Raw genomic sequence first — 71,456 nt, forward strand, 5'->3', positions numbered from 1 at the left:
TCTGTTGTTCATGTTTACAGACTATTAAAAAAATCTAGTTAATAAGTGTGACACAGAGGAAACATCAGTTTTATTTATTACAACATAATAATCCTGATCAGTCTGCACAGTGATCAGAGGAGTGAGAATGGAAATGATTTAAAACAAGAGTTTTCTATCACACTTTTATTAAGATCACATAAACTATAAACTCATGATCCTGTATCTCAACATTATGAGTCACTAAGTCAAATTAATGAGATTCATTCTCAATATCTTGACTTGGTCAGTGCCAGCTCTTGTTATAGGCCATATAGGTGGTAGCCTAGGGCACTAACTGCTGGAGGGGGGGCTGCTCAAGAAATACAAAAATAAATACAAGTAATCATTTGAAAACTCCCTTTAGTTGATTCTCATTATTTGATTGATGGGGATTGAACAAGTTATTGGTGTGTATCTCAGGCAGCAGTTCCTGTTGACAGACCTCAACAACAAGTCATATTGCTGGGGTTCAGGCAGCATTGACCAGGACAGGAAGAGACTGAATAGGCTGCTAAGCAGGGCCAGCTCTGTCCTGGGTTGTCCACTGGACTCTGTGGAGTGAGAGGAGGATGTTTGCCAACTTGGTAACTCAAAAGAGCAAGAAGCATTTTTGAAATTTGCTGTGTTTTCCTCATATGTGACACAAGCAAATGGTTGAGACGAAGCTTAACAGACATACATACAGTTTTAAATGGACACTATTATTGAGAGCTACTTTAACTATCCAATGACAGGAAGATGTGCACAGCACTTCCTGGTGGTGTCTCATCACTTTGACTTAGTAAGTCATTACTTTGAGATACAAGATCATGATTTTTTCCTCAGTGACAGAAACAGGCTTCTATACTTTATAGCCAACAGTTGGATCGAAGTGAAAAAAATAACATTTTTATAATAAATTTATGGTTTTAGGTGAAATGTGTGATGTAAAATCACGTATGTACACTTTGAATGCTTATGTTTAGTCTAGTTGTACTGATGGAATGTGCTCATTGAGCTTGTGCAGGATGTTTTATGGGGATGTTGTGACACTTGGTTTGATATATGTTTTTGACCTGAGGAATGTGCCTGTAGAGGTGAACAAGGTCAGCTACATGGTTGACTGTCCACATGGAGATTTCTCCAGGTTACACCAAGTTCCAATGTGCTTAACATATGTTGTAAAAGGAGAAAAGCTGGAGGCAGCAGCCTGGGGGGTAAAGAGTATTCTGCCCAGCAACAGGAGGAGATCAATTCATGTTTGACACGTTAAGACTTTAGGACTGCACTGGATGGAGGCTTGAGACTATGTTGGTGAACTTCTCTCTTGTAAGAAAATAAAACCCTGAAAGACGAACAGGATCTGCGAGCGGCTGCTAGAGGAGTGAACAGTGGTCTGTATGCAGCCTGGAGAAGAAACAAACTCCAGCTTCAACCTCCGCTGTAAGAATAAGTGAGAGACGGGGGCTTGAATCACAAACCTCCTCTAGTTGCCGTCGACAGATTCACAAACTACACATTAATACTGGTCCAGACAGATACCGGGTGAGTCGTAAAGAAGTTTCTAAATGAAATCTATTGAGCTCAGGTTGTTGTTCTTGGTTGAATTAATCTGATTGAATCCGCGACTCTTAATCAATGAGGAGGATAAGGGCATTGATGGTTAGGTGTTTTTACCTAACAACTTCTAGTTAGTTGAGGAGAATAAAGGGCAACTATTAAGTTGGATGAAGGAGCCAACAAATAAGAAAACAGGCAAGTAAACAAACAAATGAACAAAGCAAGTGAAATGGAGCTTAAGAATCCTCACCCTCACAGAGGCGTCGGTGTTGTAGATCTGTGCACGGCTGGGACCCTCGAGGCCCAATTGTTGAGATTATGAAAACCATGGTGGCAAAAGTCTTAAATGTCTGAAAATTTGGTGGATTTTGGCTTTTCTCAACTTGGTTCCTTTAGTAAAAACCAACTCGTAAAATTAGAAGAAAAATTGTTAAGACAAGAAAAGAGACTGAAGGTTAAAAAGAGAGAGTCACAGAAAGATATACAGATGTGTGACTTGCATAAAGAATGTTTGAGTATGTGGAAAACTGAAGTAGAGAATAGAGAAAGAAAACAAGTGCAAAAGCTTATGACTACTGCACCACACAGAACAGATAATGCTGCAGCAGAACAACCAAACACACATATACCACCACCATATACCCTCAGTGTGTCTTCTCTCTATCCAGACATTACAGCGATGAAACTGGACGCTGACTTGGACTCCTGTCCGTCAGTCCCACCACCACCAGTTCAAGGAGCAGAAGGAGGACAGGATCCAGAACCTGATTCAACTACCTCTCCACCATCATCTTCAAACACTTCTGGGGCATCTGGTTCGTCAGTCCAAATGCTGACCAGCTCAAGTACAGATGTGCCCCAACAAGCAGAATTTAATGCACCTATGGTCGAAGTGGCTCGTCCAGAGGGCCCACAGCTGGTCTTCAGGGCTTGGACTGATGAAGACGTCTGTGCAGCTGGCAGTCACCTGCCTAATCCAGCTGACCCCGGTACTAATTTTGCTGAAGAACTTCAAATGTTCTGCAGAGACTTTAGACCCACTGGGGCAGAATTGAGACGGCTCTTGGCAATGAAGGCAAAACCATCAGATCTGCAGAGGGTCATGGCAAAGCTGCCACAGTGTTGTACACAGGGAGGCTGTCAACAATCTGGCAGAAGAATTTGATACACACACACACACACACACACACACACACACACACTGATTTGTCGCTAACTGCAATGAAGAAATGCTTGTGCAGATATAAAGCTCACACATGCTGAAGTAGATATAGATTTGATTGAGCAATGTGTCCAACATCTGGAAGCTAAATTTAAATCCCATGTGAAAAACTTTTTTCAGTTTGCTGAGGGAAAGTGTAAATTAAATTATAAGTAAATGGTCAAGAGGTGACATTTGTGGTGGACAGTGGAACAACTAGGTCAGTAATAAAAGCACCTGAACTTCAAACACCTCCAAAGACGAGTGGTAACTATGTGTATAGTGTAGGTGTTTGTGGAAAACCACAAAAACAGCATTTGACTCAGCCAGTGTCTTGTGCTGATTCTCAAGATCAATCTTTCAAAATTGTGCCCCGTCAATTTATTAGGACGTGATTAAGGATGAAACTTGGGATTTGTTTGATGTCGACATCAGAAGGAAAACAAGTGTGTAGTAATTTGGATTTGCAGACACACACCATGGTGAAGTACAGTCCTGATTCTTTGTTCCATGTGTATGAATGGAAGCTGCAGCTGTCTGTCTGGTCTGTAGAGTTACTCTCACGTGCACGTTCTCTGGTTTCCCCACTGTGCACAGATTTGATGTCAGAAGGTGATTTACATTGTACAGAGCATGTTTCACATGGCCCTGATGTTCCTCATGAACAAAGATGGGAGTCAGTGAAGTCAGATCACAGATGTGTCTGTGTCTCTGAATGAGGAACAAACCTGTTTCTATCATGTTCCAAATGCTGTTCCACACATTTCATTAGCTAAGTCAGAATCAGATGAATGGGCAACTTTAGGCTGTTTTATTAAAAAGTGTTTTTCTGTGCCTGATGGAAACAACTTGAAATTGATGTTTTCACCGTCTCTGATCACAGAGTCTTTCATTTCTGTCCTGCTGCATCTGAGCAAAACACACTCACACACATCCTCCTTCTTATCAGGAACAGAGGCAGCAACTATACCAGCATTGAGAAGTGAGCCTGACTCCTTGAGGGCAAAACACAAATATGATGTAGGTGTAATAAAAAATTGGGAACCAGTTTTGATAACAACAACAAAAAGACAATGTCTTCAGTTTTGTATCCAGGTTGTTCTACTTTAAATAGTTTCATAAATAGTTAAATAGTTCATAACATCACAGTTTCCTGATTGGAGTAAATTACACAACAAACTGCAGCTACAAGTTATTTTTATCAAACATTCAAATGAATAAAAATCTGTGAACACATTTGTTTTACTTCCTCAATTTTCTGTGAAGCAGACAGAAGGTTGAACCCTGACAGCAGCATCAGTAAAGTAGATCATGTTACTGCATTTCTCTCTGCCACAGCTAGTAGTTTATACTACGGTAGAAAACAGTCAGTGAAGTTCAGCTACTGTCCGTCTGTCTCAGTCGTCTCAAGATGTCTTCAGATATTTACACCAAACCAGATTTTTCCAAGAAGGTGAGATGCAACAGAAAGGTGGAGGAAGATGGAGGAGAGTGGGAGGAAAGAGAGGTGGATATCTACGAGAACACGTATGATATCAGAGATGATGGCTCTGATATTCAGTCACAGGAAGAAGGTAAGTGATTGGACACAGGTGTAAATCTGCTTTGTTGCTCTGTTCTGTCCACACAGCATCTACTGCACATCTGTTCATCTTGTTGCTCTTCCTGAACTTTCTTTCTTTTATTCTCCATTAAAGGTTTTTTAATGGGCAGTAACTTATTTTCTTATATGATTTGAGCATCTAAGGTTAAAGGATGTTGATGCAAATTATCTCTTTAAATTGTTGATTTTGGACTATACATAAAACTTTATTCAAGCTGAAGTGAAAAAAGAAACATCATGTTCTGCTGACAAACTGCTGACTACATGTAAACTAACACAGGTTTCTGTAGAAAACTCATATTCAGGGGTTTTGTTGCTGAATGTGTTCAGTTTTTGGCTTCAGTCCTACTGGTCACAGTTTAACAGTGAATCAGTTGTCAGATCTGTAGAAGCATCAGCTCTGGTACAGAGTTTTACCACAGAGTGCAACAAACACACAACAGGAAGAAGTGGGAGGTGTAAAGTGACTGTGAGTCAGTTGGACACTTCTGTGGACATTTTGAACAGATGCCAACACAACCACAGACCTGAACCACGATGCTTGTGGGTAAACCACCATGATTAAAGCTGATGATCAGTAACAACCAGCTGCCATGTTGTTTTGTCTCTGTAGGACCACAGACTCAGAATCATCCTCCAGTCCACAGAAAGTCTTTCAGAGGAGCTGCTCTGTGTCTAGCAGTGCTGTGTCTTCTGATGGCGGCTGGGATCATCGTCCTGTCCACATATCGTAAGATAAACTGCTCTGATTGGTTATATGACATATGGACACATCAGTCCCACATTATTTAAAGCCACTGCTCACTGTCATTATTCCACCTCTTCACACTGTCTGTTAACTGAAGCCTTTCTAACAAAACTCCACCGTCAGAAAACAACTGTGTGCAAATGCATCATGAAGCTCAGCTGATGACATGAGATGACTTCACTTTTCTGTGATTTCATCTCAGTCACTATGAGATTGACTTTGATGTGGACTGAAATATTCTCTGAGTAAAGAATAAACTTAAATTTGTTGATAAATAACATGTAAACATAGAAATGTGATATTTGCTGTTTATTTCATAATTTCCCACATTTTGTTCATCAGCTGTTTCACTTCCTTTTTTAACAGAAGTCACAGTTTTGACCTCAGACAAACGAGGAAACTGTATGAAAATATTCCTGTAGCGTGAAGCAAGATCCTGTTCTATTTGCCTGTATCATGAAAGAACCTGCAGAGACGAACTAAGAGCAGAGTCCATGCAGACAGGCAGAGGAAGTCAGTGATTTAAAGAAAAGACAAAAAGGTTCATGAATGATGGAGGTAGAAGCTTCTTACAGTTAAAATACACTGAATATCATTTTTATTAAGCATTGCTGAGGGATGATTCTGAACTGTGGAGCCTCTTTTCACCTAATTATCTTCATCTGCTTGGTGAGAACAAAGACTTTCAAACTCCAGTGGAACCAAATGACATCAAGCGATAACGAGTCAGACAAGTTCATCGTGTCACAGGAAGTGGAATAGACCATGATGTCATTTGTTGTTTGAGGTAAAAGTTGTTCAAATTCCCACATATTAACACCAAACATCAGCTCATTGTGATCCAGCATCATCTCCACCTCTCTCTCTTCTTTGGTATTTTTCACCCTCAGAGTTTCAGCTTTAGCAGTTAAATTGGTTAAACATCACAAAATCAGAAGCTATTGAAGTAACGATATTTCCTCTATAAGAGAAATCATAAACACATTCTGTGACAGATTCTTCTGTTCCTGACATCAACTAAAATACCAAGCAGTAGCTGGGTCACGTGACCAATCAGGTCAGTGCACATGTTTAACAACAGAAATTGTTGAATGTGTGACAGGACAGTGAACTAACCACGTAGAAAAAGGCTCCGACCAGAGCAGGAAGCATTTAGTTTGTAAAAATGTGTGGTGCTGAGCAAACAGACGAGTGATGAGATAATAAAGCCTCATTCAGCTGTTGAGGCTTCACAGCCAGTAGTTTCATGTCATGAAGCCTCATTGAAGAGCTCATTATATCCTAGTGACATCTAGTGGTTGGTTTGTTGCAGCAAACAGATCCTGACGTCACAAACTCCACAAAGCACAGCACAGTTATTATGATGCTGTAGCAGCAGGTGGTGATGCTGACATCACTGAGTTACAATGAACTTACACGCAGGTGTGATAGTGTGAGGGAAGAAAGTAAATTTAGTCATATGGTTAGATAATTAGCAAACAATCAACCAAGATGAGCTATTGAAGAGGTCACAAAGAGGACAAGAGATCATAGGCTGGGTCGTGTTTGGAGGAATGTTTGAGATCACAGCAGGCACTTTGTTGTTACAAGGCCCAAAGCAATGTAGCAGATAGTGAGTCCTGGGGTCGCAAGATCTAAAAGAGGGTAATAAAAGGGTTTTATTGACTTTGTTACTGATATCTTCAGATAATCTAGAAAAGGACAAGAGTGATGACTGCACCTGGTTTCTTCATTTATGTTTTGTGAGTGTGGTTCCTTTCTTGGGTTTAAGTATAAATAGAAGGGGTTTGAGAGATACAAGTCAGAAACAACACTCAACATCCATGTGTTCTTCTCCATGCCGGCATGTATTAAAGTGAGATGGTTCATCACGCTGATTTCTGTCTACAATTCTTCCAAGAGGAAAAATTTCTATTACAATAGACACACACAGTTCTGCTAGTGAAGCTTATATCGTAGCATGAAGACGTGATGCTCTCTGCTAAAAGCTGCCTGACTCAGTGAAGACTGCTCACAAAGAAGTTCACTTAGTTTGAATTTGTTTCGACGTGTTGATGGACTAAAGAGCTAAAAACTGAGTCTGATCTGAGGGTGAAATATATCAGAGGAGAGAGAGAGAACATGGAGGTGGAGATGATGGAGGATGGAGATCAGCGTGATGATGTTGGATCACAAGAAGCTGGTGAGTTTTAGTGATAAGTATTACAACAAATGACATTAGCATCCACCACAGTTCCTGTAACTGCACAGCAAACATGCTGATCTCGTCTGAGTCATCATGACGTCACTTTTTGGTGAAGAGGTGAAAAGCAGATGAAAATAATCAGGGGAAATCGTCCCGAATGAAAATGTTTCTCTCTCTGTCTGTAGAACCACACAGTGAGAAGAAGCTTCCAGCTGTCACAAACAGCAGCTTCAGATCATTTACAGTGTCTCTGTCTGTGAGGAGCTTTATTCTAAACCTTTGGACGTCCTGTTGTCTTAATTAAAGCCTCTTTAAACCACAAAATCTGTTAGAAATCACGGAAACTGCAACAGCAAACACATTTTAACACTGTTGTTAACCTGATTCCTGATTCACTCCAGGAATCACCCGACTGGGAAACACTGGACCTGGCTGGTGCTGCTGCTCTCCAAGCACCAACCATGTGTTCAGTAGCTTTATTCTGGGGCTCTATTGATATAGTTAGATGTTCAATGCCAAAGCTGTTTTTTCCTGATACTGGCCTTTATGCAGTCTCTCTTCTTCAGTGTGAAATGGTTCGTTTGTCTCTGTAGGCTCCACACTTCACCATGAATTCAGTCAGTTAGTGAAATAAACTGTTGCTTTCAGGGATTTGAATCATGGGATTATTTTGGCTGCACTTTCATTTTTGTCTTCATTTGGCAGAAAATGTCTTGTTAAAGCAAAAACTTCTTGTTACCTGCTAGATGAGCTACTATGACTCCATGTGAGAGGTCATCACCCAGCAGGTTAAAGGACAACAGCATTCATTTAAATTCCATTGGTCACATTTGAACATGCTTACATCATAATCATGATGCTGTTTTGTTATGGAGAAGAGTGTTTTGATGTTTTTGATGTGTTTGTGGTTTCGTTGTTTCCCACCAAATGTTATAGTCACTTCAGAAAAGAAGCAACTGGAGAAGAAACTCAACAACCTGAACAACACGTGTGGTAAGTTACAGAATAAAGTGAAAAAGCTCCAGGACAAACTTTGATGTATGAAATGTTTTATAAAATGTTTGAAAATCACCAAGCAAAAGATTCAGCTTCACCTGCACTTTAACACATGACACGTTTGATATAGTTGGTTTTCTCCAGACTCATAGTCAGTGAGTTACAGGGTGAAATAAAGCAGCTGAAAAAGTTGATAAATGTAAAAAACAGACACTAAACACCAGAAATGTTCTAATGTGTTATGACATAAACATGTTTTTACTTTTTCATAGTGTTGTTTCATTTTGTTGCTGACTTTACTTCTAATTATTACAGCATTAAAAACCTCAGAGGGACAATGTTAACAAGGAAATGTATCATTTTGCTAATGATGATGCTTTTTTTGAACAATTGTTTCACATTAAGACAAACTGTGTTTTCAAGAATGGACACGATTTGGAAGCAGTTGTTACTTTAAATCATCTGAGAAGAAAACTTGGTCTAACAGCCAAACAGACTGTGAGAAGAGAGAATCAAATCTGGTGATTATCAACAGCAAAGAGGAACAGGTGAGTGTGTGTGTGTGTGTGTGTGTGTGTGTGTGTGTGTGTGTGTGAGTGTGTGTGTGTGTGTGTGTGTGTGTGTGTGTGTGTGTGTGTGTGTGAGAGAGAGTGTGTGTGTGTGACCTGCTTCCTGTCTGGACACTGGTGGTTTATCTTCCTGGTTTAACAGTTTTCAGGCTGTAGAATTTGAAACCTGTTCATTGATCATTGATTCTAGTAAAGTGACTGTAACTCAACCTGATCTGTGTGTGTGGACTGGATCAGTGTTCAGATCCACTGCTGCTCGTGTACATTCATCATGTTCGGGGGTTTGAACAGGTGGAGATAATGTTCTTTTTCTCTTTTTCTTTTTAAGACTCTGTAGTTTATTTCATCGTTTTATTACTGACATTTACAGCAGAACAGAAAAGTCGTTTATACAAATGTAGTAAAATGTGTTTTAGTGATGAAGAAGAATTTCAAATTAGTTTGATTAACAGAGGAAGAAATGACCAAGTTGCACATGTAAAAAAAGAGCTGTTTATATTCTCTTGATTAGAAATTGAGTTAAATAAAAGGTAAAATTGGGTGATAGAAATCATCATAACCAGGATGAAAACACATTTTTTTTACTGAAACTGAAACTAAAAATGAGAAATCAAATCAACCTTCCATTGATTCAAATACTACTCAGTGGATAAAAAGCCAAAAGCTTTAGAATTTAGAGGAAAACAATAAATTCTGATCAGTCAAAATATTGAAAAGGAGCTGATTTTCATCTGTTTTTGGACTTTGTGTGATTTACACCCTGTGTTGACACAGATTCAGTGCAGAAATGATTATTGTCTTTTCTCAACTATTAGGAGTTTGTCACCAAGCTGAACATGAATGAAGAGTCCTGGATCGGTTTAAAGACCAAATGGACATCAGGAAAATATCAGTGGAATTGGGTTGATGGATCCACACAGACAAAAACGTGAGACCAGTTTGGTTTTTATTACATTTTCATCACAGAATTGAACCATGTGTTATGAGGCAGGACAGTGAACATGTTAAAAATCATTTTATGCTTGTTAGTTGTTGTATTGAATCAAAGTTTGGAAAAAATTTACAGCAAAAGTCTTTAATCAGATAAACGGGTTTAGCTGGATTCTCTTCAGCCCCTTTCAGAATGTGTATGTGTATGTGTGAACACAAACACACAGTTCTTCACCTTCAGTTATTTGTATTTGGCTGATTTCGCGACAGTCGCAGGAAGTGGACGTCATCAACACGCCCACTCACTCACGGTGAATCCTCTGGAGTTTTACCTCCTCTATTCACAAATGAGCTCGGGTGGAGATAATCCGGACTTTGCATCAGGGAGCTGGCTGGTAAAATGTGGGTAATGTCAGGGCCAACAGACTTGGGTGTTTGCGTTCACACAGACACACAGATAAAGTCTGAGAAATGTCTGAATTCCAGTGCATGTCTGAAAGGGGCTCAGGGTCTGTTGGGTTTTCTCTACATATCTGTACAGTCTTGATTTCTGTAAAGAGCCTTGAGACGACCATGTTGTGAATTGGTGACATATAAATAAAGTTGAGATGAAATTTCAATTGAATTTACAGACTGTGTAGTATAACAACACACTATGTGGTGAGTAGGGGATGATTTCATTACACATCTGGGATCAGACCTTTACCCATAATCCTTTGTGTTTTCAGGTTTTAAGTTTATTTAAAGGTGAAAATAATCAGGAGTCTCACAGAAAACCAAATGTTGTCCCACAGGTTCTGGGCAACGAGTCCAGTGGACAATCCCACAGTCTGGACTGCTGCAGTTTGCTGTGATCAACAGGGACAATGGACAACACAGGGATATAATCATGTTAGAAAGTGGATCTGTGAGAAGTAGATTTGCTGCTTCCTCTGATGACAGAGACGTGTGTAGTGTTGGGATGAAGCTGTTTGTCAAACTCTGAAATGTTCTTCCTGATCCTCAGAGTCATCTCACATTTGTTGACTTGTTCATTCTGTGTCACATGTTCATGTTACTTGGTCTAGTTCACCTCAGAATGATGCTCACTGGATCAGTTCTGCAGTAACAAAGTCTAATTCAGTTTGAATGCAGACGTGTGTCTACACATCATGCTGCTTTCTTTAAATGGGAAAATCTTCTCTCTCCTGTTGTTCTCTAATTAGCCATAAACTGTCTACTAGGGACAAACAGTGACGTTGATGCACTTTGTCCTGAATAGTTAAAACAAATGCTAAACAACCTTTTCCTTCAGGCGTCTGCCACCTGTCTGTCCAACACACAGCGTCAGATAATGAGGCTTCTTTACATCCGTTTGCGTTTCGTATTGACACCACAGGTACAATGTGACGTCTCTGTTGGAGGCTCCACGACCTGGAACGACTTTATGTTCACACAAAACTGTGTTAGGTACAAAAGTTCAGAGTAGATCAAGTTATAAGAATAATTAGATGAAAACAAAACGTTACACACAGTGACATCATCACACGCAGTGACATCATCACACGCAGTGACATCATCACACGCAGTGACATCATCACACACATACTTTCTTACTATAGGAACCACTTGCATCACGCTGTGTAACGATTATTACAGAGCACAACATCACTCACTAGAGTCAAACTCTGGTCTCCTGTGATCAAGTTCTTCTTGTACCATCTTTCAAAATTATTAGTGTCTGGGTTTTTATTGTACTTACTGAAAACCTGGACTGGACTAAGCAGCACTTTGATGCCATAGGAGTCAGAACAGGCTGCTCTGTTATTTGACACACAACCAGCACTTTGACTGGTTAACAAAGCAAACATCTTAGCAGCCTTTGGATCACACACTGTTGTCAGGACAAAACACTGTTCACACACTGGCTACATTTTCATGGATTTCTGAAGAACCAGACCAACTCACAGAAGGCCCACAGTGCACCTCTCATCTCTCATCTGTGATCCCAGACGTCAATACTTCAATACCCCAATGCTTTACCACTCAAATACTAAACACACTTTATATGAAATTATGAACAACCTCATGCAGACAACACAGTGAACTGCATGAGAATGTGTTGGTTTCCTCTACATATCTGCATAGTCTTGACCTTGAGATGACTATGATGTGAATTGATGCTATATAGAGCTGAATTTAAATATTGAAGAGAACATCTGATCAAATACTGTTTAAAATACAGTGGAGTCCTGTACTACTGTACTTTCAGCACATTTCAGAGCATGTACTTGGTTCTTTTGCTGGAGTAAATGATTTGAAGCTAAACTTGGAGTGAAGTAGTTTTTTTTATAAAGGAAATATTTGTGTTTTTACTTGTAAATTAATATTTTGTACTTCTACCACCTCTGGAAATAAAACACACTGTGTTGGAGTATTTGTGCTGTTCTTAGAGTCTGAACAGTAATGAAACTTAAAACAGTTTGTCAAACATGAAAAAAGTTCAGGAAGCTGCTTTGTTATACAGTTTATTTATATTTGGTCTGATGGTTGCAGTAATGGAAACATCACACTCTGACCACAGTCGTCATGGTGACCTGTCTAACAGCAGTAAAACTATGTTGCAAGAGATGAAGTTTCAGTTCTTTAAAAATAAAGAAGTATTTCCTGTTTAATTCTGTCTTGTTAATTCTGTGTGTGAACATCTGCACACATTGATATTTCTGACAAAAACCTTCATATTTTTAAACTTATGATCAAAATGACGTTGTCTTCAGTCTTGCTGCCACAGTTTTGTATCAGGTTCAAATCTAAAAACTGGACAACACAGTCTCTTAGTTGAAGTAAAGAAAACCACAAACTGCAGCTACAAGTTATTTTTATCCCACAGTCTCATGAATAAAAAGATGTGTCTGTGGTTTTCTTGTTACTTCCTTGATGTTCTCTAAATGGTTGGACAAAAACCCTGACAGCAACAGAAAAGTAGATTTTATTACTGTATTTACAGCTTCAATAGCAGCGTATGTGAAGTTCAGCCAATGTTCTGTCTCAGTCTCAAGATGTCGTCAGCTATTTACGCCAATCCAGATTTTTCAAAGATAGTCAGATACAACAGTAAGGTGGAGGAAGGTGGAACAGGTTGGGTGGAAAATGACGTGGATATTTCTGATAATCCAGACAGTATTGAAGAGGAGCAGACTGATTTTCAGCCACAGGAAGGAGGTAAGTGGGAAATCATCACTAATCAATAGAAGTAACATATTATTATTTATTTATTAGATCCTAGTGACACTGATGATTTATTAGATCCTTACAGTGACTAATGAACGTAACATGCAGGTCTCTGGACTGTGAGAAAAACCTGGAACACACGCAGGAAACACACACGTGCACGGGAAGAAGATGAAGACTCCACACAAAGGCAACAGCAGCAGGTGGATTAGAACAAGGGACTCATGTCAAACCACTCTTCATGTCTCTACACTGACTTCCTGTAGCTGCTCACATCAGGTTCAAAGCTCTGTCTCTGGCCTACAGGGTGATCACCTCAACAGCTCCTGCTTACAACTCCCTCATTCAGGTCTACAATGCTGCTACAGGCTCAGACTGCTGGGGGACCCACCCCCCAATGCACTGAGCTCCTTTCCTCCTCTTCACCCTCTCTCTTCTCACCACTGTATTAACTCTATGTGTTTTCTCTCGTAGTTGTCTTTGTCCTTCTCTGTCTCCCTCTTTCTGTCTCTTTATGGAGGTGTCCCCAGCTTTGAAGCTGTGTGTTTTCCAGTGTGCAGCTACTGGTCCCACAAACCTGTCCAATGTTTTGTTGCTCTTTTCTTTTTTTCTCTCTTCACGTTCCTCTCACCCCAACCGGTCGAGGCAGATGTCCGTCCACCCTGAACCTGGTTCTGCTGGAGGTTTCTTTCGTTAAAGGGAGTTTTTCCTCTCCACTGTTGCCTATGGCTTGTTCAAGGGGGGATTGTTGGGTTCTCTCTATACATCTTTATAATCTGTAAATTGCCTTAAGATGACTTTGTTGTGAATTGGCGCTATATAAATAAAGTTGAATTGAATTGAACAAAGATCTTGTATGAGTAGCAGTTCAGTCAGGTTTAGCTGCAATAACAACAGTACAACACCACAGAGAGACTCCGCCCCTTTTAGTCCAATCAGAGTGATAGTGACAGTGACATTAATGCACAGGAAATACATTAATTTTGTCTTTTCTAAAGCAGAATTTATTTGATGTTTTTGGTCTGTTTCTTGTTTTGTTGTTTGTTACTAGATATTCTGCTGAAATTTGAAAGAGAAAAGCAAAATTAAGGTAAGAAATATTTCTAAATAAACTGGAACATTCTATAATAATCCATGCTACCTCTATAACTTTTAGTTTTTCTCTTTAGTTTTTATTTATAATCACAGCCAGTTACAGGATAAACAGCTGACAGGAAACAATGAAAGTTGCAAAATTCTTAGTTTTATTTTCTTTATTTGTTATGATAAAAAAAACTAATTAACAGTCTTTAGATTGAGTTATAATTATTTTATGATGAATGTGCCTTTATGTTCAGTTGTTTCATTTTGTTGAACATGTTGAACAAAAGCAGCAGATTAAGATCTTATTTTACACAGTGACACTACAGATCAACATCATTCTGATACTGAATGACATGAAATCTGTCTTTAAACATTTGTTTGACATTAAGGGAAGTTGTGTCCTGAAGGATTGAAAAGATTTGGATCCAGTTGTTACTTTAAATCTACTGGGAAGAAAAGTTGGTCTGAGAACAGAACAGACTGTGTTCAATATGGTTATGGTAAGTTAGAACTCGTCAGTGACACTGGGCCTGAACTTTACTAATAAGCTAAATTCATATTTCATGTCAGCTTTTATTATTCATATTTTACTGTAAATCATTGTACAAAACCTACATTTACAACATTACAATCTTAAATACATTTACGTTTTAAAAAGTTGCTGTGTGCTTTGTCTGAGAACCTTGAAACTTCAAACCTTTTTCAGCCTAACCAGAAAAAAACATCTCACAGTGTCAAAGTGTTTTGTCAGACAAAAACACTATATAGTCCACTAAATATTTAATATCCTATAAAGTCAGTAGGAACTAGTAATCAGTTATTTGCTCCAGACAAGCTTCCTGGTTACTTCCTGTTTCCTGTAGTTAGTTCTTACTTTCTCTTTCTCCGTGTTGTGGCGCAGATCTTTTCTCCGTGTGAATCTTTGGTAAGTGACAATTTCAGTGTGTAAAAGATTCTCAGCTGCAGTTTGATGGACTGTAAAAAGCACAAGTTGAAGGTTTGTCTGTGTGAAAAGCTGCTGTCAGCTAACAGTTAGCCACCGTGTTCAGGTGAGGAGCCAGTAGTAGAAAGTTGTCAGGAAGTCTGCGGACTCGAACCAGCGGCGTATTGGTTTCTGCAGAAGCAGGTAAACTGTACATTTGTCCCCCAGATTTGATTGAAGTGGCCGTGCAGCAAAGGGAAGAACGAAGCCACATGTAACACTACTCTTCTATATTTAGCACTAGAGTCTAGTGTGAACGAAGGTCGACATTAGCTGCTTAGCTAATGAGGGTTGTTTAGCTCGCTGGGTGAGCTACTGTGAGGAAAGCGTATTACGTCACTTCCTGTTTCTGCACACTCTCGGGTTTCTACTAAAGGGCTGTTTACTGATTGATTGCAGCTCTTATTTTACTAAAATTAGTGATTTTCTCCACACAATAATTATTACTTGAGTCGTGACATACGCTTGTTATTACACAAGCACCTGCTCTTGTAAAACATAACCAGCTAACATGAACTAATTCCACATTTGACCTATTTTAGCTTCGTTAGCTTAGCAGTTATCCATTAGCAAAGGCTTCTCTGTCTCCCTCTGTTTCTCCTTCTCTCACTTGCTCGCTGTGTCTCATGTTCAGTTTTTCCTCTGCCTCCTTTAGTGATAATGGTTTTTGTAAGAAGTGTAAGGTTTTTGCAGCTTTGGAGGCGAAGCTCACGGAATTGGAAGCGCGGCTCCGCTCCATGGAAAACAACTCCGCTAGTCAGGCCCCAGTAGCTGGTGCGGGTCAACCTAGCGTAGCCCCCGCTAGCTGTCCCCCAGCAGTTCCCACCAGTCGGCGGTAGATTATTATTCACGTGGGAGTTAATGACGCCCAATTACGCAAATCGGAGGTCACTAAAATGATCGTTGAATCGGTGTGTAACTTTGCCAAAACAATGTCGGACTCCGTAATTTTCTCTGCCAAATCTGACCAGTGACGACATGTAGACCCGCATGTCGTCATTCAACCGCTGGCTGTCTAGGTGGTGTCCAGCAAACGATGTGGGCTACATAGACAATTGGAAACGTTTTTGGGGAAAACCTAGGCTGATTAGGAGAGATGGCATCCATCCTACTTTAGATGGTGCAGCTTTCTTATCCAGAAATATGGCTGGTTTTATTAAACAATCCAGAGTTGAGCCTAGGATGCAGAGATCCTGTCCTACACGTCTCTCTGCAGTGTCCTTACAACCGTCACCCCCCCAAAACTCCCACATACCTATAGAGACTGTGTCTGTTCCCCGACCTAAATTAAATAAACTAAAAACGACAATAGGAGGAGTTAATAAAAGGTAACCTTATAAAAGTTAAGAATACTCCTCTTACAGAACAAAACCCCAAAACTATTAAATGTGGATTATTAAATATCAGATCTCTCTCTTCTAAATCTGTTAGTAAATGACTTAATAAATGATCATCAATTCGATTTATTTTGTCTCACTGAAACCTGGTTGCAGCAGGAAGAATATGTCAGTTTAAATGAGTCATATTAATTATCATGTTCCTAGAAGCACAGGCCGAGGTGGAGGAGTTGCAGCAATCTTCCATTGTAGCTTATCAATAATTCCTAGACCTAAACATAGTTATAACTCATTTGAGAGTCTTACTCTTAGCCTTTCACACCCAAACTGGAAAACTCAAAAACCACTATTATTTGTTATCGTGTACCGTCCTCCAGTCCCTTATTCAGAGTTTTTGATTGAATTTTCTGATTTTCTATCTGATTTAGTGCTTAGTACAGATAAAGTCATTATAGTGGGTGACTTTAACATTCATGTAGATGCTGACAGTAACTGTCTGAGCACTGCGTTTAATTCATTATTAGATTCAATTGGTTTTTCCCACAATTTAAATAAACTCACTCACTGTTTTAATGAATGGCATTGAAACAGATGATTTAACAATATTTCCTCACAACTCTCTTCTGTCTGACCATTTTTAATAACATTTGAATTTACAATAATGGACTATACAGCAGTTAGGGGAAAATTCCACTATAGCAGATGCTTAAGTGAAAAAGCTGTCAACAAATTTAAAGAAATTATTCTTTCATCATTTGCTTCACCATATGTCAATACAATGGAAAGTAGCCACCTTAATGTTACTCCTGCACAAGTTGATTTTTTTTTTAAAACTTATTTTTACTTCTAAACTCAGACAAAACTGAAGTCATAGTATTTGGGCCCAAAAATCTCAGAGACATGATGTCCAACCATATTGTTTATCTAGATGGCATAAGTCTGGCCTCCAGTACTACTGCAAGGAACCTTGGAGTTATGTTTGACCAGGATTTGTCCTTTACCCCAGATATAAAACAAATCTCTAGAACAGCCTTCTTCCACTTACGGAACATTGCCAAAATTAGGAGCATCCTGTCTCAAAGTGATGCTGAAAAACTAGTCCATCCATCTGTTACTTCTAGGTTGGTAATTCTCTACTTTCAGGATGCCCCAGTAACTCTCTAAAGAGAAAAAGAATTGGCGCTATATAAATAAAGTTGAATTGAATCTAACCTGTTAATTTGAATCTTCATATTTCCCATGTGTTATTGCTGCTAATTATTGGTGTGTGTGCACGTTTGATGGTTGGAATACAATAGATTTTTGTATTTGAGTTACTTTAGTTCCACTAATGCTGATGTATTATTACACATGTAGCTGCAGAAAGTATTTCAAAGTCATTAAAAGTGGCTCCACTTATAGCTGTTCCTGTTCTTGTTCCACACCAAGTCTCTATAGTAACACTGATCTTCCTTCTTAGTTTGAAATTAGTTTTAGAAACAAAATATTTGCACCTAATTTGTCATAGTTTGTTGAACATATCTGGAATAAACTTGTACATTTATCTGAAAACAGTCTTTATGTTCACAATCTGTGAACAGATTTATGTCTGTTACATCCTGTAGAAAAACTGTGACATCCCATCTCCAACAGTCAGTATGTGACAATTGTTATCTCGTACAGTTGGACACAGTCTCTGATAGAGGTGGTAGCTGTGATCACACTGTCACTGGGTGGAACATAAACAGCACATAAAATAATGCATCCACATTCTCTCTGTAGGTAACATGGTCTTAAACTCAGGCTCAGCAATTCAGTGTCGGGCTGCACAGTGTCTCTCTTACCGTATGTTGTCAGCACCACCTGTCATTCAGATAGATCCACACTCCACCTCCTCTAACTTTGCCTGAGTCATCTGTCCGGTCCAAACGAATCAGGGAGAAGCCTTCTACCTCACAGATCTGGAAAAGACTGATAAAGATACATTTCTGTGAAAATCATGGCAACAATCACAGTATTCATAGGATTCAGAGTTCATCCACTTTCCTCTTCAGGAAGTGTATGTGTCTAAGCAAAGTAGAAGGCATCAGTGGTTTATTTCCTCTTCTGAGATGATGTTTGATTCCTCCTCTCTTTCCCCTCCACCAGTCTCTCTGACTCCTTGTGGCCTGCTGTCCTCTAACCAAACCTAACCAAAGGCTGGTACGTCACTGATTGGACTGAGCAGGACATCACAGCTGCAGGTCAGCAGCTGGCTTCTGCTGCTAGAAGTTGTCCAGGTTATCGAGAACTGTTCGAGAATAATCAGTCCCAGAAACACACACTTGATTAGACCTGCCATTCCCAAAGCTCATACTATTAAAACAATCAGTCAATCAGACTAAAATAGATAATAAGAATAGTAAGAATATCCCCTGTTAGCCGAGCGAGTGTCGAGCCTGAGTCGCTGCTGAGCAGCACCAACAGATGTCAACAGTCACTGACCTGATCACAATAATTAGCACAAATAACAGGAAAATAGTCCACAAGCCTTGATGAATAATAACAAGGTCTAATTTGAAGGATGTTCAATAAAACTTTACATTGTTCATTTCTCTCTGATCTTCTCTGTGTTTCCAGCTGAAGCTCCAAAGTCTCTGTGACTGGATGTGAATTCAGCAACTGAGCAGCTTCAAGGGAACATTGTCAGTGTTGTTGCTGTAAAGACTGAGCTCAGCTCTCCCAGCAGGTGTGGACTCTGCTATGAATCAGTGTGAGGACAGAGAGGAGGGAGTCCCTCCCTCTAAAACCACTCTGTGTGGGGGACATGAGAGCCAGACCAAAGACCAGAGGTGAGATGAGGATCTCTAACTGTCCATGACTCTTGTCCATGTCAAATCAGTCCACCATCATTATTCCCACTCACTGTCACATCTGCCACTCGGCTCCTCAATAACAGCTTAGAAGAACTAATCATCAACTACTAACTGTCTTAGTTAACAAAGAGCCAACCACTGATTAGTCAACTAAGCAACTAAGATGAGACAGCATCTTTCATCAGATTCCATGTTGATGAACAGGAGAACGTTCCTCATCCACTGTCTTCTTACTGACTTTCTATCTGCTTCTAACATTTCAGCTGCTGACAGTCTGCTCACAATTCATCTGCTTTCAGCTTCAAACTACTTTTCATTTGTCTCTTGTTTGTTTGGATCAGGATGAAGAAGCAGAGACCAGACTCTGCTGAACCCAGCTGGGTCTCTATGAAGAGTGATGGGTCTATGAGTCAAATTATTGATTTTAAAGATGAACAAGCTCCTGGTAAAAGGTAAGAATTTCAACGGTTATTTTTATAGTTTATAAAAATTTGTAATTATTTGACTCTGGAGAAAAATAATATTTAATTGGTCCAGAACTTGGGATCGGCACCAAGGTGAATGAGCGGGTCCAAACCTAGTGGGGTGGGATTCAAACCCACGGCCTTCTGCATCCCAACCAAATTAAATGGCCTCCATTTAATTAAGTCAAGTGTCAGCAACATACCAAAAACAGGAAAACTACAAAAAAACTACAAAGAATTCATCTGGTTTCAGCTTCAAACTACTTCGCATTTGTCTCTTGTTTGTTTGGATCAGGATGAAGAAGCAGAGACCAGACTCTGCTGAACCCAGCTGGGTCTCTATGAAGAGTGATGGGTCTATGAGTCAAATTATTGATTTTAAGCATGAACAATGTGCTCGTGAAAGGTAAGAATCTCAAACTGGACTAGGGATTTATTTGGGTGTGGAGAGAATAATAATAATGAATTTACTCCAGAACTTTACTGAACTTCCTGCTTTGATAACTGCTGATCACTGTCACTATCAACTCTCCAGCTGTTGGTGGTAGTTTACACATAACCCTGACAGGACAATGTGCACGTGTGTGTGTCAGTGAACTGAACACTTACACTTAATCCAGTACCTTCTTTATGTTAAGGATTGGGGCAACACGTCGATATAATCGATTAAAAAAACAAAACAACAAAGACATTGATTTACGAAACGTGCGTCGACACATTAATGCTACACAGATTCTGTGAGATTAATGAATAAGAAAATAAACTTGTGGAGCAGCTTCTTCTCTCTGAGTCTGAGTGAGGACGGAGCTCAGCCAAGTGTCCCTGTCTGCAGCAGAGAGGGACAAAGCTCAGGTAAAGTCAAAGTTACTCTTTAACTCGACCGGACAACATCAGTTTAAGCACGAGCGTAAAAATGCTCCGTAAATTAACAATCTATAAGAGGAAATGATCAAAACACTCGTTAAACGATCATAAATGTGCAGAAAAGTGATGATTTCAGCTGTGACCACAGTTCCTCATCCACTGCCATGTGTTCACCACAACAAGCTTGTTGGTTAATCACTAACTGCTACAAACACGTTAGTTTCCATCCACTTAAAGCTGGAAGTCATCAAAAGCTGGATGTGCTGCACTTAATGCACTAACTGTTCAACCTAATGTGCCACAGGTTCTGGTGGACACTGAGACAGTCACAGTCCCAAAGCAGACAGGACCCTGTAGCTGTCAGCAGCAGACAGAGGAGGACAGGGATCAGTGATAGGGACTGATTTCATGTTCATTCTTCTATTCTGTTACAGTAACTGAACTGTTTACTGAGGAAATGGAGATGCACCACATTCCTTTAACTTGAATGGAACAAACTCCTGCTTTACGTCCAACTCTTGGCCTATTTTTAGTCGTCCTTTAAAGTTTCTATTTTCTCTCCAGAGTTCAGCAACAGAGCTCAGAGGTTCACAGTGATCAGCCTGATCTAGTCTGACCAGCTGCTCATCTCCCTTTCTATCACCTTCACAGTTGTTGGTGGCAACACAACTTTAGTCATAACCCTGACAGGACAATGTCCATGTGAGCTTTCGTGAACTGAAGACTTAGACTTTATCCAGTGTCTTGTTTGTGTCACATAACATCTGCAGTTTATTAAGGTTGATTCCAAATACTGTTATCACAGTTCAGACGTTTACAGCACAAACAATTTGTATTGAGTCAGCAACAAACCGAAAACTACAACTGAGATTCAGTCAAAAATCATCTCTTTTTTTAGCTTTCAAATACATTATAAATAAATTTGTCACTTGTTTATCAGGATGAAACACATCTCAGTCTCCATGAAGACTGACAGGTTTAAGATTCATTCTATTGACTTTAAAGATGAACAAGCTGCTGATGGAAGGTAAGAATTTCAAACTGAATCCTGACATTCAGAAGTTCATGCAACTGACCTGTAAAGCAAACAAGACCTTTTTGTCCTTCAATTACCACCTTCAGGCTTAAAAGACAAGAAACATCTTTTAATATGTGCAGGATATACAGGTTTACACCCTGTCCACATTCAGCCACTGTACTGCAAATTTTACTCAGTGTTTCCCATTTGTCCTGAAGTGAAGGTGTCCACCAGGTGTCCACATGAACACTTACTTTTTACTCACTTTGTTTATAAGTCATTACATTTCCTTAAAGTTTCTATTTTCTCCCCAGAGTTGAGCAGCAGAGCTCAGAGGTTCACAGTGATCAGTTTGCCCAGCAGGATAAACCAGACCTGGACTCCATATTTATGGTCTGTACATGTCCAATCACACTTTGACTATGAACTACATAAAACCCAGACTGAATGTTCAACAACCATTCAGGTCCTAACAGAGTCCATGCTGCTGTGTTCAGACCAGCAGGTCTTCAGACTGACAGATGAATCACATGTTGTCTTCTACCAGTTTCAATGAAATGTTCACTTCTCATTCTGTTCCAGCTGCTGGAGGACAACATTGTCACTTTTGTGAAGAACCAGCTGAAGGAGATCCAGAGGGTCCTGAGACTAGATTATCCAGAATGGTCAGAGAGTCAGAGGGAGGATGAAGAGCAGAGGAGGAGCAGCAGAGAGTCATTTGTGAAGATCACAGTGAACTTCCTGAGGAGAATGAAGCAGGAGGAGCTGGCTGACTGTCTGCAGAGCAGTAAGAGGATTTGAACAGATTTAACATGATGGAAAGAGGAAATGGAAACAGCAGGAGAGAGGTTTCCATTTCCAAACTCTGCTGTAAATATGCTGCACACATCTGTATCAGATCAGAGGCTGTTTGTCCTCCACTGATGATAAAACTGATGGAGGAAGAAAAACTCTACAGACACTTAAAAGTTTAGATTCTCTGATTTTCTGAAGGATCCACTCACTGATTTCATTTGTTCTTTGTTCATTCAGGAATTGATGCTGCAGTGTGTCGTCGTAAACTCAAGTCTAACCTGAAGAAGAAGTTCCAGTGTGTGTTTGAGGGGATCGCTAAAGCAGGAAACCCAACCCTTCTGAATCAGATCTACACAGAGCTCTACATCACAGAGGGAGGGACTGGAGAGGTCAATGATGAACATGAGGTCAGACAGATTGAAACAGGATCCAGGAAACCAGACAGACCAGAAACAACCATCAGACAAGAAGACATCTTTAAAGCCTCACCTGGAAGAGATGAACCAACCAGAACATTGATGACTAAGGGAGTGGCCGGCATTGGGAAAACAGTCTTAACACAGAAGTTCACTCTGGACTGGGCTGAAGACAAAGCCAACCAGGACATACAGTTCACATTTCCATTGACTTTCAGAGAGCTGAATGTGCTGAAAGAGAAAAAGTTCAGCTTGGTGGAACTTGTTCATCACTTCTTTCCTGAAACCAAAGAAGCAGGAATCAGCAGGTTTGAAGAGTTCCAGGTTGTGTTCATCTTTGACGGTCTGGATGAGTGTCGACTTCCTCTGGACTTCACCAACAATGAGATCCTGACTGATGTTACAGAGTCCACCTCGGTGGATGTGCTGCTGACAAACCTCATCAGGGGGAACCTGCTTCCCTCTGCTCGCCTCTGGATAACCACACGACCTGCAGCAGCCAATCAGATCCCTCCTGAGTGTGTTGACATGGTGACAGAGGTCAGAGGGTTCACTGACCCACAGAAGGAGGAGTACTTCAGGAAGAGATTCAGAGATGAGGAGCAGGCCAGCAGAATCATCTCCCACATCAAGACATCACGAAGCCTCCACATCATGTGCCACATCCCAGTCTTCTGCTGGATCACTGCTACAGTTCTGGAAGATGTGTTGGAAACCAGAGAGGGAGGAGAGCTGCCCAAGACCCTGACTGAGATGTACATCCACTTCCTGGTGGTTCAGTCCAAACTGAAGAACATCAAGTATGATGGAGGAGCTGAGACAGATCCACACTGGAGTCCAGAGAGCAGGAAGATGATTGAGTCTCTGGGAAAACTGGCTTTTGAGCAGCTGCAGAAAGGAAACCTGATCTTCTATGAATCAGACCTGACAGAGTGTGGCATCGATATCAGAGCAGCCTCAGTGTACTCAGGAGTGTTCACACAGATCTTTAAAGAGGAGAGAGGACTGTACCAGGACAAGGTGTTCTGCTTCGTCCATCTGAGTGTTCAGGAGTTTCTGGCTGCATTTTATGTACATTGTATTTTCAGTTTTGGAATTGATCTGCTGTCTAAACCACAATCAGTTTATACACCCACAGCTTTCTACCAGAGTGCTGTGGACAATGCCTTACAGAGTCCAAATGGACACCTGGATTTATTCCTCCGCTTCCTCCTTGGTCTTTCACTGCAGACCAATCAGACTCTCCTACGAGGCCTGCTGACCCAGACAGGAAGTAGATCAAAGAACAATCAGGAAACAGTCCAGTACATCAAGAAGAAGATCAGTGAGAATCTGTCTGCAGAGAAAAGCATCAACCTGTTCCACTCTCTGAATGAACTGAATGATGGTTCTCTAGTGGAGGAGATCCAACAGTCCCTGAGATCAGGACGTCTCTCCACAGATAAACTGTCTCCTGCTCAGTGGTCAGCTCTGGTCTTCATTTTACTGTCATCAGAAAAAGATTTGGACGTGTTTGACCTGAAGAAATACTCTCCTTCAGAGGAGGCTCTTCTGAGGCTGCTGCCAGTGGTCAAAGCCTCCAACAAAGCTCTGTATGTGCACATAGACTATTTCAGATTAAGTGGATTGTTGTTGGCATGACAGAAAACTAATGTTTGTAACTGGTTTCTTTTGTTTTACTGGATTATTTTTAGACTGAGTGACTGTAACCTCTCAGAGAGAAGCTGTGAAGCTCTGTCCTCAGTTCTCAGCTCCCAGTCCTCTAGTCTGAGAGACCTGGATGTGAGTAACAATGACCTGCAGGATTCAGGAGTGAAGCTGTTGTCTGCTGGACTGAAGCAACATCACTGCAGACTGGAAACTCTCAGGTCAGTTTACAGCAATTTTTTAAAGTTTCCCCATTAAATTGTTTTAGTGTTTCTATATCTGAACTTTCTTTTAATTGCTAAAAATCTACTTCAGACTGAGTGGCGGTAACCTCTCAGAGAGAAGCTGTGAAGCTGTGTCCTCAGTTCTCAGCTCCCAGTCCTCTAGTCTGAGAGAACTGGACCTGAGTAACAATGACCTGCAGGATTCAGGAGTGAAGCTGTTGTCTGCTGGACTGAAGCAACATCACTGCAGACTGGAAACTATCAGGTCAGGATTCAGATTTTTGTAAACAGTCATTTGACAAGCTATCGTGATGAAGAGGTTTGCTGACTCAGCAGATTGTCAGTGGGTAATGTTTTTGTTCTAACCACAGAAACTTGACTTGTTTGTAAAGTAAAGTTTCTCAACTATATTCAGCTGGACTCCACGAGTTTGGTCTGAAGAGAATAATCCCCACAACCAATAAAATATCAATAATTGAAGTGGACACAGATGAACTAATGGAGAGCGTTTACTTCGGACTAACTACAAGGCTCCAATGTCATTGTATTATTGCCAGAAATGAAAGGAACAAATGATGGACATTAGTTACTATAACACACATGAGATTCTGCAGATCATAAGCAGGAAAATATGTTTTCACTTGTGTAGCAAACTCCTCTGACCTCTCCAGTATCCTTGCAAAGGCAAAGAGCAGGTCCACAACCTGACTTGGTTCCATGACCCACCTTAATTCTAGTTTCTACAGTTGGCTGTTTAGTTGGTAAAAAGGTGGAGCATGAATTTGAATGATGACATTTTATAGCCTAGATTTAGTTTATGGTTTATGGTCTCCAGCAAATGAATAAAGTCAATGTGTGTGTGTGTGTGTGTGTGTGTGTGTGTGTGTGTTTAGTCTGTCAGGTTGTCTGATCACAGAGGAAGGTTGTGCTTCTCTGGCCTCAGCTCTGAGCTCCAACCCCTCCCATCTGAGAGAGCTGGACCTGAGCTACAATCATCCAGGAGACTCAGGAGTGAAGCTGCTGTCTGCTGGACTGGAGGATCCACACTGGAGATTGGACACTCTCAGGTATGGACAGATGGACAGACAACAGCAGCTCTCACACTGTTTCTCTGTGTCTCTGACTAACTGAGGAACTCTGGTTCATGTTTAATGGTGGAGATGAGTGAAGGTGGATGAAGCTGATTCTGACTTTGTCTCTTCCTCCAGGTTGGACCATGGTGGACCACAGAGACTGAAACCTGGTCTGAGGAAGTGTGAGTGTGTTTTAAGTTTGATTCCTGAGAACACAGCTGCACATGTTCCACTAGATTTGAAGCTTTTCTTGACTGAAGAACAAAGATGAATTTCTCCAGAGTTTCATTCAGGATTTAGCTTCTGTTTTTTGTCCGTGTGGCTGGAAAGATGTTAGAATTCAATCAATCAATTTCAAATCCACAAACACAACAAAGTTAACACAGTGATCCAACAAAACTAAGAAATACATTTTATTAACAGTGGAGCCAACAGAAAGTGAACTTTGTTTCTTCTGAGTCTTTTTACTGTCACTGTCTTTATACAAGAGTTTTGTTACCTTCAGGTGCTGCTCAGTAACTAGTACTTCACAGGTTTGACCAGTGGAAGTTGTGTTCAAGGACCCCTCACTTTCTTCTCAGTGTGTTTAATAAATCAGAGCTAAGGTGGCTTGTAGCAGAGTATGTGGTGGAGAACATGCGGACAGAATCCTCATTAGCCACATTCAGACCAAGTTGATTCAGTCAAAGACTGAAGAGGTGAGTTTTTAGCTGCAGTTCATTTGGTCTATAAAGGAAGGAGGTTTAACTTCTGGCTCTGTGAGGAGGACACATGAATGTTTGGGTCGTCTGTGTGAGAGCACTGGTGCTGACCTGTCATGAAGAGCATTAGAAATATGTGATTTGTAGGTGATATATCAGTGTTTTACTAATTGAGGTTTTGTACTTGGTACATTTACATTTAGTCACTTAGGTGTGATGTCACTTTATTAGGTACCTGTACAATCCAAAACGGTAACTCGGCCGGAGATTCAAAACATATATACAACATATACCAGTGTGTGGATATTGAAACATTTTCAAATATTCAGTATAGACATGTATTGATAAATCAATACTATTGACAACACTAATACAGACACCAGGAAAAAGTTTGCAACAGCTTTAAAACACATTGAAACATCTGTGTTTAAAGATGAAGCTTCACTAAACACCAGGAGGAGAAAAATAGACTTCAAGTGGAAAAAAACACAGGTGTTCCAGAGTTGACTTGTGTCTAATGTGTGTATGATGTGGATTTCATTGATCCATTTCATAAAATGCTCAAGTGGATTGTTGTTCTAACTGGATTGTTGAATTTCACTTGAAATGGAGTCAAACATTCTTCACAGTTGAAGATGAAATGGAAGTTGGAATGATTTACTTTCAGTCATTGTCAGTAAAGTTGCTGATAAATCAACAGATGATAAACTGCAGCTGTTTGTGTCTTGTTCTCTCCATCAGATGCCTGTGAACTGGAACTGGACCCAAACACAGTAAACAGAAAACTACAACTGTCTGACAACAACAGGAAGGTGACACATGTGTGGGAGGATCAGTCATATCCTGATCATCCAGACAGATTTGACTTCTGGCCTCAGCTGCTGTGTAGAAATGTTCTGACTGGTCGCTGTTACTGGGAGGTCGAGTGGAGAGGAACAGTTTATATATCAGTGAGTTACAGAAGAATCAGAAGGAAAGGAAACAGTGAAGACTGTGTGTTTGGATGGAACAATCAGTCCTGGAGTCTGAGCTGCTCTGATATTGTTGGCTACTATGTCTGGAACAATAAGATAAAAACACCCATCTCCTCGTCCTCTGTCTCTCACAGAGTAGCAGTGTATGTGGACTGTCCTGCTGGCTCTTTGTCCTTCTACAGTGTCTCCTCTGACAAACTGATCCACCTCCACACCTTCAACACCACATTCACTGAACCTCTGTATCCTGGGTTCTGGATCTGTCCTGGTTCCTCATTGTCTCTGTGCAGTGTGTAGGTGTGAGAGTGTCTCCTGTGGACAGAAACTCTGCTGACTGAAGATCAGCAGCTGAAATCAAAGTTCCCTCTGTTCACCATCACACACACTCTGCACCATTGATACTTGGACTTAAGAGAAACATTTGGATGGTTCTTTCATTACTGCCAATCATTTAGGTTGGTGTCAGGTTTGTGTTGATGATGAAGAAAATGTGTTCACTCTTGCACCAAGTCATCCACACTGTCCACCCTGAGTGTTTGTGTTTTCCTAATTAGAACTTCAGCACTAACAGCAAAGAAACAGAAAAAGAATGGGCAGGATGCACAGACTGTGATCCTGCCTCCGGTAGAAGTAGGAGAATAATGACCACTCTGATGTGGACGCTCGACTTGTGTGGTTAGTGTGGAGCAGAGTTGTGTTGTTGCTCCTAACTCCATGAATATATGATGTGGGACATCACAGCCTTTGACCTGCTTCTAACAGGAAAGAAGCATTTGGTCAGAAAGCAGCTGCCAAGGATTCAAAGATGAAACATGGAGATGAGTTGACCTGAGAGAAAATCTACAGCACAACAATTTACAGCAGTGTCTTCATCTAAAAGCTGTTTCCACTCTCATCAATTGCTGTGTCCAGATGGTTCAGAAGAGCAAAACCTAAGCCATAAAAAGCAACAGATATTTGTCCTATATTGGTTTAAACTGCCCTGAGAGTTTCAGCTTCATATATTTCATATAATGTTGCTTCATTAAAGAAGAAAATCAGCAAGTCTGTGTGCGTCTCCTTTTTGGATTTACTAAAAGTTCATAAGTTGCTGGCACCAGGACAAGCTGATGTGCTTGAGGTGTTTTTTGTAAGTTGAATCCACTGACAGGATTCCACCTTTAAACAGCAGAACTCCTTATAATTTTAGCTGCCTTACTTAAGCTTCACACTGAGGTGTGACACTTTTAAACTTTCCACAATTTCCAGCTCTTTTCAGGTAAAAACTGCTGCCATGTGCATGAGAGGATGTGGTGCAAATCCAGAAAGTTCCTTTGCTCTTGCTGAATATCAGAGTTTGCTTGTGTCTTTTTCTCACCGTCAACAAGGCAAAAACTGAATAGTACCAGGACAAACTTAACACCACTGACACCAGGAAGCCAGATGTAGACGTCCTGCTAACATCATCAAGCAACACTTTACTCTTCTCTCGACATCTCCATCCTCCTCCTCTCTGACTGCTCACATGCCAAAGACTTGTTGCTTTTGAACCAGATGGGCATAGTCAGTATTGTCTCTAGTAAAGTGTAACCACACTTTTGAAGGTTCAGTTCTCTGTGTGTCTGTGCTGCCCCTGGTTTTGCCTCTGCCCCTCACACACAGGCTCAGACAGACCTCTCTGGACTTGAAATAGCAAAAACAGATAAATGTCTTAACACGTGCAAGTTAACTGTTAGTCTGCAATAATGAGTAATGAGAAATTGATTTTCTTAATTTCTTCAGTACTGATATCAGAACTGATCATGTTGAAGCTTATTGATCCTGGTTTTTAATTATTTACATTTTCATTTAGTCATTTAGCAGAAGCTTTTATCCAAAGCAACTTACAAGTGAGGTACAAGGCAGCAAGAATCTAAGTCAAGCAGATCAAAGCAAAGTCCAATCAGAAAAGTGTTAAGATTTCACGAGATGCAAGTGCGAGAAAGAGCAGAAAGGAAGTGTTTTTTTAGCTGCAGGTCTCCTTTAATCCTGGGCTACAGGACCCATTTCTAGATTTAACTTCATATCCTGTATATCCATCATAGTTATTTAATCTTATTCACTGTGGGTTTTTTTGTACTCTTGACCTTGTTGTTTCATTGTGTTTCCCTCTGATGAACACGGCCGTTGTGCTGGAGCTGCGGTTCAAGTCAAACTTCATGGAAGAGACTGACTTGATCCCAGTTATCAAAAAACAGAGCAGTAGATAACAGGAGTCATTTAAAAGTTAATTGTTACAGCCGCTAAACAAACACACAAAACATGCTTAACCCACAGGAAAACCACATATTTCAAGACTGCATATAAGTACTGTGAAGCTAATACACACATTCACTGTGCTTCATAAAAGTCTTTCTTATCATGAATCAGTACGTTAAAAACCTTCAGTCTCTGTTTATAGGATTTAACATTTTATAAAATGCAGCAACACAGTTCAAAGAATTTAGAATATGAGCACTGTAGAAATGAATTCCTCACATCCTACACGGCATCAGCCTGCGGCCTCTGCATTATTACGCTCGTCTGTGCCTTGGTTGTTGTCCAGTCCACTGGGTGACGTAATGTTCAACTTTGTCAAACAAACCTGAACTAGACTCGGACATTTGTGCAGTCAGCAGATGAAAATTCAATACTGTGTAAATATGTTTTCTTAGTGCTGTACTTGTACTTTTATACTTTGAGTGCATTTTTATAGCATGTACTTAGTACTTGAGTAAAGACAGTGAAGTAGTACTTCTACTTTTAAAGGAGTGTTTTTTTTTTATTGCAACCTCTTGCACTTTAAGTTTTGAACTGAGTTTGTGTACATCTACCACCTCCGGCTACAAACTCTGCCATGAATTCAGATTGTGTCATAGTAAATATTCTTTCTGTATGACATCATACTCACCATTTCTGTAATGACAGCACTTCATTTTCATGTTAGAAAAAAAAGGACTGCATGGTAAATATGCAGCGTCACACTGTGGACAAAATGTGCAAATTGACATACTGTTGGATTAATGGCTGGTCTTCCACAATAAACTGGTTTTGTCACTGGTTTGGTGACTAAATATCATAATTTAACATGTTATATAGAATATTGGTTTAGATTTCGTGTGCTCAGTGTCAGTGTATCACAATAAGTGAAAATACTAGGTGTATAATTTAATGACTTGCAATTACTTGAATTATTAAATGTCACTCACAAATTGGGGAGGGGGGGAGATAAAGATGGAAAAAAGCTTTCAACAGCCCACCGATTACAAGCACAAGACAGATCACGCGAATCCAAACCCTCTGTGGCTCTGATGCCACTTTTAAAGTCTTCATATGGTTTGTGCTCTGTGGACAGGTACAGCTTGTTTGCTTTGGGAAACTTTGATAATTCTCCATTGTCCTCAGCGTCACTCAGAAAACAGAGACATGGACAGGGCTTCAACACAAGAGTTTTTCACCCCAGTTCTGAAAAACAGCACGTCCTCTGATCTCTGAGTCATCATCTACAAGATAATGATTGTAATAAATAGAGGAGACTGGAGACGGTTGTAACACTTTTTCCACTTCTTTCAGTTTCTCAGAGACACTTTATACTAGAAAAACTAAATTTGAATACATTAAAGTCACATCTCTCAGCTACACACACACACTGCTTTAACACTGGTACATGTGACAATATGTACAATTTAATCTTGAACGGACAAAGTCAAATGTTGCAACTGAACCCAAGTAAGTAACTATTTGTGTGTGTGTTGGTGTGTGTGATGTAGCTTATGTGTGTGTGTCAGAGACAGGATAAAGGAGGAAATGAGTCCACATCAGACTCACAGTTGTAGCGAGTGGAAATGGCTCCTCCATCAATGATGTGTAGGCAGCTGGTGAATTTGCTCATGTTGTAACCAGCACAGTGGTTTACAGTGTAACATTAGCTTTAACATTTAGCTGGCTGGAGGTGTTTTGCTTTGCCCTGATCGTCCACGAGACAAACATTATTTAACTATGTCTAGACAGTGACTTTCTCACCGTGCAGGAGAATCACAAGCACAGCCAGCATCTTCCTCTAATGAAGAACTTCCCCAAATTGTCGTTACATCTGGGGAGAAACAACTGTAACATCTGCAGGAACATCTGACGATTACTTTAACTTCTGATGCTCATTACTTGCTGCTGCTGAGTCTACATCAGAGTGAAGTTTATTTATTAAAGAGTTTAGTTATTAAAAAGCAACGTTTTCAGGTAGAAAAGAGCTGAGTTGACAGAAAGAAGCACATTTCTAAGCTGACAGAAATGTTCTACATGCAGTAGAAAACTACGATCATTCAGCTATGAAAACATGTGCTGTCACTTCTCATGTCTGTAAAAAGAGTGTTTGAACACAGACACTGTATCTCTTTCAATAGTCCATATGTTCGTATGATTGTTATGTTAAAAACCAAATATGCAGAGGGTCAATGAGTGTCTGACATACAACTTTGTGCTTAGCTGCTTATGTTGCTCCTCGTGTGATGGTCGGCAGCTCGAGTTGAACTCGTCTCATCAAACTCTTGCTGAATTTCCACACAATGAGAAGTTATAAAAAAATTGAAATGAAATCAAAAACAGTGCTGTGGTGGTTACATGCATGTTACATGCATTGGTGCCGTTAGTTGTGTTCCTCACTTATATTATCCTCACCTAAAGCAGGGACAGCACAGTCAAAGAAGAGGTCAAAGGTCAGTGACCAGGAGCTGACATGTTGTGTGTAGATCACATGAAGACAACACACAGTGTGTGTAATTATGAAAACACTAATCACACATCACTTGTTGCTTGTTACTTCCCCTCTCAAACCTTCAAACACTCCAACACACAAATCATTGTCTCAAACCTCCCTATTGCTGAGCTTCCCTGGATGACGAACATTAATTAGCCAGATATTTGTTACATATACATCAGTTGTATATGTTGATGTGGTGAATCATCGCATGAAAACAGCAGTGTTACAGTTTACAGATGGTTATTGTCATCATATATATCATGACCACTTTAATATGTAATGTAATGACTTAATTTGAATTAGTTCGGAATATTTGCAGCTCATATTTAACTTTGAAGATAAGAAAAATGTGTTGAACCCCAAGGAAATATTAAAGATTGCAGCAGCCCAGTGACAGTGGCACTAGTTGAACAATAAAATAGATAAATTAGCAAAGAAATATACAGGCAGACACACAGTATCACAGTATCACTACAGCTGCTGTGTTTGCTGAACGTTTGCAGTATTTGGACATTTCTGTGATTCCAGTATCTGCTGTCAGTCAAACAGAATCAGCAGCAGCTTCATGATGCAGTTTCAAGTGAGAAAGTGAAGAACAGAGCAGAAGGTTCAGCTGCACTACAGTATCATTACTCTATGTCCATATAATATTCCTATACAGTATTGTCCACTATGATGATGACAGGAATGTCCCAACAATGCAATTGTGTATTTATCAGTCCTACATTGTGGTCAGTTCATCACCAATGTGTTTAATGTTGGAGGATTTTAATGTGCAGCTGTTTGTGTTTGTGTCAATGCAGAACGTTCTCCACCTCCTCCTCTTCCTCCACCTTCTGTTCGTACTTCATCTCTACATGTGTGATGATGTCCATCTACTACAGCATGAAGACAGGTGGGTAATAAACACATTTAAACTCCAATGGCTCTTTGGAAAAGTCCTATTTGTACGCAGACTGTAGTAAAAGACACTGCAGTACAGTTTGTATATCAGACAGTCATCAAGCACATAAATATTTTCCACATACATGTTGAATATATGACATTCATGAAATTCAGTCTCTGCATGTAACCCATGTCCCTGGGGGAGCGGTGGGCTACAACAGGTGGTGCCTGGGGAAGTGACGCTGCTCTTGGGGGTTGTGAAGGTCCTCTGGCTGTCCCTCATGTCTCTGTGTCTATTAATGCAACTGGGTGCAACCTTGTCAGTTGATCCAGAAGACTCATAAAATGTGTCGTCCACATTCCTGCTCTCTGCACCACGTGTTGCCTCTTCACACATCCACACAATAACACTACTGATGAAGTGACTGAACATTTCACATATTTAACATATTTTTGTTGCTGTCTATGTACACAAACATAATCTTCTGATCTTCCCACTACAACCGTGTTTATTCCTTTCTGTTGCCATGATCTCTGAGCTAAGGCTGTGACAGGGTGGACTGGGATTTGATCCTGGAGACGTCTGCCTCCCTGTCTCCACCCACTGAGCCCTTAGATAACACACATGAATAACCATCAAATGATTTTCAATGGCCTGTCAATGTTCAATCATAAGTGGAAACACTGCTAACTTGTGTCTTTGCAGTAAAACTTGATCATGTACTATATGTAAATTCAGTGTATAAACACTATAAACACAAAGGGATTTTTACAGTATTTTGTAGTGCACTGTTTTCTCTTCTGTAAAGGTTTAAATCAACTAATTGGAGCAGATGAGAAATTAAAAGTAATTAATTTAGCAAATAAAATGTTGTCACCAAGTAAAGAAATACAGCTTCAGTGGAAAAACTGTTTCCTTAGACCAGACTGGACTGTTATGAAGATGTAGAAGAAGCTGATATCAGAACCTTGATGTTAAACTTTTCCCTATTAAACAGACCCAGGAAAAATGTTATTAATTCATTTGAAGAGAATTTACTTCATTCAAATACACATTAAGTTATCTTTTATAAAAAACATCCAAAAAGCCCATAACTTAATAATTAGGTTAAAAAAGTTATTTTAATTTAGTTTTAATTTTGAAGTAAGGTTTTAGTATTAAGGGTTTTTAGAGGTTAAGTTTTTTCCCACTTACAGGAGAAAGTTAAGGCTACTTAAAGCTATTTTAGGGGATTCTTGTGTGGAACACAGCAAAAACTGTCTGTGGTTAAAGTGTTTCTGATCCAACATCACAGTGTCTCATAAAACAGACACAATGTTATTAAATTACTTAATTTACAGTTTTGTAGCTTCACCTGTGATAAAACAACATCATTTAATGAGTGTATTTTGTATTCAAATATAAAGTTAGAATCTGCTGCAGATGTTCTCCAGCTGTTCCTGCAGCTTCACTTCAAACTCACATGAACAAATTAAAAAGACGTGTTTGACATCAAACATGTTTATTCTTGAATAAGCTCATATGATCAAATACTACAGATCATCTTCACTGAAGCTTCAGTGTTTCTGTAACAAAGAGCATTTGAAAATGAGCAGATGCTAAAGCCACAATATTTCCATCAGATGGACAGAACATTTCAGTGAGACAACGTCCACAAACAGCAGATCAACCTGAAGTGTCTCACTCTCATTTTCAGATCTGTGTCCAAACAGCTGAAGCTTCACAAACTAAATGTGATGTGTAGAATCAGTTCTGCTGATCCATCAGATCCAAGCTGCAACAAGCTGATACAGAACATTTCTATCCATGATACTGTCACACATGCTGTCTACTGTGTGTGTTAGAGGTTATGTTTCTATTTTACATGTGAGAGAGAAACCAGAGTCAGAGTCACAGAGCTGATCAATGCTCATCATCAATAATCACCATGTACAGATGTTTAACCCTGAATCAGACTCATTAAATCCAACCTGCAGTTCATCCTTCAGCCACCAGGTCACAAAGTTGCTTTCAGTGACTTTGACTCTGACCTTATTCCAGGAGGAACCAGCAGATTGGGTGGAAATAGTTCTTTGTTAAATGGGACATGAATTACTTGAAGTTACTAACATAGATTAGACGACATGAGTTGCTCAGAATTGTGTTAAAATACGGCAGCAAGCACAAAAATATTTCCTGTGTTTGTTTTACACACAGGAAAACGTGGTGCAGCTGTGGCAGAGATTTGCATTGATGATAATAATGATAAAGCAGCTGAGCTGTGAAGAATTTAACATGTAGATGTGTTTGTATAGACTGTATCATGTTCACTGTCAAACTGTGACTAATGCTGGATTAGACTGTGTGACATCAGCAGTGCTGTGACATCACACAGGCTCCAGTGTGACCTCAGACGCTGAGAGGATTAAATGTTCTCACAGAAATACTCACATTTGTATATAAACCTGTTAGTTTTCAGTCTGCCTGTGAATGGATACATAAACCCAGTGAATAAGGACACAGTTCCACTACTAGTGGACAAGTCAAACAGAGGGTTTGGGTGAAGTTGAAGGACCAAAGGGGAGAACTGTGGTTGAGCCTTTAATGCAGTGGAACCTAAATGTCTTTCACAAAGAGATGAACCTCATCCCATCATTACTTCTGATTGACTCTTTTTATACCCACTCATACTTTCATTAAACAGACTGAAATGATCTCAGATCAGACTTTATATTTAAGAAGCTGTGAATCTGCTCTTGTTCAACTATTATCTCAGTGTAAAAGTCATTTTCTGCAGAAATAAAACTTTCACCTTTTCAGTTTAACTTCAAACTGTTCAGTTGTGATTGTGTCTGTTCTGGTTGGTGCAGTTTTTAAAGATATTTTTATGTGAAAGCACTGAGAGAAGAACCGGACAGGAAACATGGGAGGGGGGTGGAGGGGGTATGACAGGCAGCTGGACTAAAGTTAGGACCACTGCCGTTTTAGAAATGATTATTTAGTTAGTCTGGTTATGTTTCATTTTAACATGTTATTGTTATGATTTTTGTGTCCAACTCAAATTGATACATTTTCAGTCAGGAGGAGACAAAATGTCCTCCTGTCTTCATCCATCATCCACTTCCTCTCTGATCCAGAGTCAGATCAGATCAATTATCAAACTGTTGTTTCATCCATCAGCTCAAAGCTGCAGAGGAGACAGAAAATTATCTCTGTTCCACTTAAATGATTTAATGTAACTGATCACAAGTTTTAGAAAGTACGTGTTATTTCGTGCTGTGTAACATGTTTAAGATGTTAGGTCCCTGATTAGTTCTTTGATTATTCCAACCCTGCAGCCAGAATCAGAAAGAACTGTGTTCAGACAAACAATGATCATGAGTCCTGCAACAGATGAAGCTGGATTATGGATTTTCTAACATTCAGAAAATAGGAGAACAGCTGCCATCAGATGTGTAACTCACCAGTATGAACCCCCTCAACTTGTAATGATGTTACACACTAATAATCAGTCAGCAGCTCAAATGGACAAATGGTTTTACATGCTGACTAAATAATACACAAATTAAAGTGGGGAGTGGGTTGATATCAAGTGGTAAAATAAGAGAATGACCTGTCAATCAACAAGCAGTGTTTGGATGAATGTGTGTGACTGATGCTGATCATCCTCTGCTGACATGCTACGACACACAACTGTAAAAAATACATGAATAAACTTCCTGATTTTTCATATGATACAGTATTTGGATCCATGTGTTGATTTATTCTACCAGAAACTATTTGATTTAAAAGTAAAAACTTACTTCTCCATCAAATGAGATGAGAATATGAATTTCTCTGCAGAAAGACAAACCAGAGTCAGTCAGATGAACACATTTCTACATCACACAGAGAAAAACATCCTGTAACTGCTGATGTTTTTCTTATTGTGGTTTATAGAAAATGTAGAAAATAAGTGAAAAAGTGATTCAGTGATTTGATGAGATGTGGATCAGTGCAGGTTCTGACTGTAGCAAACACATCACATATGAACCTGCTCTGAATGTTTTCTGCTTAACCAGAGCAGAAATACTCTGTTACCTACACACACATGTAACATCAGGAAATACACAAATATGTGTTAATATGAGGTAACAACACTTTGAAATCAATGATTTGATAATTACAGATTATTGATTACTTACACAAACCTGTCAAACGACAGACAAATAATAATTATAAAAACAAAGTAAATTAACTAATTAACACATTGGCAATAAAAGAGCTACTGTGAGATATTAATTCATAAATTCAATAACTTACTATATAAATAAACAATGAACATTATTCCAGATCAGGGCTGTCAACAACAATTATGAACAACTTGGTGAAACGTTGATCATTTTCTGGCACTGAACTGCTTTAGTTCTATTGAGTATTAAAACTGTGCAGCTTCACATGTATGAAGGTAAAAGCAGTTTGGGAAACTGCTGACTGATTCTCAGCATTTCATCAGCACTTGAAGAAAGCAGTGAGTGACATGAATGAATGGTGTTAATGATGTGGTCTGTTCACAAGTGGTGAAGTGCAGGAGGAGACGGAGCCCAGCTGAGCTGGAGCTTCACTCAGCTTCTGTCCAATCAAAGACAAGAACAGAGCTGCAGCAAAGCCACAATTTCAGCTTGTCTCTGTCTCCAGTCACTGTTGCTACGTGTTAACACAGAAAGAAAAGAGACAAACAGTCCTGATAATAATCACTGCTGAGCAGCTACAGCTGTGGGGGACACTGCTGTCTCAGGACAAGTCAGGATAAATGCTTATTAAAGACATCTAGTGACAGTGGACAGGAGACTGTCTTTGGTTTGACGGGTGTTTCAGGAAGTACTTTGATTCACCAAGTGGTTCACCTGAGCATCTTCCTGTCTCTGCTGCAGCTCTGCTGTGTTTGTGGAGACACTTTGTGAAGACACAGTCAACGAGTCTGTGAGGACAATATGCAAAACTACTAATCACACAATTCTCACCTTCGACTATGAGATAGACTGTGTTCTGTCTCATGACGAGTCCCTTATAAAACACCTCACAGACATATTTTCCTCCGTCTCTGACTGTGGGCTGTTTCAGGCTCAGACTGAGGTTCCAGTTTTCAGCAGGTCTTTCTTCATCTCTGTTCCACCTCTGTAAAACCTGATCTGTTCTTCAAGCTGGTCAGAGCCGTTCTCATACACATGGACCTTCCTGTAGTAACTGTCCCTCCACTCCACTTTAATGTCTTCAGGCAGGTGAACTGGGGTTTTGAAGGGCAGCTGGACAGACTCCACCTCTGATTCTACCTCCACCACCTCCACCTGACAGCCTGAGAGGACAACAAAGCACAACATCAGCTGCTTTGCTGTATGAAACGTTTCTCCTCAGAGTAAATCATAAAACAGCAGCTCAGAGCAGCTGTCAGTAATGTTAATTCCAGGATTTAAATTGATGACAGGACAAATGAAATGAGTTGTTGTGAGGTGTGTTCACTCTCTGAATGCAGGTGGAGAAACAAGGCTCCAACAAGACGCTGCTGCCTGTTGCAAAGATTGTCTCTGTAACAACTACAAGCACAGTGATACGTCTTTATCTAGTAAAACTATCAGCTGATCCTGCATCACTTTCAGAATCTTTTGCTTTAAATGTTCACATCAGGTCAATAAATCAAAAATCAGGACCCTCACTAGACTATTTTAAGCACAATATCATGAGCCAAAGTCAGTTCATATGGATTTAGAAACAAAGAGCATTGTACAACTTCCACTGAGCATCTTTGGCTCAAATACTTGATAAACTCAGACTAAATAGATCAAATACTGTAGTTCTCTGTTCAACTGCAGATTCTGACACAACTGCACATTCCAAGAACAGCAGATCTAATCATTACTAGATGGGAATCCTCATATCAGAAAATGTAACTACGTATATTTGAGTCCAAGCACAATGTTTTCAGAGCAGTGCAGTCACAGACATTATTGAGCTGTGACTTCATTTAGTCCCAGTGTAAAGTAGATCCACTTAATATTGGAAATATAGGGTTTCTTATTCCAACACCCTGCCAGAGAACTTTAAGTCCTGTATTATTGTATTTGTAATATTTACAGTCAAGAACAGATTTCAAATGATTTGCAAATCATTGCACTTATTTTACGTTTTACGTAGTGTCCCAACTTTTCTGGAAATACTTTTACTACATACTAGATCTGGATCAAAATGCAGATCTAGGTATTGGGCAATGGTGCATTCAGTCAGATCAATTCAAGTTCATAGTCGTCCTCCAAAGTAAGACCCCCACCAGAAGAGGGATCCTATCCATGCTGAGCTCAGTGTATGATCCACTGGGAACATTTGCACCTGTGAGTTTATATGGCAGGAAAATTATGCAGGAGCTTTTCAGGATGAGACTGTGCCTGAACATTTTGCCCAAAGGGGGTCCCATTGGGTACAAAGTCTAGTGCAGTTTAGTGATTTTGGAATTGACAGATGTTTTAAGCCAGAACAGACCGTCTCTGCTCCACTGCACCATTTTGCAGATGCTAGTGAGGAGGACTAACATACTTAGAGTAAACATACAGTAACATACTTGGTCCAGCGAAACAGCAGTAATCAAGCTCACAGTGCCTTTGTGTTGGGAAAGACAAGAGTTTCCCCCCTAAAGCTCATGACTAGCCCTCGTTTGGAGCTCACTGCAGCAACCTTAACAGTACGTATGGACAGAATGGTAAAGAAGGAATTGGAGCTACCACTGGACTCTGTGTATTGGACCAATAGTACTTCAGTGCTAAATTACATCAGCAACGAGACATGAAGTTTTCGCACATTTGTAGCTAATAGGACGTCAGTGATTCAGCAGAGCTCAACAGTCTCACAATGACACTACATAAGTTCTCGACTTAATCCCTCAGACTGTGCATCACGAGGTCAGAATGTAAAAGACTTTCTGTGAAATAAACTGTGGATATCTGGACCTGACTTTCTCACACAGGTAGTGGAGAAATGGCCAAAAAATCCAGAGCAGCTGCAAGAGCTTGAAACAGCTGATCCTGAGGTGAAAAGAAATGTCACAGTGAATGTTCTCAGGCGGAAATAATTCATCACTGCCAGCAGAAGAATTTTTAGGAGGAAATTTCCGCTCTGCTAAAGGGCCTGTTGAAGACTGGGTGGCAACAAATGGCAGATCTCCCACTTCTGTCTTACCTGATGAACCACCATTTACCAGAACAGGTGTTGATTGCTAACATTAAACTAAGAAGAACAATTGCAACAATATTTGGTGTCATGTTTACATGTCTGACTACCCGAGCTGCCCACATAGAGGTGGCAGCATCATTGGACACAGACTCGTTTATTATTGCACTTCGACGCTTTTTGCAAGAAGAGGTCAGATTTGGAAATACGTTCAGATAATGGAACTTCATTGGGGCTGAGAAGAATGGAACATGTCCAAAAAAGAAGATACGCTGAGTGTGGCATCAAGTGGATGTTTAATGGATGTTTAATGCTCCATCTGGTTCTCACTTTGGAGGAGTATGGTGTTTAATTTGTTCCATAGGGAAAATGCTCAGCCCTACACTGAAAGATCAACGTTTGGATGACAAACCTGTGGATGGATGGACAATACCTCTCACCCGCTGACTCAGACGGTGGAGACTCAGCAGCAGACTGATACACCCTCAGTGTAGGAAGGAGCGTTAACGCAGGTCTTTCATTCCCACCGCTGTAAGACTGTACGATTCAACCAAAAAGCCCCCAGGTGAGCTTTTCGTGAGGTTTCAGGTATCATCATGATACCATAGATGCATTTGCAGCAAGGAAGTCCAGACGTGTAGAATTTTACATGAAAACCATCAGTGACTTTGGATAAAACTTTAGTGCTACACTAGTTTTATGTGGTCTTATTTGCACATCCTGCTTTTATTAAGGTCCATTGTTTACAAGGCCTGTTGTTACTAAATACAAGTACAAAGTCTTCACTGACCATATCACCATTTGCATTTATGTTGTAGAAAAAAGGAATAAATATTTGCTGTTACATTGCACTGATTTGTATTGTTTGAACATAACACATTTTGTAGTGTTCATACTTTGGGAGCCGTCAGGATTTTCTACATAATTGCACAAAACCTGAACAGGAACTCTGGTTTTATTTCTCTTTTATTATTTAATAATCTCACCTAGGGCACCAAAGTGGCTAGAACCAGCTTCAGACTTGGTAACTCAAAAGAGCAAGAAGCATTTTTGAAATTTGCTGTGTTTTCCTCATATGTGACACAAGCAAATGGTTGAGACGAAGCCTAACAGACGTACATACAGTTTTAAATGGACACTATTATTGAGAGCTACTTTAACTATCCAATGACAGGAAGATGTGCACAGCACTTCCTGGTGGTGTCTCATCACTTTGACTTAGTAAGTCATCACTTTGAGATACAAGATCATGATTTTTTCCCCCAGTGACAGAAACAGGCTTCTATATTTTATAGCCAACAGTTGGATGGAGGTGAAAAAAAAACAACATTTTTATGATAAATTTATGGTTTTAGATGAAATGTGTGATGGAAAATCACGTATGTACACTTTGAATGCTTATGTAAATGTAAATGTTTAGTCTAGTTGTACTGATGGAATGTGCTCATTGTGCTTGTGCAGGATGTTTTATGGGGATGTTGTGACACTTGGTTTGATATATATGTTTTTGACCTGAGGAATGTGCCTGTAGAGGTGAACAAGGTCAGTTTTATGATTGACTGTCCACATGGAGATTTCTCCAAGTTACACCAAATTCCTATGTGTTTAACATATGTTGTAAAAGGAGAAAAGCTGGAGGCAGCAGCCTGGGGGGTAAAGAGTATTCTGCCCAGCAACAGGAGGAGATCAATTCATGTTTGACATGTTAAGACTTTAGAACTGCACTGGATGGAGACTTGAGACTCTGTTGGTGAACTTCTCCACATCCAGAATGTTTTTAAGGGTTTTATTTTCTTACAAGAGAGGTTTCTTTAGTGATTACACTCGAGGTGTCTGTTAGCAGTAATTGTTGGATTTTGCCACGACACATGTTTTTAGCTAAATGTTTTTATCTTACGGGAAGGTAAGAAGTAAACTGGCAGGTTCAGGAACAAGTTATGAATTTCCTAACAATAACAAGAAGCAGGTTGTAAGAAGAAGAGTCCACAGCACAAGGACAAAGTGAACCTCAGTGACATGTGATGTATATATGAAGGGGCTGATGAGGGAAGTGGGAACAGGTGTGTAAGTGGGTGGAGTCAGTGGTGAATGGGAAACAGGTGGATCTGAGAGGGGAGTCAAGTGACTGCAGGGAGGTCTGAGGACATCTGGTGGACAGATGGACAATGGCAGAAGAAAGACAAAATAAACAGTTGTGTGTCGTCTACATCTGAAGAAGGAAATTCAAAATGCTGAGTGTCTCCACATTCTGAAGGTGAATTCTGTCTCATAGTGAAGAGGTCAACATTCAAAAAGGGTCAAACTACTGATCAAGACTCTGCAGCTCAGGATGATGAAGCTGCAGTCCACAGCTCCACCATGTGAGGACACCAATGTGTTCATATTAATCTTTCTGTGCTGCTAATTTCATTACTCTCACTGTTTAAAGCACAATCACTAAGAAAGAAACTAACTTATGAGAACATCCAAACATAAGATCTGCTAAAATCTCTTATTCCATAAGTCGCTCGTGTTCTGTTCTTTACAGTGAGTGTGTTCACATGGACTTAAATAAGCAGGTTACAGTCGGCTTTCTCTGATTTAAGAACATGGATAAACACCAACAGTGGATCTAAATGAGCTGTGGGAGCTCAACACAATACTATCAATAGATGTGATTCACAGACACTGAACTTCCAGCTGCTCTTGATGAACAGACCAGCATCTTGTATGATCATCACTTGGAAGATGTTTTGGATGAAAGCTTCTGCTGAATGTAGATGAATCCTTCCTCTTAGTTATTGTTGTCCTCCAATAAATCTACATAGTAAAACTGAACTGTACAATAAATATTCTGAGTTATATAGAGGAACATGTAGAAGTTCTACTGCCCCCTACTGGCCAACATGTTCAGGATTTCACATAATAAATAAATGAATAAATGACTTTTAAAACATGAGGATAAGTAACCAAGGACATTTACTGCAGCACTGTGAATAAATACATTTACTGAAGTACTTCTACTACACAGGAGTATTTCTGTTAGTGAGCTTTTCTGTTTTTAAGCTTCCAGTAACTTTCAAGTTTATCTGTTTTCTAATGGTTAGTATCTTTGTTTTCTTGTATGAATTCCATAATAATATCATTTAATTTGTGCATGAACTTTTAGTTACGTTAGGGCAGGAAAGAAATGTTTGTGAGGAGAAAAACTTTGGGGGAAGATTAGTTACATAGACCTGAGTTACTTTAAGATGTGGTTGATGGCTCTCAGTAATATACAGATGTGGAACATCAGTCTGCTGTGTGTGTGTGTGTGTGTGTGTGTGTGTGTGTGTGTGTGTGCGTGTGCGTGTGTGTGTGTGTTACCTTATAATAGAAAACAAAAAAACTTTGTATTTAAAAGAAATTTTTTTTCAGTTTTGTCAGGTGATTTTACTTCATCTAAATAGTTTCATAAATCCAAAGACTGAACATCACAGTTTCCTGATTGGAGTAAATTAAACAAACAAAATTCAGCTACAAGTTATTTTTTTTTTATTTTTCAAACATTCAAATGAATAAAAAGGTGTGAACACATTTATTTTACTTCCTCAATTTTCTCTGAAGCAGACAGAAGGTTGAAGCCTGACAGCAGCATCAGTAAAGTAGATCATGTTACTGCATTTCTCTCTGCCACAGGTAGTAGTTTATACTACAGTAGAAAACAGTCAGTGAAGTTCAGCTACTGTCCGTCCGTATTTGAGAGCCTGAGGCCTGAGGCTGCTGTTCATCCAGAACATAAAGCCCCTTTAGGCAATTTAGTTTTTTTGGACTTTAAATAAATCTTCATTCATGTTTTATTTTTTATAAAATTAATAAAACACAAAACGTGTTTTGCTGACAAACTGAAGTTTCCTGTAGAAAACAACTTTTAGGTGTTTTGTCAACACGTTATCATCCCATAGCGTCAGATACTGATATGCTCCTCTCTTCACCCCAAGAGGAGCATTTCACGGCCTCAAATATAGGTGACAGTGCAGAGTGAACAGGAAACATGAGGGAGGAGATGGGGTATGTGTCTGACTGAGTGCAAAGGTCCCCAGCTGGACTCAAACCTTGGTTGCTATGTTTAACTTGACATGCTCTAATATGACTAACCCTCCACCATGGGGAGTGATGTAATCTGATTCATGACTTTAAAGATCCATCACACCACCAGCTGTAATCATTCAGCAATGAGCTATATGTTTTATAATGGATCTATTTTATAGGTAAATTATTGTCCACATACCTGAAACTGTGACATTTAACACATCACATTTCCTGTCAAACACCTCTCATGTCTTTATTTAGTTTGATCTGAGACAGGAAGGCAGCTTTTCACACATATGCAGGAACACAAAGTTCAAATGTATTTATTCAGACAAACACAAATGTATTTAAAGTATCAGTGGTTGTGGTTTGTCCTGCTGCTACTTCCTTGATGCTCTCTGTTCAAAGCTGCCTGACTCAGACAGAAACAGACAGTGAAGACTGGTCACAAAGAAGTTCACTTAGTTTTTAGCTCTTTAGTTCATCAACATGTCGACAGAAATTAAAACTGAGTCTGATCTGAAGGTGAAATATATCAGAGGAGAGAGAGAGAACATGGAGGTGGAGATGATGGAGGATGGAGATCAGTATGATGATGTTGGTAAGTATAAATATGATGAATAGTAGAAAAGAGTGTGAGGAAGTTTTAGGTTCAAACAACCTCTTCACTTTTCCTGCTGTTAAAAACAAAGATGGTGATTATTGTAGTAAAAGTAGATTATTAGGTCACTTGGTGTCATTTGGTTCCACTGGAGTTTAAATCTCTTTGTTTTCCACAAGAAGCTGAACTTCATTAAAGGGAAACAGCTTCAGATGTTATCGTGCAGTTCGACGGCCATTTTGTTCACCTTCACACATGGCAGCAGGCCAGTAGGTGACTTTCAGGAGATATTAGATGTCACTGTGTCCTTCACTTTAACTACAAAAACTACACGCTTATGGTTAGAAACAAAAATGAGAATGATGTGGACTGAGAAAAACAGTTTTGGCTAAAATTATCAGCGGAGCAGGGGGGGGGGGGGGGGGGGGGGGGGGGGGGGGGGGGGGGGGGGCTTCTGGGGCTTAAGCTTCAAATCATTTCTCTAAATGACTTCAGCTCTGAGAGACTTGTTCCAGTCAAAGAAAAGGAGCTACAGTCTCCTGTATGTTGGCTTGGTCAGGGTGAGACAGGGTCTGAAAGCTGATGTTCAAGACAGTGTCACAGGAAACAGGACACAAACTGCTGTCTCTGGTTTCAAAGCCCTGTGTTTTGTTGCCTTCATATCCACCCCGACCTTCTCTACAAAGACTGACTACGGCCACTAGATGTCAGCATTTCCCCTCACATCTTGATCATAACAACTGTGCCATTAGGTAGTAGGTGACCTACTAAAGCATAACTGTGGCTGTGACAATGACTGATAACCATGCATTCAATAGCATGAGAACACTGGAACACTGCTGTCAAGAAAGGGCCAACAATTCTGAAATAAATGTGTCTGTGGATTTTGTCTCTGTAGAACCACACAGTGAGAAGAAGCTTCCAGCTGGGAGAAACAGCAGTTTCAGAGTTTTTACAGTGTCTCTGGGAGTTCTGTATCTTCTGATTCTGGCTGGGATCATCACACGCCGTGAGGACTTTTATTCCATAATGTTGAAGGTTTTATTTTCTCCTAGAAATGATGTTAGAAACATGTTTCTTACAAATGAATGTTGTTGAACTTGTTAATCATTTAGTCCTGATCAGCTCTGGGCTCATCACACACAGTGTCCTAAACCATAGGATTATTAAAGACTGTCCACAGCTGCTGGGCTGCTCTCCAAGCACCAACCATTTGTCAGCTTGTGAGGAAAATTCAAATCCAGTGGATTCCATCTTCTTAGTGGCTGTTCCATCAGTAAACAGGCTTTGAAAAACCCACAGACGACCAATCATTTCAAAGAAACACAGGATAAAGTCGTGACCACCTAAAGCTCGAGCTGTTAGAACTTGGTTACTTTGCGTCTCCATTGATGTGCTGCAGGGCTCAGATCTTGGTCCTCTTCTTTTTCCATCTATACTACATCCCTGGGTTCTATCATCCACTCACATGGCTTTTCCTATCATTGCTATGCTGACGACACACAGCTCTTCCTGTCCTTTCCACTGAGGACTCCACTGTCTCATATCGCATTTCTGTCTGTCTCTCTGACATCTCTGCTTGAATAAGAGAAATATATCTTCAGCTCAACCTTTCCATCAGCATCAACATTGGGTCTTCAATGATTGTCCCCACTAAGTTTGCCAGAAATCTGGGGGTCATCCTCATACACAGACTGACATTTACTGACATGTCCTCTGTCTCTAGGGCAGCAGATTTGTCCTCTACAACATCAGAAAGATCAGACCCTACCTTTCTGAAGATACAACCCCACTCACTGTGCAGGCTCTGCTCACACCTGGTCTCAAACTACCTCAATGTCCTCTTGACAGAGCTACCAGCAGCACAATCAAACCCCTCCAGATCCAAAATGCAGCAGTACGTCTCATTTTTAATCAGCCAAAAAGGACTCATGTCACACCACTGTTCAGATCTCTGCACCTGCTTCCTGTAGCTGCTCACATCAGGTTTAAAGCTCTGACTCTCACCTAGAACATGGTCAAATCACCAGTAACGTTCTATTTCATTCTCCACACCCATAAGCTCTGTAAACAAACACCATCTTGTTTTCCCTTTAAGAAGATTAAAGTGTGTTAGTGTTATTAAGTGTGACAGTGAAACTTTAACGTGCTCAGCAAACTTCAATATGCTGTATTTAAAACACAATGATTTCATGGTTTTGATCTGTTTGGATTTGGTTTTTCCCTCCAGATATTTTAGTGAGTTTGGAGAAAAATGATCTGGAGAAGAAACTCAACAACCTGAGTCCCAGATACAATCAGTCACAGCATCTCATCAAGCAGCTTCAGGGTAAAACTTCAGGATCCAACTTCACAATGTTTCCATGTTCTCATAGTGTTTTTCTACTGTTCTAATACAAAGACAGCAGTCAACAATACTCAGTTACAGAGACTCATTGTTTCTTTGCTTTTGTGTTTCTCATCATTTCATTCAGTCACCAAAGAAAAAGAGCTTCAATCCAGGATTGACAACCTCATCAAGAACTACAGTCAGTCCCAGAATGAAGCCAAACAGCTCCAGGATAAAATTTCATGTAAGATTTTGAAATTATAACAAATATCATTATACACAAGATTCACCTTCATGTTACGTTGAGACATGACAGGATTCATATTGTTGTAATGTTGTTTTTAAGACACGTCAGTCACCAACAATCAGTTACAGGATGAAATAAAGCAGCTGAAAGACAAAATTAAAGATAAGAAAAGTTTAAACACTAAAAACAAAAACCAGGATTAAACTAATTTCCATGATATGACTTAAATGTGCCTTTATGTTCAGTTGTTTCATTTTGTTGAACATTTTTCTATGTGGATATTTCTGTTGCAGGTCATCACTTAAAAATCTGAGTTTTAACTTCTTTCTAAACTGAAGCTGAAAGAGAAAAGCAGCAGATTAAGATCTTATTTTACACAGTGACACTACAGATCATCATCATTCTGATACTGAATGACATGAAATCTGTCTTTAAACATTTGTTTGACATTAAGGGAAGTTGTGTCCTGAAGGATGGAAGAGATTTGGATGCAGTTGTTACTTTAAATCCACTGAGAAGAAAAGTTGGACTGAGAGCAAAAAAGGCTGTGAGAACAGAGAATCAGATCTGGTGATTATCAACAGCAAAGAGGAACAGGTGTGTGTGTGTGTGTGTGTGTGTGTGTGTGTGTGTGTGTGTGTGTGTGTGTGTGTGTGTGTGTGTGTGTGTGTGTGTGTGTGTGTGTGTGTGTGTGATCTTTGATGAATCTGTTCCTTGTGTTTCTGACCTGCTGTCAGTTTTTATAGACAATGAAAAGTCACATGAATATGGGAGAATTTTGATGAACTATAACCAGGAGCCCTGATCTCAGTTAAATGAAGAAAAGAAAAAGATGTGAATGATTCAAAAAGCTTCTGCATGAAAACAAAACAAATACATTCTGCTCATAGAAAATATGAACTTTAGTTCCATTCAAACAATGTTTGTTACAACTTGGAGGAAAAGAAAAGTTGTAACAGATTCAAATGTTCCTTCAAACAGAGTCACATGATGATGTTACTAGAACAGAAAAACTGAATGATGAAAGAAGAACTGATTATTGACTTTCTGTTAGGACTTTGTCACCGAGCTGAATCAGCATGAAGAGTCCTGGATTGGTCTGTGGACACAATGGTCACAGACACAGCAAAAATTTCAGTGGAAATGGGTGGACGGATCAGCTCCGATAGAAAAGTGAGACAGTGTTTATTTCTATTACAGTTCAGTTATTGTTAAAACAAATGACAACTGTGCTGATTGGGAGTGAAAAGTCTAACAGACAGTGACTGGGCTCAGAGAGAGAAACACTACTGAACATGTGCAGTGGCTTTAAAAAGCAGGAATCTGAGCAGGAAGACACTAAATGCTGCTGGAGTCTGAGCAGAGTCACTGACTTTGATTGGAATGAATGGAGGAGATCTCAGAGTCCTGGATCCAGGTTTCAGTTCACATCTGGGATCAGACTTATCCCCATGATCTTTTGTGTTCTCAATGGTCTACAAAGTCCCATAGAGAGAAATACTGAAAAAAATTGACATAATCTGAGTAAAAATTAAGTTTATTTAAATACAAAAAGAATCTGGAATTTATGATGAAAATATTTGTTTTATTCATCCCAAAGGTTCTGGGCAACAAATCGGGAGAATCCTACAGACTGGTTTGCAGCGTGTTGTGAGAAACAGGGAAGATGGACAACACATGAATATAATACTGGTACAAAAAAGTGGATCTGTGAGAAGAAGATTTCCTGCTTCCTCTGATGACAGAGAGGTGTGTAGTGTTGGGATGAAGCTGTTTGTCAAACTCTGAAATGTTCTTCCTGATCCTCAGAGTCATCTCACATTTGTTGACTTGTTCATTCTGTGTCACATGTTCAATCCTCTTTATTGCATAGATATTGTCCCTCTGTGCTCTATGGTGCAGACAGAGTAGTGGGGTTGGAAGTCGTCCACACAACAACTACATGTGGACTTACTAACTCTGTAGTCCCACTAAACTGCTGCAGTCACAGGAAACTCTTCATGTTCATCTTCCAGTCTTTACTGTTGCTTCTGTTTTGTCTGTGACACACCTGGTCTCAGCAGCTCATCATTGTCTTTATTATCATAGAAATTCGACTTTATCTTCTTATTTTCCACCAGGCTCCCTGCACAGTGTGAGCACAGAAAAAAACAACAAATTAATTTAATTAATTATTATTATTATATTCTAAAAACAAAAACATCAAAAATACCATGTCAGTACTTTTAGCTCATATCTCTGAACTTGTTAAAGAAGTTTGTTTATCAGATATTAATAACTATCCAGGTCACATGTTTGTGTGTATTTAGTCTGTACAGCACAGGAAAGCAGCCTCTGACAAATGTATTTCTATGAATGTGCAGACAGATGCTTCTTGATGTGTAAACGGATATGATTAAAGTGTCAGTGGTTGTTGTTTGTCATGCTGCTACTTCCTTGATGCTCTCTGTTCAAAGCTGCCTGACTCAGACACAAAAAGACTCACTTTTTAGCTCTTTACATTAGCAGAGCTCTAAACTATACAAACATTTTATTTTATGTTTGCTCTCACAAGGAAACAGCAGCCAACCTCGACACTTTACTACTGACTTTTCCCATTACTTGTTTTAACTCCTTAATATTTTTTTATTGTCTCTGTGTGGAGCTCTGATCTTTGTTATAGTCTGAACAAGCCTTGTTTGTTAGTTAAGATCTAAGCTTTGCTTGAAATAAAAAAGCACGGTGGAAACATTTTCTGTCTTTAATACTTATTTAAACAATGATAGTTTTCTTTTTATATAATATATAAATGTAGACATATAAAAATATAAATAATGCGATCCATGATCAGGGCTAGAGTTGAATTGTTTGGAGATTAAAAATGGGTTGAAGTGGAAGGAAGAAGCATAATAATAATAATCATATAGATTTTTGATAGGTGTAAAATGTTAAAGCAGCCCTGTCATGTGACCTACGACTAAGCTGAGTTAGTTTTGTTAAAGCACCTTCTGCACCCAGAGAACTGCTGCTCACTGGCTATTTTCTCTTTCTTTTAGATTGTTCTCTGTGAACCCTAGAGATGGTTGATTGAGAAAATCCCCCTGAATCAACAGTTTCTGAAATACTCTTAATACACTTAAAACACCTTTCCTCCCTGTTTGATGCTCACTTTGAACTTTAGCATTAATGCATTGAGTTGCTGGCCTGTGATCGGCTCATTAGACATCATCACTGCATGAGGCCTGTAATCAAACAGTAAAAACTATACTAACATCAAAAACAGTCAAAGTCATATCAAATCATATGTGAAATTACTATGAGTAATATGAGTCTTTATGTCAATTGGGAATTTCTGGTAGATCTCAATATAATTGTATTATTATAATAGTCTACAACTGTCTCCTGGACTTCTCTGTCCATTTGTCCTTTAGGGTTTCAGAGGCCGTTCTGCATGGAGCTGGAGGCTCAGTAGTAGCTGGCTGCTTCACTTTCTGACCACTAGTAAGTTTTACTTTAACCTGTGTTGTGTCTTTTCATTACTTGTTTATTGCTTTGTGTTGCACTCAGCTTTTAATGTCAGGCTCAAGGAATGTGGGATCATTTGATTTTTCACAAATTGTCTGCTCAGAAAAGTATTGCTCTGTCCAACCTGTGGGAGGGAAGACGCGTCAATGTAAATGGTCTGTACACGCCCATACAGGCGTTTAAATACGAGTTACTGATAATAAGTAAAGTTACGTAAAGTGACGTACGTAAATTCCCCTCTACATTAGTCGAACCGTTGATGGGGTCCAGCCAGTAGGAACTAAGATGACTGAGTTAGCGAGTCCACTGATGAGAGTGCGATCATTTAAGTATGGGAGGATTTGAAGCAGAGACAAACAACATGTTGCTCTGCCAGCTCTGGTAATTGTTTGACTTTTGCTGCTGAATTGATGAATGTAGATTGAATCACATTCCTTGAACTTCATTGGAACTAGTCTGTAAAAGTAGTTTCTGTTTGGGGAACTGTTTTTTTATTGCAATTCATTTGTGTGTGTGTGTGTGTGTGTGTGTGTGTGTGTGTGTGTGTGTGTGTGTGTGTGTGTAATAAAAGCAATAAAAGAAATGATACAAAACATGTCATACTTAAATAATATAATGATGATATAATGATACACACACAAAAAGGGGGAGGAGCTGCTACTACCACTTAATAATCAAGAAGAAGAAGATTGATATTGATACTAATAACTATATTCAAAATCTATTATTACTGCTAATAATAATGAGGGATATTAATAAGAATGATGTTATTTATTTAAAAAAATAGATAAAAACTAGGATAATGACTAGTCTAATTTTTTGCTATTTGTGGTGGGGGTGTGTTCGTGGAGATGTTTGTGGCTTCAGTCCCAGGCATTTTGTTTGAGTAAAAATGTTCTAAGAATAAGTTCCAAGCTGCATTGAAGTTGGCTGTATTGTTTTTGTATGTAGCTGATGTTTTTCTATGGTCATGTTTTCTGTGAGAAGATTTGTCCAGTGACTGATATGTAGTGAGGGTTTATTTTTCCAGTTTTGAAGATTATTTTCTTGGTGATTGTTAGAGATGAGGTCTGAGGTCTTTATATTTAAGTTGGAGATGATCAACTTCTGAGATGTTGATCAGAGGGATGGAGATGATCCAAGAAAGTGGAGAGTGTCTCTGTCACCGCTACCCAGAATCATTCATCGGGTTACAGGCCCAAGTGGCGTGAAAGTAACCATCTGTGCTACTTTTATTTATTAGATTTATACTGACATTAACACACTGGTGGACTCTATTTACTAATGAGGTGACATCTGAAGGCAGTTGCTTCCACTGGATTTTAGTTGGTGGCTGTAGCTGTAATTCAGTTAGTAAGGCATGGACCACAGGGTCAGTGGTTTGATACCCGGTCCTGGCTACATGTCGAAGTGTCTCTGGACAAGACCCTGAACCCCAAGTTGCTCCCGTTGGGTCAGGTCAGCACCTTGCATGGCAGCCACTGCCATCGGTGTGTGAGTGTGTGTGTGTGAATGGGTGAATTGCAAAACGCTTTGGATAAAAGTGCTATATAAGAGGCTATTTACCAGTTTATGTTTGTGGATGTAACGTGACAACATCTGGAAAAGTTCAAGAGGTATGAAAACTTCATCAAAGCACTGTATATAACACCAATTCACAACAAAGTCATCTCAAGCCCAGTTGGTTTTGCAGCAGTAAAACTGAAATGGGATAAAAATAAAAGACTCATAAAAGTGTCTGAGATGAAATTGTTGTGAATTGGTGCTATATTATAAAATTGTAATTGTATTTAAGTCCTGAATTGGTTTCTGTGTTCATGTCAGCTTTTCCTCCCAGAGTTGAGTTGAGAGATGGCAGAGGGGATCAAACAGGAACACAGAGACATTTTCAGTAGTGAGCAGCTCATGTGACACAGACTCCACATCATTCAGGTCCAGTACAAGTGTGTTTGTAGAGCAGCATCAGTGGTGGATCTCCACCATTTTCCATTTCCTGAGGATGTGTTAGTTTGATTGTAATCTGAGCTCAGAGTGTCAGAACTGGTCGGACAGCTTGGATCAAACTGGCTGAGCTGCATTTTATCCAAAACACAACCATCTTTCAACACTGAGACAGACGTGGTTTGACTGAAAGCTCTTTAGCACAGTCCATGTGTGGACTGTCCCAGAGGCTGAAATGTTATGGGGAGGAGGGGAAAAGACTGTCCACATCCAACATTACTGAGGGTTTTTCATTCATGGACCTGATTCCTGGTCAGTATCATCAAATCATGTGTCACCAGACTAACTTTTTTCCAGGAATCACATTAATATTTCATCAATGAGACAATATTGTCACAATAAAAGTCCTTCAGCCTTCTGTTAATCAGGCTTTTAATGTGAAAACAGTGCTGAGTGTGTTATTGGCTGTAGCTCTACATGCATCAGGAGAACAGCACAGATGAAATCAGTGACAATAATCAGTCTGTTAACTACTAGTTCTTGATGTAGGTTCTAAGTTTCAGCACTAGAGGGAGACATTTACAAGAGGACGTGCTGATGGGGGTTGAAGGTTTTGTCCTTGTGAGGAAAAGCACACAGAGCTCAGTTAGATCTACGTTTTCCTGAGGGGATCAGAGGATGGATTAGAGGCAGATGTTGCCGTTGTAACAAAAGATCTTTAAGATTAGTGACTGTTTGAAGACCAGGTTGTATTTGGATCTGTGTCAGTGGCTGCATGTGGTCTCAACTGAATATTTTCTAATTAAATAGACACATTCAAATGTTTAAACCTTGACCACTGATAACAGACTGTGAGGTTCCAGAGGTCAGAAATAGAAAACACTGTTTTATCTGTTTATTAGCCTTTAGTCCTCATCAGGTGACAGCTGAGGAAATGAGCAGATTCCAGCTCATTTACTAAGATAATGTAGGTCTGCTACATGATCAATGAGTGAAGTTTGTTCTATTAATGTACATGATTCAACTCTACTTTATTTATACAGCTCCAACTCACAACCACAATCATCTCAAGGCCCTTTACAGAGTAAAGTCAAGACCTTAGAGAAGAAACCTCTGACACATCAGGATCAGGTTGGTGGCTGTCTGCTTCAACCAGCTGGGGAGACAGAGACAGAGACAAGAAGCAACAAATAAAACACTGGACAGGTTTGTAGAACCAGGATCTGAACATTGGAAACTCACAGAAGCTTCAAGGGAACATTGTCAGTGTTGTTGCTGTAAAGACTGAGCTCAGCTCCCAGCAGGTGTGGACTCTGCTATGAATCAGTGTGAGGACAGAGAGGAGGGAGTCCCTCCCTCTAAAACCACTCTGTGTGGGGGACATGAGAGCCAGACCAAAGACCAGAGGTGAGATGAGGATCTCTAACTGTCCATGACTCTTGTCCATGTCAAATCAGTCCACCATCATTATTCCCACTCACTGTCACATCTGCCACTCGGCTCCTCAATAACAGCTTAGAAGAACTAATCATCAACTACTAACTGTCTTAGTTAACAAAGAGCCAACCACTGATTAGTCAACTAAGCAACTAAGATGAGACAGCATCTTCCATCAGATTCCATGTTGATGAACAGGAGAACGTTCCTCATCCACTGTCTTCTTACTGACTTTCTATCTGCTTCTAACATTTCAGCTGCTGACAGTCTGCTCACAATTCATCTGGTTTCAGCTTCAAACTACTTTTCATTTGTCTCTTGTTTGTTTGGATCAGGATGAAGAAGCAGAGACCAGACTCTGCTGAACCCAGCTGGGTCTCTATGAAGAGTGACCGGTCTATGGATATTCCTATTGTATTTAAAAATGGACAATCTGCTGATCATAGGTAAAAAATAAAAACTGAGCTTTTTATTTTTTGATTCATCTTCAGCTTTATAGTCTGAGTAGAACTGAAGTTCTTGCTTTGGTAGCTACTCATCTCTTTAGTGAACTGAAGACTTTATTTTACTTTCTTTCTTTTTATTAAGACTTTTATATATTTTATCCAGTGTCTTATTGGTGTCACATAATATCTGCTATGTATAAAGGATGATAAAAAAAAAGGTCACATCATTTACAGTTTATCTGGAGTCAAGTGTCAGCAACATACTGAAAACAGGAAAACTGTAAATGAAAGTTCATAGAATCATCAGTTTTTTAGATTCAAAATACTTTGTCACTGTTTGTATCAGGATGAAGAAACAGAAACCAAAACACAGCCACATCTCTGTGAAGAGTGACCGGTCTAAGGGTCAAGACATTGACTTTAAAGATGAACAACCTGCTGATCGAAGGTAAGAATTTAAAACAGTATCTTGATGCTCAGAAGTCCATGAAACTGACCTGTACGATAAACATATCTGATGTTTTGTCCTTCAATTCCCACCTCCAGCATGAATCTCTACAATTTGTCTACATTCAGCCACTGTACTACAAATTTTCAGTTTTTCCCATTTGTTCTGTAATGAAGGAATCCACCGCTTGTTCACATGGTTAATTTCTATTTCACTTGTTCACTCATCCATCCAGACATTTCTCTTTTCTCCCCAGAGTTGAGCAGCAGAGCTCAGAGGTTCACAGTGATCAGTTTGCCCAGCAGCATCAACCAGACCTGGACTCCATATTTATGGTCTGTACATGTCCAATCACACTTTGACTATGAACTACATAAAACCCAGACTGAATGTTCAACAACCATTCAGGTCCTAACAGAGTCCATGCTGCTGTGTTCAGACCAGCAGGTCTTCAGACTGACAGATGAATCACATGTTGTCTTCTACCACTTTAAATGAAATGCTCACTTCTCATTCTGTTCCAGCTGCTGGAGGACAACATTGTCACTTTTGTGAAGAACCAGCTGAAGGAGATCCAGAGGGTCCTGAGACCAGATGACCCAGAATGCTCAGAGAGTCAGAGGGAGGATGAGGAGGATGAAGAGCAGAGGAGGAGCAGCAGAGAGTCATTTGTGAAGATCACAGTGAACTTCCTGAGGAGAATGAAGCAGGAGGAGCTGGCTGACTGTCTGCAGAGCAGTAAGAGGATTTGAACAGATTTAACATGATGGAAAGAGGAAATGGAAACAGCAGGAGAGAGGTTTCCATTTCCAAACTCTGCTGTAAATATGCTGCACACATCTGTATCAGATCAGAGGCTGTTTGTCCTCCACTGATTATAAAACTGATGGAGGAAGAAAAACTCTACAGACACTTAAATGTTTAGATTCTCTGATTTTCTGAAGGATCCACTCACTGATTTCATTTCTTCTTTGTTCATTCAGGATTTCCTGCTGCAGTGTGTGGACGTAAACTCAAGTCCAACCTGAAGAAGAAGTTCCAGTGTGTGTTTGAGGGGATCTCTAAAGCAGGAAACCCAACCCTTCTGAATCAGATCTACACAGAGCTCTACATCACAGAGGGAGGGACTGGAGAGGTCAATGATGAACATGAGGTCAGACAGATTGAAACAGCATCCAGGAAACCAGACAGACCAGAAACAACCATCAGACAAGAAGACATCTTTAAAGCCTCACCTGGAAGAGATGAACCAATCAGAAGAGTGATGACAAAGGGAGTGGCTGGCATTGGGAAAACAGTCTTAACACAGAAGTTCACTCTGGACTGGGCTGAAGACAAAGCCAACCAGGACATACAGTTCACATTTCCATTGACTTTCAGAGAGCTGAATGTGCTGAAAGAGAAAAAGTTCAGCTTGGTGGAACTTGTTCATCACTTGTTTCCTGACACCAAAGAAGCAGGAATCTGCAGGTTTGAAAAGTTCCAGGTTGTGTTCATCTTTGATGGTCTGGATGAGTGTCGACTTCCTCTGGACTTCCACAACAATGAGATCCTGACTGATGTTACAGAGTCCACCTCAGTGGATGTGCTGCTGACAAACCTCATCAGGGGGAACCTGCTTCCCTCTGCTCGCCTCTGGATAACCACACGACCTGCAGCAGCCAATCAGATCCCTCCTGAGTGTGTTGACATGGTGACAGAGGTCAGAGGGTTCACTGACCCACAGAAGGAGGAGTACTTCAGGAAGAGATTCAGAGATGAGGAGCAGGCCAAGAGAATCATCTCCCACATCAAGACATCACGAAGCCTCCACATCATGTGCCACATCCCAGTCTTCTGCTGGATCACTGCTACAGTTTTGGAGGATGTGTTGGAAACCAGAGAGGGAGGAGAGCTGCCCAAGACCCTGACTGAGATGTACATCCACTTCCTAGTGGTTCAGTCCAAACTGAAGAACATCAAGTATGATGGAGGAGCTGAGACAGATCCACACTGGAGTCCAGAGAGCAGGAAGATGATTAAGTCTCTGGGAAAACTGGCTTTTGAGCAGCTGCAGAAAGGAAACCTGATCTTCTATGAATCAGACCTGACAGAGTGTGGCATCGATATCAGAGCAGCCTCAGTGTACTCAGGAGTGTTCACACAGATCTTTAAAGAGGAGAGAGGACTGTACCAGGACAAGGTGTTCTGCTTCGTCCATCTGAGTGTTCAGGAGTTTCTGGCTGCATTTTATGTACATTGTATTTTCAGTTTTGGAATTGATCTGCTGTCTAAACCACAATCAGTTTATACACCCACAGCTTTCTACCAGAGTGCTGTGGACAATGCCTTACAGAGTCGAAATGGACACCTGGATTTATTCCTCCGCTTCCTCCTTGGTCTTTCACTGCAGACCAATCAGACTCTCCTACGAGGCCTGCTGACCCAGACAGGAAGTAGATCAAAGACCAATCAGGAAAACAGTCCAGTACATCAAGAAGAAGATCAGTGAGAATCTGTCTGCAGAGAAAAGCATCAACCTGTTCCACTGTCTGAATGAACTGAATGATGGTTCTCTAGTGGAGGAGATCCAACAGTCCCTGAAATCAGGAAGTCTCTCCACAGATAAACTGTCTCCTGTTCAGTGGTCAGCTCTGGTCTTCATTTTACTGTCATCAGAAAAAGATTTGGACGTGTTTGACCTGACGAAATACTCTCCTTCAGAGGAGGCTCTTCTAAGGCTGCTGCCAGTGGTCAAAGCCTCCAACAAAGCTCTGTATGTGCACATAGACTATTTCAGATTAAGTGGATTGTTGTTGGCATGACAGAAAACTAATGTTTGTAACTGGTTTCTTTTGTTTTACTGGATTATTTTTAGACTGAGTGGCTGTAACCTCTCAGAGAGAAGCTGTGAAGCTGTGTCCTCAGTTCTCAGCTCCCAGTCCTCTAGTCTGAGAGAACTGGACCTGAGTAACAATGACCTGCAGGATTCAGGAGTGAAGCTGTTGTCTGCTGGACTGAAGCAACATCACTGCAGACTGGAAACTATCAGGTCAGGATTCAGATTTTTGTAAACAGTCATTTGACAAGCTATCGTGATGAAGAGGTTTGCTGACTCAGCAGATTGTCAGCTGGGTAATGTTTTTGTTCTAACCACAGAAACTTGACTTGTTTGTAAAGTAAAGTTTCTCAACTATATTCAGCTGGACTCCACGAGTTTGGTCTGAAGAGAATAATCCCCACAACCAATAAAATATCAATAATTGAAGTGGACACAGATGAACTAATGGAGAGCGTTTACTTCGGACTAACTACAAGGCTCCAATGTCATTGTATTATTGCCAGAAATGAAAGGAACAAATGATGGACATTAGTTACTATAACACACATGAGATTCTGCAGATCTTAAGCAGGAAAATATGTTTTTACTTGTGTAGCAAACTCCTCTGACCTCTCCAGTATCCTTGCAAAGGCAAAGAGCAGGTCCACAACCTGACTTGGTTCCATGACCCACCTTAATTCTAGTTTCTACAGTTGGCTGTTTAGTTGGTAAAAAAGGTGGAGCATGAATTTGAATGATGACATTTTATAGCCTAGATTTAGTTTATGGTTTTGTCTCCAGCAAATGAATAAAGTTAATGTCTTGTCCTGTCATGGAAACATTTGTGTGTGTGTGTGTGTGTGTGTGCGTGTGTGTGTGTGTGTGTGTGCGTGTGTGCGTGTGTGTGTGTGTGTGTGTGCGTGTGTGCGTGTGTGTGTGTAGTCTGTCAGGTTGTCTGATCACAGAGGAAGGTTGTGCTTCTCTGGCCTCAGCTCTGAGCTCCAACCCCTCCCATCTGAGAGAACTGGACCTGAGCTACAATCATCCAGGAGACTCAGGAGTGAAGCTGCTGTCTGCTGGACTGGAGGATCCTCACTGGAGACTGGACACTCTCAGGTATGGACAGATGGACAGACAACAGCAGCTCTCACACTGTTTCTTTGTGTCTCTGACTAACTGAGGAACTCTGGTTCATGTTTAATGGTGGAGATGAGTGAAGGTGGATGAAGCTGATTCTGACTTTGTCTCTTCCTCCAGGGTGGACCACTGTGGACCACAGAGACTGAAACCTGGTCTGAGGAAATGTGAGTGTGTTTTAAGTTTGATTCCTGAGAACACAGCTGCACATGTTCCACTAGATTTGAAGCTTTTCTTGACTGAAGAACAAAGATGAATTTCTCCAGAGTTTCATTCAGGATTTAGCTTCTGTTTTTTGTCAGTGGCTGGAAAGATGTTAGAATTCAATCAATCAATTTCAAATCCACCAACACAACAAAGTGAACACAGTGATCCAACAAAACTAAGAGATACATTTTATTAACAGTGGAGCCAACAGAAAGTGAACTTTGTTTCTTCTGGGTCTTTTGACTGTCACTGTGTCTTTATACAAGAGTTTTGTTACCTTCAGGTGCTGCTCGGTAACTAGTACTTCACAGGTTTGACCAATGGAAGTTGTGTTCAAGGACCCCTCACTTTCTTCTCAGTGTGTTTAAAAAACAGAGCTAAGGTGGCTTGTAGCAGAGTATGTGGTGGAGAGCATGCAGACAGAATCCTCATTAGCCACATTCAGACCAAGTTGATTCAGTCAAAGACTGAAGAGGTGAGTTTTTAGCTGCAGTTCATTTGGTCTATAAAGGAAGGAGGTTTAACTTCAGGCTCTGTGAGGAGGACACATGAATGTTTGGGTCGTCTGTGTCAGAGCACTGGCGCTGACCTGTCATGAAGAGCATTAGAAATATGTGATTTGTAGGTGATATATCAGTGTTTTACTAATTGAGGTTTTGTACTTTGACTGAATTTTAGAGCCGATGTTTTGTGAAAGTAACACAAAAGTAACTTCAAAGTAATAATATTGTCTTAGGAGGTAATATTGTAAGTTAATGAACAGTTGGAACTAACGTGTAATATGACTTTTGAGCAGTAAGTGTCTGTGACTCAGTGCTTATTGTTGCCCTGGAACAGTACAAGAATACAGGTGAGCCCTGTATTCTTGTACTTGGTACATTTACATTTAGTCACTTAGGTGTGATGTCACTTTATTAGGTACCTGTACAATCCAACACGGTAACTCGGCCGGAGATTCAAAACATATATACAACATATACCAGTGTGTGGATATTGAAACTTTTTCAAATTCTCAGTATAGACATGTATTGATAAATCAATACTATTGACAACACTAATACAGACACCAGGAAAAAGTTTGCAACAGCTTTAAAACACATTGAAACACCTGTGTTTAAAGATGAAGCTTCACTAAACACCAGGAGGAGAAAAATAGACTTCAAGTGGAAACAAACACAGGTGTTCCAGAGTTGACTTGTGTCTAATGTGTGTATGATGTGGATTTCATTGATCCATTTCATAAAATGCTCAAGTGGATTGTTGTTCTAACTGGATTGTTGAATTTCACTTGAAATGGAGTCAAACATTCTTCACAGTTGAAGATGAAATGGAAGTTGGAATGATTTACTTTCAGTCATTGTCAGTAAAGTTGCTGATAAACTGCAGCTGTTTGTGTCTTGTTCTCTCCATCAGATGCCTGTGAACTGGAACTGGACCCAAACACAGTAAACAGAAACCTACAACTGTCTGACAACAACAGGAAGGTGACACATGTGGAGGAGGATCAGTCATATCCTGATCATCCAGACAGATTTGACTTCTGGCCTCAGCTGCTGTGTAGAAATGTTCTGACTGGTCGCTGTTACTGGGAGGTCGAGTGGAGAGGAACAGTTTTTATATCAGTGAGTTACAGAGGAATCAGAAGGAAAGGAAACAGTTATGACTGTGTGTTTGGAAAGAACAATCAGTCCTGGAGTCTGATCTGCTCTTATCATAGTTACTCTGTCATCCACAATAAGAGAACAACGTCAGTCTCCTCTTCGTCCTCTGTCTCTCACAGAGTAGCAGTGTATGTGGACTGTCCTGCTGGCTCTCTGTCCTTCTACATTGTCTCCTCTGACAAACTGATCCACCTCCACACCTTATACACCACATTCACTGAACCTCTGTATCCTGGGTTCTTGATCAGTCCTGGTTCCTCAGTGTCTCTGTGCAGTGTGTAGGTGTGAGAGTGTCTCCTGTGGACAGAAACTCTGCTGACTGAAGATCAGCTGCTGAAATCAAAGTTCCCTCTGTTCACCATCACACACACTCTGCACCATTGATACTTGGACTTAGGAGAAACATTTGGATGGTTCTTTCATTACTGCCAATCATTTAGGTTGGTGTCAGGTTTGTGTTGATGATGAAGAAAATGTGTTCACTCTTGCACCAAGTCATCCATCCTGTCCACCCTGAGTGTTTGTGTTTTCCTAATTAGAACTTCAGCACTAACAGCAAAGAAAGAGAAAAAGAATGGGCAGGATGCACAGGCTGTGATCCTGCCTCCGGTAGAAGTAGGAGAATAATGACCACTCTGATGTGGACGCTCGACTTGTGTGGTTAGTGTGGAGCAGAGTTGTGTTGTTGCTCCTAACTCCATGAATATATGATGTGGGACATCACAGCCTTTGACCTGCTTCTAACAGGAAAGAAGCATTTGTTCAGAAAGCAGCTGCCAAGGATTCAAAGATGAAACATGGAGATGAGTTGACTTGAGAGAAAATCTACAACACTGTTTGTCTCATTTTTATAAAAAATAAAAGCAATGAAAAGATGTTTGTGCTGGTTGTGGAGAAACTGAAGCTTTGATACTGACAGTGGTGAAAATGCTTTATTGTTTTGACGCATTCGACACATAAAACAAACTGTGACACCTGCTGATCACATCCTTGGTATCACACATGAATGGGTGAAATACATAATGCTGTTTTCTTGCTGGCAGTATTATTATTGGTATTTTGTTCAATAAAGTCTCTTATGAAATCAGATCACTGTAAAATGGGCTTTTTAACCCTGAATGAACAGAACTAGAAGTATATCTAATATTAAAAAGCAGCACAACACCTCTCTGACATGAGTGTGATGTAATAAAGTTTCATTTGAGGTGGTCACATGATTTTTCTCTGCTTCTCTGTAATTGAGGTTCTGACACACTGTCACAATACTTCTGCTTTGAAAGGTTGATGCTGTAAGTCGTGTTGTGTGTGTTGTGGCACTAGACACAGAAACAGGGAATAGCTGCATCAGACAGTTGGCAGCAACATGAGAAGTAGATTTGCTGCTTCCTCTGATGACAGAGAGCTGTGTAGTGTTGGGATGAAGCTGTTTGTCAAACTCTGAAATGTTCTTCCTGATCCTCAGAGTCATCTCACATTTGTTGACTTGTTCATTCTGTGTCACATGTTCAATCCTCTTTATTCCATAGATATTGTCCCTCTTGGAAGTCGTCCACACAACAACTACATGTGGACTTACTAACTCTGTAGTCCCACTAAACTGCTGCAGTCACAGGAAACTCTTTATGTTCATCTTCCAGTGAAAACCTTCATCAGGAGACTGAGAGCTTTAGTTTGGAAAATACAATTTTTTTTTCATTGTTCTGACAAATAAATGTTTTAATCCACGTTTCTATTGTTAATTTTTAACATGTATGGGGGAGAAAAATAATCAACCCGAGAAATATTACACAAAGAAATGTTGTAGACTTTGATGTGAATTAGTTTCCACAGAATCAAACTGATATTTACGACCAAATACAGTCTAATAATTAGTCCCTCTTGATTTCAATCTGCAGTCAGTAAAAACAAACATTGGCCACAGGAATAAGAAAATGAAAATACATCAACATGAGGAATTTAAGATGTTTTTAAAGATCACATCCATATATAGATATAAATATGAGTCAGGATGTAAGAACATGAATCCACAGCACAAACAGAAACACAATGAGATGTGTTCAACCAAATGATGGTGGAAACCAGGCTGGTTTCTATGCAGAGGAGCTGATGAGGGACGTGGGAACAGGTCAAGTCAAGTGACTGAAGGGATGGACGTCTGAGGACATCTGGAGACAGATGGAGAATAGCAGGAGAAATTAAAAGAAACAGAATGTTTGGAATTTAAAATTTTCATTAATTACAAACTTCACCACCTTAACTTGAGTCAAGTACTGGAAGTAACCTTTACTCATATTGCAGTATTTGTTTTAGCTTCCCAACAACCCTTAGATTAGGTAACAGATGGATGGAAGCACTTGCAGTTTTACTTAACTATTAAGTTTGTGTAGTTGTAGTTGATCTGTGTGTCCAGCTCCGTCCCCACAATGTCAACTGCAGCTTCCCTTTGTCTTTACTTGGTTTATTAATCTTCTTCATCTTCTTTATTTTCTGACACACCTGCAGCTGATTATGTTTTTCCTCCCTGTGAAAATGAGAGTCAGTATGGACATGACAGAGTTCAGGCTTCTTTGGTCTGAAACAAAAACTACAGTTGAATCCAGTTTTCTGTTGTTCATGTTTACAGACTATTAAAAAAATCTAGTTCATAAATGTGACACAGAGGAAACATCAGTTTTATTTATTACAACATAATAATCCTGATCAGTCTGCACAGTGATCAGAGGAGTGAGAATGGAAATTATTTAAAACAAGAGTTATGTATCACATTTATATTAAGATCACAATCTATAAGTGTTTTCTCTGCCACTGGGGGAAAAAAACTCATGATCCTGTATCTCAACATTATGAGTCACTAAGTAAAATTAATGAGATTCTTTCTCAATATCTTGACTTGGTCAGTGCCAGCTCTTGTTATAGGCCATATAGGTGGTAGCCTAGGGCACTAACTGCTGGAGGGGGGGCTGCTGCAAGCCCTCAAGAAATACAAAAATAAATACAAGTAATCATTTGAAAACCCCCTTTAGCTGTTTCTCATTATTTGATTGATGGGGATGGAACAAGTTATTGGTGCGTATCTCAGGCAGCAGTTCCTGTTGACAGACCTCAACAACAAGTCATATTGCTGGGGTTCAGGCAGCATTGACCAGGACAGGAAGAGACTGAATAGGCTGCTAAGCAGGGCCAGCTCTGTCCTGGGTTGTCCACTGGACTCTGTGGAGTGGGTGGGTTTGCTAAGCTGACAATACCTGTGGATGGATGGACAATACCTCTCACCCGCTGACTCAGACGGTGGAGACTCAGCAGCACACTGATACACCCTCAGTGTAGGAAGCAGCGTTAACGCAGGTCTTTCATTCCCACCGCTGTAAGACTGTACGACTCAACGCTTCAGCTGAACATTTCTGATCATGCTTGAATACTAAATTCTCTCGGCTGTGTGTTAGTTTATACGTGTTTGTGGATATGCATTTTATATTCTACTTTGCAATTTTTGTAAATATTTTAAAAATGCTTTTTGCACTTTATACCATTTCTGTGAGCTGCTGAATAAGTGAATTGATGTGGGATCAATAAAGGTTCATCTTATCTTATATTTGTCATATTGGTATTTTCATCATGAAAAGACCAAAAAGCCCTCAGGTTTGGTTTTCATGAGGTTTCAGGTATCATCATGATACCATAGATGCATTTGCAGCAAGGAAGTCCAGACATGTAGAATTTTAAATGAAAGCCATCAGAGACTTTGGATAAAACTTTAGTGCTACACTAGTTTTATGTTGTTTTATTTGCACATCCTGCTTCTATTAAGGTCCATTGTTTACAAGGCCTATTGTTACTAAATACAAGTACAAAGTCTTCACTGACCATAGCACCATTTCCATTTATGTTGTAGAAAAAAAGGAATAAAAATTTACTGACACTGCAACTGAGTTTGAATTAAACCCACACAGCAACTTTTGTTTTTCTGTTTTTATATTATATTGCACTGATTTGTATTGTTTGAACATATCACAGTTTTAGTGTCCATACTGTGGGAGTTCTTCAGCAAATGAAGAGTCTTAATTTGTCTTAATTCTGCTTAAGAATGGCAAAACCATCAGATCTGCAGAGGGTCATGGCAAAGCTGCCACAGTGTTGTGCACAGGGAGGCTGTCAACAATCTGGCAGAAGAATTTGATACACACACACACACACACACACACACACACACACACTGATTTGTCGCTAACTGCAATGAAGAAATGCTTGTGCAGATATAAAGCTCACACATGCTGAAGTAGATATAGAATTGATTGAGCAATGTGTCCAACATCTGGAAGCTAAATTTAAATCCCATGTGAAAAACGTTTTTCAGTTTGCTGAGGGAAAGTGTAAATTAAATTATAAGTAAATGGTCAAGAGGTGACATTTGTGGTCGACAGTGGAACAAGTAGGTCAGTAATAAAAGCACCTGAACTTCAAACACCTCCAAAGACGAGTGGTAACTATGTGTATAGTGTAGGTGTTTGTGGAAAACCACAGAAACAGCATTTGACTCAGCCAATGTCTTGTGCTGATTCTCAAGATCAATCTTTCAAAATTGTGCCCCGTCAATTTATTAGGACGTGATTAAGGATGAAACTTGGGATTTGTTTGATGTCGACATCAGAAGGAAAACAAGTGTGTAGTAATTTGGATTTGCAGACACACACCATGGTGAAGTACAGTCCTGATTCTTTCTTACATGTGTATGAATGGAAGCTGCAGCTGTCTGTCTGGTCTGTAGAGTTACTCTCACGTGCACGTTCTCTGGTTTCCCCACTGTGCACAGATTTGATGTCAGAAGGTGATTTACATTGTACAGAGCATGTTTCACATGGCCCTGATGTTCCTCATGAACAAAGATGGGAGTCAGTGAAGTCAGATCACAGATGTGTCTGTGTCTCTGAATGAGGAACAAACCTGTTTCTATCATGTTCCAAATGCTGTTCCCCACATTTCATTAGCTAAGTCAGAATCAGATCAATGGGCAACTTTAGGCTGTTTTATTAAAAAGTGTTTTTCTGTGCCTGATGGAAACAACTTGAAATTGATGTTTTCACCGTCTCTGATCACAGAGTCTTTCATTTCTGTCCTGCTGCATCTGAGCAAAACACACTCACACACATCCTCCTTCTTATCAGGAACAGAGGCAGCAACTATACCAGCATTGAGAAGTGAGCCTGACTCCTTGAGGGCAAAACACAAATATGATGTAGGTTTAATAAAAAATTGGGAACCAGTTTTGATAACAACAACAAAAAGACAATGTCTTCAGTTTTGTAGCCAGGTTGTTCTACTTTAAATAGTTTCATAACATCACAGTTTCCTGATTGGAGTAAATTACACAACAAACTGCAGCTACAAGTTATTTTTTATCAAACATTCAAATGAATAAAAATCTGTGAACACATTTGTTTCACTTCCTCAATTTTCTCTGAAGCAGACAGAAGGTTGAACCCTGACAGCAGCATCAGTAAAGTAGATCATGTTACTGCATTTCTCTCTGCCACAGCTAGTAGTTTATACTACAGTAGAAAACAGTCAGTGAAGTTCAGCTACTGTCCGTCTGTCTCAGTCGTCTCAAGATGTCTTCAGATATTTACACCAAACCAGATTTTTCCAAGAAGGTGAGATGCAACAGAAAGGTGGAGGAAGATGGAGGAGAGTGGGAGGAAAGAGAGGTGGATATCTACGAGAACACGTATGATATCAGAGATGATGGCTCTGATATTCAGTCACAGGAAGAAGGTAAGTGATTGGACACAGGTGTAAATCTGCTTTGTTGCTCTGTTCTGTCCACACAGCATCTACTGCACATCTGTTCATCTTGTTGCTCTTCCTGAACTTTCTTTCTTTTATTCTCCATTAAAGGTTTTTTAATGGGCAGTAACTTATTTTCTTATATGATTTGAGCATCTAAGGTTAAAGGATGTTGATGCAAATTATCTCTTTAAATTGTTGATTTTGGACTATACATAAAACTTTATTCAAGCTGAAGTGAAAAAAGAAACATCATGTTCTGCTGACAAACTGCTGACTACATGTAAACTAACACAGGTTTCTGTAGAAAACTCATATTCAGGGGTTTTGTTGCTGAATGTGTTCAGTTTTTGGCTTCAGTCCTACTGGTCACAGTTTAACAGTGAATCAGTTGTCAGATCTGTAGAAGCATCAGCTCTGGTAAAGAGAGTTTTACCACAGAGTGCAACAAACACACAACAGGAAGAAGTGGGAGGTGTAAAGTGACTGTGAGTCAGTTGGACACTTCTGTGGACATTTTGAACAGATGCCAACACAACCACAGACCTGAACCACGATGCTTGTGGGTAAACCACCATCATTAAAGCTGATGATCAGTAACAACCAGCTGCCATGTTGTTTTGTCTCTGTAGGACCACAGACTCAGAATCATCCTCCAGTCCACAGAAAGTCTTTCAGAGGAGCTGCTCTGTGTCTAGCAGTGCTGTGTCTTCTGATGGCAGCTGGGATCATCGTCCTGTCCACACATCGTAAGATAAACTGCTCTGATTGGTTATATGACATATGGACACATCAGTCCCACATTATTTAAAGCCACTGCTCACTGTCATTATTCCACCTCTTCACACTGTCTGTTAACTGAAGCCTTTCTAACAAAACTCCACCATCAGAAAACAACTGTGTGCAAATGCATCATGAAGCTCAGCTGATGACATGAGATGACTTCACTTTTCTGTGATTTCATCTCAGTCACTATGAGATTGACTTTGATGTGGACTGAAATATTCTCTGAGCAAAGAATAAACTTAAATTAGTTGATAAATAACATGTAAACATAGAAATGTGATATTTACTGTTTATTTCATAATTTCCCACATTTTGTTCATCAGCTGTTTCACTTCCTTTTTTAACAGAAGTCACAGTTTTGACCTCAGACAAACGAGGAAACTGTATGAAAATATTCCTGTAGCGTGAAGCAAGATCCTGTTCTATTTGCCTGTATCATGAAAGAACCTGCAGAGACAAACTAAGAGCAGAGTCCATGCAGACAGACAGAGGAAGTCAGTGATTTAAAGAAAAGACAAAAAGGTTCATGAATGATGGAGGTAGAAGCTTCTTACAGTTAAAATACACTGAATATCATTTTTATTAAGCATTGCTGAGGGATGATTCTGAACTGTGGAGCCTCTTTTCACCTAATTATCTTCATCTGCTTGGTGAGAACAAAGACTTTCAAACTCCAGTGGAACCAAATGACATCAAGCGATAACGAGTCAGACAAGTTCATCGTGTCACAGGAAGTGGAATAGACCATGATGTCATTTGTTGTTTGAGGTAAAAGTTGTTCAAATTCCCACATATTAACACCAAACATCAGCTCATTGTGATCCAGCATCATCTCCACCTCTCTCTCTTCTTCGGTATTTTTCACCTTCAGAGTTTCAGCTTTAGCAGTTAAATTGGTTAAACATCACAAAATCAGAAGCTGTTGAAGTAACGATATTTCCTCTATAAGAGAAATCATAAACACATTCTGTGACAGATTCCTCTGTTCCTGACATCAACTAAAATACCAAGCAGTAGCTGGGTCACGTGACCAATCAGGTCAGTGCACATGTTTAACAACAGAAATTGTTGAATGTGTGACAGGACAGTGAACTAACCACGTAGAAAAAGGTTCCAACCAGAGCAGGAAGCATTTAGTTTGTAAAAATGTGTGATGCTGAGCAGACAGACGAGTGATGAGATAATGAAGCCTCATTCAGCTGTTGAGGCTTCACAGCCAGTAGTTTCATGTCATGAAGCCTCATTGAAGAGCTCATTATATCCTAGTGACATCTAGTGGTTGATTTATTGCAGCAAACAGATCCTGACGTCACAAACTCCACAAAGCACAGCACAGTTATTATGATGCTGTAGCAGCAGGTGGTGATGCTGACATCACTGAGTTACAATGAACTTACACGCAGGTGTGATAGTGTGGGGGAAGAAAGTAAATTTAGTCATATGGTTAGATAATTAGCAAACAATCAACCAAGATGAGCTATTGAAGAGGTCACAAAGAGGACAAGAGATCATAGGCTGGGTCGTGTTTGGAGGAATGTTTGAGATCACAGCAGGCACTTTGTTGTTACAAGGCCCAAAGCAATGTAGCAGATAGTGAGTCCTGGGGTCGCAAGATCTAAAAGAGGGTAATAAAAGGGTTTTATTGACTTTGTTACTGACATCTTCAGATAATCTAGAAAAGGACAAGAGTGATGACTGTCAACTGCATGCACCTGGTTTCTTCATTTATGTTTTGTGAGTGTGGTTCCTTTCTTGGGTTTAAGTATAAATAGAAGGGGTTTGAGAGATACAAGTCAGAAACAACACTCAACATCCATGTGTTCTTCTCCATGCCGGCATCTATTAAATTGAGATGGTTCATCACGCTGATTTCTGTCTACAATTCTTCCAAGAGGAAAAATTTCTATTACAATAGACACACACAGTTCTGCTAGTGAAGCTTATATCGTAGCATGAAGACGTGATGCTCTCTGCTAAAAGCTGCCTGACTCAGTGAAGACTGCTCACAAAGAAGTTCACTTAGTTTGAATTTGTTTCGACGTGTTGATGGACTAAAGAGCTAAAAACTGAGTCTGATCTGAGGGTGAAATATATCAGAGGAGAGAGAGAGAACATGGAGGTGGAGATGATGGAGGATGGAGATCAGCGTGATGATGTTGGATCACAAGAAGCTGGTGAGTTTTAGTGATAAGTATTACAACAAATGACATTAGCATCCACCACAGTTCCTGTAACTGCACAGCAAACATGCTGATCTCGTCTGAGTCATCATGACGTCACTTTTTGGTGAAGAGGTGAAAAGCAGATGAAAATAATCAGGGGAAATCGTCCCGAATGAAAATGTTTCTCTCTCTGTCTGTAGAACCACACAGTGAGAAGAAGCTTCCAGCTGTCACAAACAGCAGCTTCAGATCATTTACAGTGTCTCTGTCTGTGAGGAGCTTTATTCTAAACCTTTGGACGTCCTGTTGTCTTAATTCAAGCCTCTTTAAACCACAAAATCTGTTAGAAATCACGGAAACTGCAACAGCAAACACATTTTAACACTGTTGTTAACTTGATTCCTGATTCACAGGAATCACCTGACTGGGAAACACTGAACCTGGATGACCTGTATGAGCATTGACCTGGTGGAGGAGGACACCACCCTCCTCTGCTTTGTGGCATGAGTTCACATAGGGCTTTACTTGCTGCACATTAACTCTGTAGTTTTGTGCAGTTTTCAATTAGTGAAATAAACTGTTGCTTTCAGGGATTTGAATCATGGGATTATTTTGACTGCACTCAGTGAGTGTGTGTGTGTGTGTGTGTGTGTGTGTGTGTGTGTGTGTGTGTGTGTGTGACCTGCTTCCTGTCTGGACACTGCTGGTTTATCTTCCTGGTTTAACCGTTTTCAGGCTGTAGAATTTGAAACCTGTTCATTGATCATTGATTCTAGTAAAGTAACTCAACCTGATCTGTGTGTGTGGACTGGATCAGTGTTCAGATCCACTGCTGCTCGTGTACATTCATCATGTTCGGGGGTTTGAACAGGTGGAGATAATGTTCTTTTTCTCTTTTTCTTTATAAGACTCTGTAGTTTATTTCATCATTTTATTACTGACATTTACAGAAGAATAGAAAAGTCGTTTATACAAACGTAGTAAAATGTGTTTTAGTGATAAAAAAAGAATTTCAAATTAGCAGAATCTGAACAGTTTGACAAACAGAGGAAGAAATGACCAAGTTGCACATGTAAAAAAAGAGCTGTTTATATTCTCTTGATTAGAAATTGAGTTAAATAAAAGGTAAAATTGGGTGATAGAAACCATCATAACCAGGACGTCTGATCTCAGTTCCATCATGAAAACACATTTTTTTTACTAAAAACTGAAAATAAAAATGAGAAATCAAATCAACCTTTCATTGATTCAAATACTACTCAGTGGATAAAAAGCCAAAAGCTTTAGAATTTAGAGGAAAACAATAAATTCTGATCAGTGAAAATATTGAAAAGGAGCTGATTTTCATCTGTTTTTGGACTTTGTGTGATTTACACCCTGTGTTGACACAGATTCAGTGCAGAAATGATTATTGTCTTTTCTCAACTATTAGGACTTTGTCACCAAGCTGAACATGAATGAAGAGTCCTGGATCGGTTTAAAGACCAAATGGACATCAGGAAAATATCAGTGGAATTGGGTTGATGGATCCACACAGACAAAAACGTGAGACCAGTTTGGTTTTTATTACATTTTCATCACAGAATTGAACCATGTGTTATGAGGCAGGACAGTGAACATGTTAAAAATCATTTTATGCTTGTTAGTTGTTGTATTGAATCAAAGTTTGAAAGAAATTTACAGCAAAAGT

General features: G+C 39.9%; 1 protein-coding gene, 2 long non-coding RNA genes and 1 pseudogene across 3 annotated transcripts; all 4 read left to right on the top strand.

Annotated features, from left to right (window-relative positions):
- Positions 1-4,125: 4,125 nt before the first annotated feature.
- LOC137099684 (uncharacterized) lies at positions 4,126-12,390 on the top strand. Its single transcript, XR_010910782.1, has 5 exons — positions 4,126-4,335; positions 4,978-8,290; positions 8,717-8,841; positions 9,678-9,790; positions 10,587-12,390. It is a non-coding gene; the product is annotated as an uncharacterized lncRNA (long non-coding RNA).
- Positions 12,391-14,936: 2,546 nt separating this feature from the next.
- Positions 14,937-29,976, top strand: LOC137099630 (NLR family CARD domain-containing protein 3-like). The gene is made up of 12 exons (XM_067476728.1): positions 14,937-15,010; positions 18,532-18,626; positions 19,003-19,214; positions 19,998-20,108; positions 21,899-21,977; positions 22,167-22,371; positions 22,617-24,387; positions 24,490-24,663; positions 24,758-24,931; positions 25,560-25,733; positions 25,875-25,921; positions 27,182-29,976. Exons 3-12 carry the CDS (start codon positions 19,126-19,128, stop codon positions 27,709-27,711), a joined length of 3,354 nt encoding a protein of 1,117 aa, XP_067332829.1. The 5' UTR covers positions 14,937-15,010; positions 18,532-18,626; positions 19,003-19,125; the 3' UTR covers positions 27,712-29,976.
- Positions 29,977-45,392: 15,416 nt separating this feature from the next.
- On the top strand, positions 45,393-54,307 carry LOC137099689 (uncharacterized). The gene is made up of 7 exons (XR_010910786.1): positions 45,393-45,889; positions 47,111-47,209; positions 47,355-48,053; positions 48,511-48,629; positions 49,057-49,205; positions 50,867-50,936; positions 53,945-54,307. It is a non-coding gene; the product is annotated as an uncharacterized lncRNA (long non-coding RNA).
- A 1,419-nt stretch (positions 54,308-55,726) lies between these two features.
- On the top strand, positions 55,727-61,416 carry LOC137102109 (NLR family CARD domain-containing protein 3-like; annotated as a pseudogene).
- Positions 61,417-71,456: the final 10,040 nt, after the last annotated feature.

The sequence above is a fragment of the Channa argus genome, chromosome 1, assembly GCF_033026475.1.
Source record: "Channa argus isolate prfri chromosome 1, Channa argus male v1.0, whole genome shotgun sequence".
NCBI classification, from domain to species: Eukaryota; Metazoa; Chordata; class Actinopteri; order Anabantiformes; family Channidae; genus Channa; species Channa argus.

Bases quoted from the DNA above. Each gene is read 5' to 3' on its own strand.
- LOC137099630 (XM_067476728.1), top strand. From the start codon at position 19,126: ATGAATCAGTGTGAGGACAGAGAGGAGGGAGTCCCTCCCTCTAAAACC. The intron at 19,215-19,997 runs GTGAGATGAGGA...TGTTTGGATCAG, and splicing joins AGCCAGACCAAAGACCAGAG to GATGAAGAAGCAGAGACCAG. The intron at 25,734-25,874 runs GTATGGACAGAT...CTCTTCCTCCAG, and splicing joins TGGAGATTGGACACTCTCAG to GTTGGACCATGGTGGACCAC.